General features: G+C 41.2%; 1 protein-coding gene across 1 annotated transcript; it reads left to right on the forward strand.

Moving 5' to 3' along the window:
- Positions 1-35,776: 35,776 nt before the first annotated feature.
- MYC (MYC proto-oncogene, bHLH transcription factor) lies at positions 35,777-41,298 on the forward strand. The gene is made up of 3 exons (XM_027845513.1): positions 35,777-36,412; positions 38,358-39,150; positions 40,429-41,298. Exons 2-3 carry the CDS (start codon positions 38,367-38,369, stop codon positions 40,989-40,991), a joined length of 1,347 nt encoding a protein of 448 aa, XP_027701314.1. The 5' UTR covers positions 35,777-36,412; positions 38,358-38,366; the 3' UTR covers positions 40,992-41,298.
- The last annotated feature ends 20,086 nt before the right edge of the window (positions 41,299-61,384 follow it).

A 61,384-nucleotide genomic window follows, 5' to 3' on the forward strand; every position in this document is an offset into this window, starting at 1 on the left:
AGATAGATAGATAGATAGATAGATAGATAGATAGATAGATAGATAGATAGATAGATAGATAGATAGACAGATGAATGGATAGTATGTATTAAGTGCTTACTATATGCACTATGCTAAGCACTGGGTATATACAAATACAAGCAAGCAGGGCAATCTCTACTCTCAAGGAATTTATATTCTTGTTGGGGAAGACTGCATACAGGTGAGCTGAAAAATGAATGGAGGAAGGAAAGAAGAGCATCCTTATGGGAGCAAGGCAGTTGTCAAGGACAAAGAGGAGGAGGAGGAGAAGAAAGAGGAGGAAGAGAAAGGAGAAGGAGGAGGAACAGAATAAGGCCAACATTCCCCAGTCTGGCATGAAATAAAGCATAACTGGGGCACCTCCTGAAATAACGGTCTGGACAGGTAGTCACCAATCCAGACAATAAGGCTTCTGCGTTGGAAAGGGAGCATACTGCAGCCAGAAAACCCTGACTCTGTGATTTACTGTGTAGCCATCACTTCTCCTCTAAAAGTCTTTCTCATCTATAAAATGAAGAAATTGGATTAGAAGTTTTTTAAAGTCCCTTGCAGCTCTCACTCCCTATCATCATTTGAAACTAAGGCCTAAAACAAAGTTAGTAAAATATACATATCCTTTGACTCAGAGACTCCACTACTAGTTATATACCTCAAGTAGGTCATTGATAATAAGAAAGTCCCCAAATACCCCCAAAATATTTATAGCAGCACTATTCATGGTAGCAAAGAACCAGAAACAAGGGATACCCATTGTGTGGAGAACAGCTAAATAAATTATGGTAAATGAATGGAATGGAATGGAATGTTACTGCCGTAAGAAGCAATGAATGTGATAAATACAATTAAGCATAAAAAGACTTAAATGAGCTTATACAGAATGAAGTAAGCAGATCAAAGAAAATACTCTACACAAGGACTATAACAATTTAAATGGGAAGAGCAACCACCACAACACAGTCAAAATTGAATGTCAAAAAATTACAAATAGCATAGAGTCAAAGAAGAGATATGAGAAGACCCCTCGTCCCTACTCCTTTGCAGAGGTGGGAGGTTTTCAGATTTTCCTTTTGTTGGATTGATCAATTTTGCTGATTGTTTTTTTTCTTTTTATTTTTTTAAAAATTTGTTCATCATTATATGAGATGGCTCTGTGGAAGGGAGGAGAAAGGGTAAAGGGGAAATTCAGGAAATGTAAAATCAAAAGATATTAAAGAAAATTTTCTTTTTAAAAAAAAGGTACAGGGGCAGCTAGGCAGAGCAGTGGATAGAGCACCAACCCTGGATTCAGGAGGACCTGAGTTCAAATCCGGCCTCAGACACATAACACTTACTAGCTGTGTGACTCTAGGCAAGTCCCTTAACCCCAACTGCCTCACTAAAAAAAAAAAAAAAAAAAAAAAAAGTAGTACAGCATACAATGGATTAACCAGGTCAGACAAAGACAGTGAGGAGGACAGATGCTAGATCTCCTAAAGCCAATGAATAGTCTTTTCCTGACTTCATTACTCCTTTACACAAGTTTTCTGCATTTGCAACTTGGTAGCCTTTTTCCATGGAAATACATCTTCAATTGTGTTATGGAAGCTTAATAGAAAAATATGATTCAATTAATCTAAACTTGCTTAACAACCAATTTTCATGAGGGATCTCTGAAAATTCCATAAGTTTGGCCTCATTTTTTTAACTTGGCTTGCCATGTTTTATAAGATTATATAAACAATTTCTCTCTCTCTGCTAATGACTTCTATCATCATAAAAATGATCACTTACATTTGTATATACCTTTTAACATTTCAACCTAGGGATTATGGTATAGTCAAAAGGAAGAGTTTCATTTTCTAATGGCCATAAGAGCACTACATCCTTAATTCTCTTTGCAGATAAGGAAACTGAGGCACAGAGCTATCATGTGACTTGACTCAGGTTACACAGTGAGGACAGAACTAGAACTAGAAGTTTGGGTCTACTGTTTGAGAGAAAACAATGTCTTCTAATTATTTTTATTTGTTTAGATAGTTATTTTCTGATATTTACTTACATGTTTTCTCCCCCATTAGAATGTGAGCTCCTTGAGGATAGGAACCATAGCATCCTTTATATCCCCAATGCCTGGCATGTATACAGTAAGCATTTAATAAATGCATCATGATAATAATCATGATGATCATGAAATCACAGGCTCAGACTCAACCACAATCCTATGTTTCAGGCACTGTGTTAGGGAAAGGCAAAATAAAGACAATTAGCTTTTTTTAAAAAGTCTTTGCCCTGTCATAAATTACATTCTACTGTAAGGGGGAAATAAATACTCATTCTAGCATTTATATAGTGCTTACTATGTGCCACACACAAGTGATTTACAATTATTATCTTATTTGATCCTCAAAACCACCTTAAGAGATAGGTGCTATTATTATCCCATTTTTGTTGTTGTTTTTTAGTCATTTCAGTTGTGTCTGACTCTGTAAGGGGAATGTACTGTAAGTATATGTACTTACATGTACACAGATAGGTAAATGCCAGGTTATTTGATAAAGGAGAGAGCACTGACAATTAGGGGCATAGCAGGCCTCATAGAGAAAGTAGCATTTGAACTGAGTCTTAAAAGGAGGATTCTAAGCAGTAGAGGTGACGAAGGAGTCCATTTGTATAATCATAACTAGAGAATTGGAAGGGACCCAGTTCAGTCTCCCCTATTTTACAGATGAAGAAATTGAAACATAGAGTAATTTAATAACTTGCCGAGAGTCACATAGATAGTAAGTGGCAGAGACAGGATATGAACCCAGGTCATCTGACTCCAGGGCAGCTAGGTCCGTTCCACCATGGATAAACTGCCAAGGCTGGAGTCAGAAAGATTCATATTCCTGAATTCAAATCTGGCCTCAGATGCTTACTAGCTGTATGACCCTGGGTAAATCACTTAACCTGTTTGCCTCAGTTTCCTCATCTGTAAGATGAACTGGAGGAGGAAATGGGAAACCACTCCAGCATCTTTGCCAAGAAAATCTCAAATGGAGTCACAAAGAGTTGGACATGACTGAAAAACAACTAAACCGCAACAACAACATCTGTCTCTATACCCACATCTCATTCCATGACACCATGCTGCTTCTCATTCCAGGCCTAAAGATGACCTGTAACAAGAAAGATACCAGAGATGAAATATCCATACAAGCAGCCCAATATGAAATAAGCCTGGAAAGCTAGGAGAAAACAAATCAGCCTGTTCTCAAATGCTAGGCTACAGTTTGTATCTTATCCTAGAGGCAACAGGATCTGAAGGTCCTTGAGCAAAGGACTGACATGGTAAGAGGTGTGTCTTAGAAGATTATTGGCAGTTATATGGGTTGGTTGAAAATGGATTGCAAAGGGTAGATCTGGAAGGAGAGAGAACAATATAAAGGCCTATATCACTAATTATTAAATTATACAATGAAATCCCTTTATGCCAATGATTTCAGGAAAAGAATGATGGCCACATTATAAGCTAATTATGTTATACTGTGTAACATGGGATTTTACTGCATCTAGTTGTATTTTGGTGGAGTGAGTTGTTTTGCAGTATTCCTCATTCTGTATGATAAGGACCAGAGAAACAGCATGTCACAGTGGATAGTGAACCAGCCTTAAAGTTGGAGAGATCTGGATTCAAGTCCTGCTGACCCATTCTGGCTATTGGACTATGGACAAATCACTCAGAATGTCAGGCAACTCTCTGAGGCTATAAATGACGGAACATTTGCCAGTCTTTTTTTTTAATGTAGCTTTGATTTATTTAGATACTGGTTAAGACCCAACTGGAGTGCTTTCTTGGAGAGTGTCTTTTGTTTGTTTTTGAAGAAAGGAAGTCTTTGTTGTGTTGTTTATCTTTCTTGGAAGGCATAAATAAGTACATCCAGTCATTGGAAACAAACCCTCAACAGACTAACTAGTAAAGTTCAGAAGCAAAAAAAAAAAAAAACAAAAAAAAAAAAAAACCTGATCTCATTCAAAGTCCTTTATGCTCTTTGTATTATTCTGAACAACTAACTTGTTCCATCTTTGAGGCTGGGTACCAACCCAGAAAATGGCAAAAATAGCTTTGCTGCATCAGGAGCAATAGGATGTTTCCTAAACGCTGTCATGTCCACTCCTCTATGTGAAACTAGAGACCAAGAGGAAAAGAAGGGGAATATCAGCCGGGTACGATGTTCACTGTTATGCTAAGTGCAGCTGTTAAATAATATTGGCCAGTCTTGATTGATGGAGGGGGTTTCCATACCTGGAGTTCCTCTCACACTGATGGAATCACAGGACTAGACCAGAAAGAAACAACAACAATAACAATGAGCAGTGTTAGAACAAGTTTCAATGTCATGTCCAGTTGCACATGATGATAGTTGGGTGGGGTTTGGCATAACAATGCAGGCCATCTTCAGGTCTGAAGCTATAGTCCTATTCAATAAGCCACCTTTAAATGCTGTCACACTGTTCTATAGGTCAAGGAGGTCTGTCCACATCTGAAAACCAGAGACTGAGCCAAGTCTCAGAAGGAAGATTATAACCTAACCCTGATGGTTTGCAGCCTACAAGTGCTATTCCCCATGCTAAAGAATTGTGCTTCTCAATAACTGTGTCTAGATAAGCCCTTGGGCAACATTACTGGGAGATTGTGCACTTGGGAGTCCTAAGATGCATAACGTGAGTGATGGAGGACAAGCTTGCTCAAGTTTCTCATATTGAGGTTTAGCTAGAGAAAAATACCTCATTCTTTTCATAGATGATGACAATAAGTTAAAATATCACTGTATATGAACTCCCAAAATGACACAAATAATTGATGGGGAATTCTGCCAATTGTTCCCAGCTCAGCACAAATGTGTTTCATTAAGAAGAAATTACAGAGGAGAGAGACAGAGATAGAGATGGAGACAGAGAAGGACAGAAACAGGCAAAGAAAGAAAGAGAGACAGAGAGAAAGAGGGAAATGCAAATCAGTTAAAATGTCTAGGGCTGGTGTTTCAAAATGGTTCGAGAGAAACATACCTATCTCCTTCAACAGAGAGGTGGAGGTCTACTTAGGCAGAATAGTGAATACCTCATTAGATACTGTCACTGTGATGGTTCTTTTGATTAACTGTTTTTATTTGTTACACGGCAGGGTTCAAATGAGGAAAAATATAAAGGAGGGTTTAGATAGAAATGGCTGAGATATAAAAATAAAATGTACCAACAAAATTTATTTAATTTTTTAAAGGATATATTGGAGTAGGGAGTGGGGGTGGGGAGTGAAATATTATTGGATGTGGACTGCCATGGACACCCAAGTGACTACTAGCTCCCAGAGCACGTGAGGAATCATGAGTGGGAGACCCTTCTCCTTTGTCTGGACGGGAACAATTTATTTTCAACTTCACAGAAACTGAGAAATGGAGAGGGGTCCTTGTACTAAACCCCTATTTATGTTCCCTTGAAAATATTCCTTTGGGCCTTGCATTTCTCATCTGGGTCTGGGGTCTCAGGGAACAATTTTACCTTCAAAACTTCAACGGTATCTTCGGACCCATATTTGAGTGGTGGGAGTGAAAAACTGACTGGCTTTTATAAAAAGCAGCATTGTCTACGGCTCAGGTGGATCCAAGTGGGCTCACTTTTAACTTTCCATGGGAATACTCCCCGGGAAAGAAAAGGCCCTTTGTTAAGCTGTGTTTTGTTTGGGGCACAGTAAATTGGTTCTATTCTCTCCTTCCTTTGCAGAGAGCCTATCATGACAGCACCATTGATGAGCAACCAGAAAGTTACAACCAGAAATAATGAAAAGGATGAACCTGCAAACAGATCCAATTTGTCATTTTCCAGCCTTTTACCGGTGCCACCACTGCCACACCCCCACCTGGAAAGAGCACAAGGAACTTGGGTCCAAAGGGAACGTCTTGGCCTGGAACATGCCCATCTCTTGTCTCTACAGGGAAAGGTGGATATATTTACCTTGTTGTTTGTCTGTTTGTTTTAAACAAGTCTTTCATTCGCATTCTTGATACGTACAGCGAGGAACCTAGTATTTGGAGCTGGAAGGATCTTTCCAGAGCCCTTGAAAAAACTGAGTCTTAGAAAGGAAATGTGACTTAATGATAACAGCTGGCATTTACATAGGGTTTTAAAAGCTTTGCATACATTATCTCATTTCACTACACAAAAACCCTGTGAGGTAAGGTATTCTTATCTCCATTTATAGGTAAGGAAACTGAGGCCCAGTAAGGTTAAATAATAATAGTTCACATTTGTACAGCACTTTAAGGACTTCGAGGCCCTTTGCATATATAATATCTCATTTGATCTTCACAACTACTCACTGAAGTGGTTGATATTATTTCCATTTTGCAGATGGGAAACAGAGGCTCAAAGAGCTAGTAAGCATCTGAGATAGGACCTAAACCCATTCGAGTCTTCCAAACTTTAAGTCCAGTGCCTTATTTTCTACCACAGGCCTTATGTGATTCTTCTCCATGTCTTTCCATAAATTCTACATAAAGGATCAGCCTAGTGGACTACAGGCCTTTTCTTGGGTCTTTTGGTATTTCTCAGAATCATAAAATCACAGAATTTGACAGTTGTAAAAAAAAAAAAAAAAAAAAAGAATCGTCACTAAAACATGCCTGACAAGTGATCTCCAGCTTCTTCTTAAAGATCTCCAAGGAAAGGGAAGTCACCCCACCCTCGCTAGGCATTCCACTTTTTGGATAGTTCTCCTCATCCAAATTAGATAGGAGGAATTCAAATCCAGGTCTTTCTGGTTCTAAGGGAAGCATAGGTTTCACACTCCACAATCCTTCTCATGCTTGCTCAAGGTCATATAGACAGGAAGAAAAGCAGCAGATGACAAACCCACGTCCTCTGACTCCAGCTCCTTGGCCTCCTTCCACTGTACTCTATTGCCTGAATGACTGCCTGCTCACCTTCAAACTCCTTGAAGCTGTCTGTCCCTGTTTGGCTTTAGATAAGTTGCTGAAAATTTGATTGTACTCCATTGGTTCGGTTCGCTTATCAAGGGAGCCATTTAAACTCTCCCCAAGCCAAATGATTAAGCTCCCTAGCCCTTTATCTTTGGTTAAATGAGCCCTTCAGGTGTGGACTAACCTTTGCCCTTCTACCAGAGCTTACCCAACCAATGTTAGGAGACTGCATTTTCCAAGTCAGAGTGTCCAGAACATAGGAACCATCCCATCACATTCTGCTGTGATCAGGCCACATCGAAAAACTCATACTGAGTTCTGAGTGTCACATTTTAGAAAGAATAATTAACAACATCGGACCACGTCCAGAGGGAGGCAAAGATGGTGAAGGGACTTGAGACTCTGCAATATGGGAATTAACTAAGGGGAAAACAGTGAATGTTTTAACATGAATAATATAAGACATAGGCAATGATATGGCTATCTTCAAATATGCAAAGTTCTCATAGATAAAATGGATTAGACTAGTTATACTTCCAGAGGACAGTAGGTAGAAGTTATAGAGAAGTAGATATCAATTCAACATAAGAAAGATATTTCCAACAATTAAAACTGACAATGGAATGAACTACCTCAAGAATTAGTGAGCTCCATGTCACTGAAGGTATCCAAAGAGACAGGATGATTGTCTATCAAGAATTCACTTAGTAAGTGCCTGTTGGGAATATAGCACTAGGCTAGGTGTGAGAATACACATAGTTTAAAGAGATCATGATTCCTTCCAAAGTAAAACTAGAAGTCTAGTAGGGAGACGGGACACCAACACAGAGAACTATAACCCACATCATGTAAGTACACTAAACAGGAGGGATGACCAATGCTGACATGGAGTACCCTGAAAGACTTCCAGGAGGAACTGGACTTTAAAGGACAGGCAGGAATCCAAAAGGCGAAAAATCAGAGTGAGGTCAGAACTGCATTAATAAGAACAAGAAAAGACTGCAAAGGCCAAAGAAGGGAGACTAGACCAGTTTGGCTAATATGTGGAGAAGAGTAGTAACAGACAAGGCTGGAAGGTAGGGTGGCATCAGACTGTAGAGGGCCTTCAATGCCACGCAAAGGAGTTTCAGTGTTATTCAGTAGACAATAAGGAATACTGAAGATTTCTGAGCAAAGGAATGATGGAGACTGTAACTCTACTGATGGAAAATCCACCCCATCTTCAGGCTGCCCAATCTACTTTTGGAAAGCTCTGATAGTTGAGGAAATATGCCTTTTCACAACTGCTCCTAGTCCTGCCCCTGGGGCTAAACAGGGAAGTCTACTGTCTCTTCCGTATGGCAGCTTGTCAAGTACTAAAAGACTCTTTTTAAGTATTCGTTAGGTGAACCAACCCCAGTTCCTTTAACTAATTCTCATTTAGTATGAACCTGAGACCCTTAACCATCCTGGTTGCCCTCCCCTAAATGTTCTCCAGCCTCTCAATGTGATCTGACCAGGGCAGAGTACAGAGAGACCCTCACTCCCTTACTCCTGGAAGCTAAGCCTTCTTCAACATAATTCAAAATCATGTCAGCTTTGGGGGCTGCCGGATCATCTGCTTGCTTACTTCCTTCCCTGGCTTCCTTCAAGCCCCAGCCCTCCTTCTACAAGAAGCCTTTCCTGATGCCCTCTTAGTGCTAGTGCCTTTCCTTTGCTGGTTAACTCTAATTTACCCTGTCTATATCTTGTTTGCACATTGTCTCTTCCCTTAGACTATGAGCTTCTCAGGGGCAAGGACTGTCTTTTGCTTTCCTTTGTATGTTGTTCAGTTGTTTCAGTCCTTTCTGACTCTTCATGATTCCAGATACCATTTGAGGTTTTCTTGGCAAAGATACTGGAGTGGCGTGCCATTTCCTTCTCCAACTCAGTTTACAGATGAGGAAACCAAGGCAAACTGGATTATACGACTTGCCCAGGGTCACATAGCTAATAGCTGGGACCAGATGAGTCTTCCTGATTCCAGGTCCAGCACTCTATCCACTGCACCACCTCACTGCTCCCTAGCTTGGCACATCGTATGTAATACATAAATGCTTGTTGACCTGACTTAAGGTAGGGGTTGGGCATGTCCATTGATGGGTGCATCCCATACTCTCTGCCCTCAATGAAACCAAATGGCTCAATGACTTATGTCTGGAGGAATGCTGAAACAGCTATGGAATGTACTTATGGAAATAACGATGATAGCCAGGGAGGCACTTCTTGAGCAACATTCTCCTTGCACTGAGGAAGATCTGGTGAAAGAGACTAATTAGTGACACCCAGTGTTAAAAACCAATCAGATTCAATCAGCAGCTGGCTGCTCCCAGATTTATCCATTGTGTTCCTCCCTTCCATCCAGAGTGAAGTGTCTCTGATACTCAGAACTAAGGGCAAGAACTCCACTCCAACCTAGGCCCAGGCAAGGAGCCCTGACTTCCACACTTGAATGGCACCACCACGCTCCTAGGCACAAATCCTTGGATTCATCTTGGATGCCTCTTTCTCCATTATCCCCCACATCCAGTCAGCTGCCAACTCCTGTGAAATCTACTTCCCCAGCATTTCTCACACCCTCCTTCTGTTTTCCACCCCCTCACATTTGCCTGGGCTGCTCCCTCTGCTCTAGGGTTATATAGAACACAGTTTGAAAAATTCAAGTCAGCACACACATCCACCACCCTAGCTTAGGCTGTCATCATCTCTTGCCTGGACTATTGCAATAATTCAGCTAACTGGAAGCCCTGATGCCAGTCTCTCCTCTCTGATTCTCACTACCTGAGTGGCCTAGGGTAGGCTCACTTCTTGAGCCTTAATTTCCTCATCTGTAAAAGGAAGGGGTTGGACCCCACCACCCCTGAGGTCTTTTCTAACTCTAGACCTATGATCCTTTGATCCCATGATCTCCTTCCAATTCATTCCCCACAAGCTGCCAAAGTGACATTTCTAAAGCACAGGCATGAGTATGTCATCGTTCTGCTCAGGAACCCTCAGAAGGTCCTGATTGCCTCTAGGATAAAACAGCAACTCCTCTGTTTGGCACTTACAGCTCTTCCCAGTCTGGTTACCATCTATCATTCCAATCTGATTTCACAATACTCACCCTCATACATTCTCTGTTCTGGCCAAACTGGTCTGTTTGCTGATCCCCATATAGGACATGCCATCTTCCACCTCCATACTTTTGCATAGGCTGTCCCCCATGTCTGGAGCACTCTCCTTCCTCATCCGTACTTCTTGGCATCCCTCGCTCCCTTCAAGGTTCAGCTCAAATGCCAATTCCTATATATAATAATTACTACAGATAATGTCTTTTCTGATCCCCCAGTTGTCAGTGTTCTTGCCTCCCCTCCTGCCACTGAAATTTCTTTGTATTTACTTTGAATATATTTCACATTTACTTATCTGTGTATTCTTTCTATCTCCCTTCTGTATTCTGAAGCATCTGATGCAATACTGGATTCATAGTTGGTGCTTAATAAATATTGAATTTAAGTGTCTACTGTGTGCAAGGCACTGTGATAGGCTCTGAAGTTAGGAAAATAAAGAGTGAAATAGTCCCTGCCTTCCAAGAGCCAGCCACCAGTTGGCATTTACATAGTGCTTGCCTTTCTTAGGATGGGCAAAGTGCTAGACATCCATTCATTATCTCATGTAACCCTCAACAACCCCACGGTACTTTTCATTGTCCTTATTTTACATTTGGGGAAGCTGATTCTTAGGTTAAGTCACTTGACCAGGGTCACGCAGCTAGTAGCATGCTCTGAGGCAAGGCTCAAGCCCAGGTCCTTTTATTTTAAGTCCAGCCCCCTGCCACCCACCCACTGCGCCTTTGGCTTAGAGCCTATTGGTCTAACAAGTTAGGGGACTTACACGTGCTAAAGCACATACACAGGTAACTATAATACAAATACTTGGTTTACCTACTTCACAGGGTTACAGGGAGGATCAGGGGCAGTATGGTTAGAGTCCAGAACTGCCCAGTTCAAATCCCATCTCTGACATACTGACCCTGTGAGGCAGGGAAGGTCACTTAACTTCTCGATGGCCCAGGCTAGTCTCCAAGACTAAAAACTTCAGAGAAAAGAACCAATCTCTATTGGCAAAAGGCATTCTCTATCCTAATGAAATTACACATCGAGTTCTCTCCCCATAAGAAATAATGTGTGTAAAGTGTTTTGTTTACCATAAAGCTCTATAGAAATATCTACTCTTTCTTTTATTATTATACAAAATGAAAAGTACAGGAAAGAGTTGTGAGCAGAATGTTTTATGAGGTCGGAGGCAGGAAAGGTCATTACTGTCAGGTTGGGATTAGGGAAGGCTTCCTGAAGAAGTGGCATTTTGAGCTATTATTTTAAGGATGAGTAGAAGGAATTCACAGGGTTGGGGGAAGGGATTCTTTAGGGAGGGCGGGAAGGCATTTCAGGCATTGGGAGCAGCAATGAACAAATCACAGGTATGGATGAGGTATAAAATGGCCAGTCTGACAGGGGATGGAGAGTAGACAGATGTGATTAGTATGGCAGAAGCCTAAACTCTAAGGTGGCACCAGACTGTAAAGAGCCTCAAATGCCAGCTTAGAGAGTTTGGGTTTTATTCCATAGACAATAGGGATTTTTCCTTCTAGATAATAGTATTTCCAAAGGGGAAAAAAAAGGAAAATCCATTTAACAAACAGAAACAGCCCTTAGCTGACATTTACATAGCAGTTTAAAGTTTACAAAATACATTTTCTTATTTGAATCTCCCATCAACCCTCTGAGATAGAGGCAGATGTGAAGGAAGGAAAGTCTTCTCTGCTCACAGCCACTCCAAAGCTTTAGGATTGGGTGGGGCTCCTTGGGTTTGGATAAGCACCTGAAACGGTCCTAATAATTCTCAGAGCAGGGACTGGAGGTCTGGGGATCCCCCTGGTGTGGGAGCTGCTTTGGGAATAGGAAAGGGAGGAGACCTCCCTCAATTTACATTCCAAACCCTGACTGCGCAGGGTCTAAGCTGGAAGGGAAAACAGAATTCTTGACACCTCAACTGTTCTAGATCTGGGTCAGGAGAATAGTACCATCTCCTCAACTACCTTTTCCCAACCCTGTGGTGGCTTTGAACCAGGTCAAGTTCTTGCATTTGCTGCATTTCTATCGGTACCTTTAAGGTCTCCAGGAGTAACCACTTTGAGGGGAGAAAAAAAAAAAAAACTTCCCTGAAGGAGAGCACGTCTGGTTTTTTGTCTGCTACCACTAACTACCACATTCACTTTTGCCTTGACTCTGATAGCAGCTTCCTAACTGTCAGATAGTCAGTCAGTCCACAAGTATTTATTAAGCACCTACTGTGTGCTCTAGAGACAGAAAGAAAGGAAACAGTTCCTGACCTCAAGAAGCTTACAGTGTAAAGGAGGAGAGACAACATGCAAAAAACAGTGTACTGACAAGATAAAGACAGGATAAGTTGGAGATAATTAACAGAGGGAAGTCACTAATATTAAGGGGGAGTTAGAAAGGCTTCTTATCGAAGGTAGGATTTTAGAGGAGATTTGGAGGAAGCCAGGAAGCCTGGAGGTGGAGGTGAGGAGGGAAAGAGTTCTAGAGGTGAGGAGACGGACACTGAAAATGTCCAGAGTCAGGATATAGAGTGTCTTGCGTAAGGAACGCAGAGGCCAATGGATCAGAGACTAGTGGAGGGGAGTAAGGCAGAAGAAGACTGGAAGGGTAGGAGCAAGGCAGGTTATAAAGAGATTTAAATATCCTTTTTGAATTTGAGTTCATGAATGAGTACAGCTCCCAGATTCACGGCATGCCCCACAAACTGCTGAAAATAGGAGTGGTCATAGAATTTGTCTTTGTATGCATAGTAACTAACACAGTCCCCTGCTGCATCATAGAGACTTCAAAATGTTTGCTGACTGATTCTTTCTTTCCTGTGAGACCATCTCCAGAAATTAGCACATATCAAAGGAGGCCCAGCATCCCCCTAAGGCAGTTATTCTTAACCCATTTTATGTAATGGACTCCCTTGGCCATCTGCTAAAGTCTATGAATGTTAAGTGCTTGCTGGGTTTCCCTTATTGGAGGACTTCAGGCAAAGGCTGTATTGGATGACCATTTATGTCCTCTGAATAAAATGAAGTGCACAGAATTTAAAAGGAAACCAATTATGTTGAAATAGTTACCAAAATACTTAAAAAAAAAAAGTTCATGGACCCCAGGCTGAGAACTCTCGATCTAAAGAGAGGGATTTGCACAAAATAACGAAGAGTAAAATAAGTAGAATCAAGAGAACATCGTATACAGTAACAGCAATATTGTTTTAAGAATACCTTTGAGCAAATAAGTCATTTTGACTATTATGTATAGCCAAATTATTTATACAATTGAATTTATAAATATAAATTTATACAATTTATACATATGAAGAAAGATATCTTTTCAATAAATGGAAGTATATATAGAATAATTTTATATATATGTATGTATATATATATTTGTGTCTAATGGTAGACATGGGGGGAATATACATGATAACTTTATTATATATTTAAAAGAAATAGCTAGTTGTACATAATAGATTTGCAGTTTCATGTGCAATCATCTTTTTTATTATACTGTTATAGAAATGCTTGTTTTATTCCATAAATTTAAAATAAAATAAACAAAAATAGAGGGATTTGAAGAGGAAGGATGATGGTTAGTTTTCTAATTTTTTAGATTTCTTAGCTTCCAGGTAAAAACTTACATTCTTATAGTACTTTAAGGTTACAAAGCACTTGACTCAAAATGACCCTAAGAGTCTCATTATACAAATAATATTATCCCCATTTTACAGGTAAGGAAGCAGAAGCTCAGAGAGGTCAAAGACTTGCCCAAGGTCACAAAGCTAGTAAATACCACAAATTTAATACAAATCCAATTCCCTTAATGCTATACTAGGTTATATTCCCTTCTTTAAAAGGATTCTTTTCCGGATTTTTCAGATTAAAAATCGGTATAAGCATGTCTAGATTGACAGCAATCCATAAATAAAATTGATAAATGATGCCAATGTGGGGCTAAATTATTCTTACACACTACAGAGCTCTATTCTCCCCCCACCCAGGTGCTAACAAGTAGTTACATGGATAAAAGTTGTACCTTCTGTCTCAGCCCATCCCACTCTCCATGGGTGGTAAGCCATAAAATGGCCAAAAGGAAGGCAGCAAGAGGGAGAGAGAAAGCCTGGGAAATCTCCATATTGATGAGTGAGTGTTGTGATTACTTTTATAACCCCAGCAAGTGGCTGAATATTCCAGTCCCAGCCCCCACCTCCACCCCCGGTGGTACAGAGAAAATAATGCTACCTCTGGAGCTAGAGGACTTGGGTTTGAATTCTGGACCAGTCACCTATCATTTGCCTCATCTTGGGCCACTTAAGAGAGATGGAATGGATGACTTCTAATGTCGTTCCTTCGGGATCTAAAACCTATTATCCTTCTACAGGCATTATTATCCAGTACAATGGAATATGGGTTCAAATCCCACATCTTATACTACTTATGTGAACTGGAGCAAATCACTCACCCTCCCTGAGCCTCAGTTTTCTCAACTGTAAAATGAGGCAATGGGATTAGGTGACCTCTGTGGACCCTTCCAGGTCTAAATCTATGACCCTATGATTGATTAAGTAATGGAGAATTGTTGGCCTTTCAACAGAGCTCCTCTCCTCTGAGAATCTGGTCAGGTACTACACCAATCACTCATTTTAAAAAGGCATTGTTCAAGTCTGCAGTCCAATAATAACAACTCACATTTTAGATAGCACTTTAAGTTTTGCAAAATGCCTTTGCAAACATACAAACAACCAAATATAGCCATTCAAAACAATTACACATAGTTATTCTTTGTTAAGAGTCTGGACAGTCCTGTTCAAGCCCTGAGTTTGCCAAGAACTTGATGTTAGACCCTGCCAATGATGTACTGGTAAATGTCTAACAACCAGCTCTTAGGGAGGAGGGAAGTGGAATGCACACATCACATACTTTTAAATTTAATCTGCATTATAAATATTGTCTCCATCACTTTCTTAAGTCTAGACAATCCACAAAACAATAAATCCAGCTGATTTGTAGTTTTTGTTGATTTCTGAAGCGTAAATGAAAAGTTAACAATCAGCTCTCTCTAGTTGACACGAACAGGGTCGAGCATACCCCTGAATCTTGACCAAGTCATTAACACTCTTAGTGTATCAGTTTCCATATTTGTCAAATAAAGGGACTGAACTCTGCTTTCTAAAATCCTTTACAGCTCCTGTTCTAAAGGTTTTTTTTTCCTAGCTCTAATATTTTAAGTGCTGAATTCTAACACTCTATTTCTAAAGTTCTTGTCCAGCTCTGACATGCTATTCTAAAGTTCCTTCAAGTTCTCATGATCTGTAACTCATGACTAGGCAGTTAAAGGAGTGCCCGAAGACAATAGTGTCTATCTAGACTTCTATAAAGGAAGGAATAGCAAATGCTTTTTTCTTTTTTCTTTTTGCCAGTAAACCTATTATCCACATTCAAAGAACAGGAAAAAAAAAAAAAGGTTTGTATATGCACGACTGAATCTCTAGGGTTTTTTTTTTTAAGTGTATAATAAATATAACGTGGAAGCACCAACAGCATTCTGCTCATCTATAGTCCTGTCTGAACATAATTCCATTCTCTTCTGTGTATTTGTGTTTCATTGATGCTCTTTTCTTTCTTTTTTTTAATCACTTTATTACTAACCACCAATTTCCCCACACAAAGAAACAAAACAAAGTCCTCCCTTGTAACGAGGAAGTATAATCAAGTAAAATAAATTCACACATTGGCCGTATATGAACATGGATGTCTCATTAGAGGCTGAGTCCCTGTGGGGCTAGCAGCAGCTCAAGTTTGGTAACCTGTGGGTGCACACTCTTAAAACTATAGCTTATGAACCCCCATTAATGAGCTTGCCTCTAATAGTTAGCCAGGAGACACAATTAGCTTCAAGCAAAATCATTCAAGATGCATGGTAAGAAATTCAGTTCCAAGACGCTCCCCCTACAAAGCTGGGGCACATTCTCCCACTAACACATGCAGCATGCATAGGAAGAGTGATTGTGGTTGCTGTTGCTTTTTGTCCTTCATTCTCGAAGACAGACAACTATAACATCAGGAAGATGATGCCACGACACGTAGATGAGTTGGATTTAAGTGAGGGCTCTGGCCTCCTAATTCAGGCATTTTTAAAAGGAATGCACAGTTTCTCTTAACTGTTTACTATATCACAACTTTACTGGACAAAAACTTATCAAGTATTCACTAGATGAAAATTGGGCTTTACAATTAGGGTTTTTTCCCAAAGTAATTCACCTGTGAATATTGGGCTGCAGTCAGTGGATAATGTTGGTGGCAAATTCAACCCATTCTTGCTCTCCAGTTCCTTCCTGTCTGCTACCCGAGGGCCATCTCCAGTCATCCTGATCTATATCTTGCCACTGGACCCAGTTGGCTCCAGGGGAGAAAGTGAGGCTGGTGACTTTGCACGGCTTTAATTCATTCACACAGCCTAGTTCACGTCCTGATCACTTCTGGTCTAGACTATTGCAATCATCTCCCAACCTTCCCAGTGCCTCTCCAATCTGCCCTCCACACAGCCGCCAAATTAATATTTCTAAAGTACAAGCATGAGCACATCGTTACCTTGCTCTAAAAGCTCCAATGACTCCCTTTATCCTAGCAGCCCTAGGATAAAACACAAAGGATTCCGTTGGGCAGTTAAAGCCCTTTGGAATTGTTCCAGTCTACCTTACTAGGCATGTTATCATTATTTTCCTTCACACACTATATAGCCCATCCAAAATGTCCTGTTTGCTGTTTCCTATGCATGACATTTGGTCTTTTTTAATCTCTGTGCCTTTGCCCAGGCCACCCGCGTGCCTGGGGTGCTTTCCTTCCTCATTTGTCTCATAGAATCCCTAACTTCCTTCGAAGTTCAGTTGATCCCCCCTTATGCAGTTGTGAGCACTCTTCCCCACAATCCCTTAGTATAGAATTTATCTTTAAAATTTTAATGTATGTGTTGTCTCCCCCAAACAAACCCCTGGATGACAGGGACTATTTTTTTAAATTTGCATTCCCAGGACCCAGTACAATGCCTGGCACATAATCTGTCCTTTGTCACGAAGAGTGGACACAAGTAAGAGTACTCCAATAGCACAGCCAGGTCACAATTAGTGCAAATAATGGATCCTGGGAAGTAATGAAGTGAGCAAATTATTTGAATTTGAAGTTACAACCATGTTAAATATGGTAATTGGTTCTAACCCAGTAGAAACATGCAATAAGAATTCAGATAACACAACAACTTCATGGGATTTATTATTCCCACTATTGGGACCTAGCTATAAAGTATAAATAGTTTCAGTTAAAACCTGGGCAGACTCATATGAACTGATCTGTGAAATGAGCAGAATCAAGAAGACAATTCATACAATTTTTTTAAAAACCGTAAAAACAAACAACTTTGAAAAACTTAATAACACTGACAAATACAATAATCAACCGATTCCAGAGGATCAATGATAAAGATACTCCCCACCTCCTGGCAGAAAGGTGATAGACTCAAGGTACAGAATGAAACACAGGGGCAGCTAGGTGGCGCAGTGGAGAGAGCACTGGCCCTGAAGTTGGTAGGACCTGAATTCAAATGTGACCTCAGACCAAATACTTGACATTTACTATCTGTGTAACCCTGGGCAAGTCACTTAACCCCAATTGCCTAAAAAATAAAATAAAATAAAGTATAAATAGAAAACACACGTGGTCAAAGCAACTCCCACATTCAACACTGTAAGTCTCAATGTCCTTTCTCTTCTCATGGAATTCTTATGCTGCTTTCCTTCTGGGTGCCCCATCTCTGCTGGAAAGGTTCTTCAGCTGGACTCCGTGGGTCTGCTCTTTCCAAAAGCTCAACTCTCAAATGTCCAGGGTCCTTCTCTTTTGAATCCCTCCTACTAGGGGTGCAGGGTTCACATTCCACAAAGCTTCTCTCTGCCTCAAGTGTACTGGCAAGTTTAGCTTTTTAGAGGCCTGTAGGGGAGTAGGCAAGGATAAACTTAAGCCAAACAGGGGCTAACTGCCCTTCTAATTCAATCACAGTAAACTCTTTGACAATCTGTAAAAGGGTATCAGCGATACAGACCCATCTTTGCACCCAGCTTAACAAATTAATATCTCATCTCTTTATTTACCTGCCTCTTACTTTTTGGAATTATATCAGCCAAGCAGAGGAGAGATTAGGTATAAACTAATCAATTATCAATAAATTAAGAAAGTTTTTTTTAATACTAAAGATGCAAAAAAATAAATAAATGAACTATAAGCCTTCAACTGGAAAGGAGTACAAGGAAGACCAAGACCCTACCCTCATGGAGTTTGCAATCTAGTAATAATCATAAATTACCTTTACACAGAGCTTTAAAGCATACAGAATGGTTCTTCCCAACATCCCTGTGAGGCAAGTACTACAAATACAGCTTTCTCATGTCACAGGGAATACTGAGACTTTTATTGTCATTGCTCAGTCATTTCAATCATGTCCAGCTCTATGTGACCATTTGGGGTTTTCTTTGCCAAGAAAAGGTCCTCGAGTGATTTGCCATTTCCTTCTCCAACTCATTTTACAGATGAGGAAACTGAGGCAAACAGGGTTAAGTGACTTGCCTAGGATCACACAACTAGTAAATATCTGAGACCAGATTTGAACTCAGGAAGACAAGTCTTCCTGAATCCAGGCCTAGCACTCTATCCACTGCGCCACCTAGCTGCCCCTATATTGAGCTGGGCAGAGGTTAAAAATGACTGTTCCTGGTGACAAAGCAAATAAATGGCAGAACTAAAACTCCATCTAGTTCTTCCAAGTCTAAGTCAAAGGCTTTTCTCTGCTATTTCTGATCACTGCAATGGCCTCCTAACTGTTCTCCTATCTCTAATCTCTCTCCTTTCCAACTCACCCTCTACACAACTTGCCAAATGGACATTCCTAAAGCACAAGGGTGACTGAGTCCCTCTCCTGCTCAGGAAGCTCCAGTGGCTCCCTATTACATATAGATTAAAATTTAAACTCTTCTGTTTGGCATCAGAAACCTCCAAAAATCGGATCCACACTTCTCTCCCAGATCTGTTGCCTATTATTCCCCTTCACACACACTCTACATTCCAGCCATGCTATCTTACTTGCAGTTCCCGATACACAACATTCTATTTTCCAACTCTGCATGCCTTTGCCCAGGCTGGTCCCAGGCTTTGTATCTTTGCTTTGTAGAATTCCTAGCTTCATTCAAGGTTCAATTTGAGGGCCACCTCCTATACCAGGCCTGTCCTGATTCTTCTAGTTTCTAGTGCCCTACCTATTCCTCACCCCCAAATTTCTCCGTGTGTATATATAAAATGTACTTATTTACTTTGCTCCCCCCAGCCCAGAAAACCCAAAATGCAATCACAGGAAGAAAAGAGCAGATAATAAGGTGTTAAACTAATTCTAAAAGATTTTACCAAGCCTTGTCACCAGGTTAAAAATTTTTTAAAAATTCCTAGCTTGAGTACAATTTAATAGTTTGAGGGTGAGTCAGTAAGATGTGAATCAAGGTTATAGAGTGTGCCAAATGGCTAGGGGGAAGAATAGGTTTTTCTCTCCTCCCTCCCCCTACTACCTCACCATCAACAATGGTGCTTTGAAGCAAAGCTATTCAACCAGTGGTACCAATGGCAGCTAGGCGGCACAGTGGATAGAGTACAGGGCCTAGAGTCAGAGAGACTCATCTTCATGAGTTCGAATCTGACCTAAATATTTACTAGCTGTGTGATCCAGGGCAAGTCACTTAACCCTGTTTGCCTCAGTTTCCTTATCTGTAAAATGAGTTGGAGAAGGCAATGGCCAACCATTCCAGTGTCTTTGCCAAGAAAACTCCAAATGGCGGTCACAAAGAGTCAAACACGTCTGAAATAACTGAACAATAACATTCAACTAGTAGGAAACCCCTAGCACATCAATCTGAGTATCAGTCAATTAAAGAAAGTTTAAGGCACAATTGAGGGAGCAGAAACACACGCTCTCTGATCAGACACAGACAAGTGGGGCAGCTACTTGAAGACTGAAGCAGTTTCAAAGGAACATAACACCTGGCATCAGATAAGAGAGCTGGCCACAGATTCAAGGCATAACTCTTCTTAATAATCTGAGTCCTCATGTAGGCCCTAGAGCACCAGAGAGTTAATGATACCTTGGCCAAATGTGCTTCCTACATAACTTCCTTAATGCCATTGTACTCTTAAGTCTTGCCCACTCTTCCTATGGATGCTGAATGCACTTGTGGTAGAATGTGCCCAAGTTTCTGGGAGAACATGATTTATAGTCATTGTTCTTACTAGGAAATCTTAGTAAATGCCTTTAAAAGAACAGAATTATGTCTAATGGGTGACCAGTAAAGGGAAGCAACCAATGGTTCTCACAAGCTAGTTTTAGGAGTGTAGATCCACAGACTACCCTGGAAACTAGGAGGATTGTAGCTACCCTCTTGAAACCAACCTTGCAAACCTGTGAGTGCCAAGCTGGAAAGGTGGCCCAGATGGAGTGTTACAGCTCTTTCTGTAGTGGCAAAAAACTGGAAATTGAGGGGATGCTCATCAATTGAAGAATGGCTAGACAAGTTGTGGTACCTGAATATAACGGAAATGATAAGCAGGAAGATTTCAGAAAAACATGGAAAGACTTATATGAACTGATGCAAAGTGAAATGAGCAGAACCAGGAGAACACTATACACAGTAACAGCAACATTGTATGATCATCAACTATGAATGACTTAGCTCTTCTCAGCAATACAGTGATCCAAAATAATTACAAAGGATTCATGATGAAAAATGCTATCCATCCAGAGAAAGAACTGATGGACTCTAGATGCAGATTGAAACATACTATTTTCACTTCATTTTTTTCATGATTTTTTTCCTTTTGTTCTGTTACTTCTCTCACAACATGATTATTATAGAAATATATTTTACATGATTGCACATATATAACCCACATCAAATTACTTACCATTTTAGAAAGAGGGGAGGGGAGAGAGGGAAGGAGAAAAGTTTAGAACTCAAAATCTTGTAAAAATGAATGTTAAAAATTGTCTTTACATATAATTGGAAAAATAAAATACTATTTAAAAAAAATTTTAGGGGCAGCTAGGTGGCGCAGTGGATAGAGCACCAGCCCTGAAGTCAGTAGGACCTGAGTTCAAATTTGGCCTCAGACCAAATACTTGACACTTACTATCTGTGTGACCCTAGGCAAGTCACTTAACCCCAATTGCCTTAAAAAAAAAAGAAAGAAAAAAATTTTAAACTCAACAATCTGAAGACATACATACAAAGAAAGAACCACTCCTTATTCTCTAAGAGCTTACGTTCTGACAACAAGCATACATGAATATGTGTTTAAGTAAAAATGTATATACATATACACATTGCATATATGCATGTATTATGTATAATATGTATGTATCTACATATGATGTATGTATGCATTTATTCTATGTGTATATGTATATATATATATACACACAAAGAATAAATACAAAGTTAAATTACAAGGTAGTTTGAAAGGGAGGACATTAGCATTTGAGGGGATCAGGAAAGGATTTATACAAAAGATTGGACTTGACTTGCTTCTTGAAGGAAGAAGGATTCTATGAAGGTAAGGAGGGGTGCATTCCAGTCATGGGAAAAGGCAAGGAGATTGGAGATGGTGTATCATGTGTAAGGAACAAAGAGAAAGCCAGTGTGGCTTGATGGCAAGGAAGAGGAGTAATGCACAATGGAGCTAAAGAGATAGGTTAGGACCAGGTTGTTGAAAGGGCTGAAAAACTCAACAGAAAAGTTTGCATTTTCCCAAAATCATGTCCCAAGCCTCTTGGCAAACTTGGCCCCAAGTTTGTCCCATTGCACTCTGAGAGCCCATTCTAAGCAGCAAATGGATGAGGTGGGGAGGAGTGGTAGGTCAAAGAAAATGATGCATACAATTGTCAGCAGACTGCTGGTAGGGAGGGAATGAAAGAATCTCTCCAGAGCTCCTAATCTAATATTAGCATTATTTTTTTTTAAAAAAAGTCAAAGAACAAGTCTAATTTGTCATATTTTTTCATCTAAAGTGAAACTTTTTTAAAAATCAATTTCCATGACCACACTTGGAAATACTGGCCACAGTTTCAATATGTTCTTATTTAGCATTTAATCTTCCACCATATTATAATGAATTATTTTGCTTTTATGGAATACTCTCTGCAGCCCAAGCAACCAGCACACCTTATGTGTCTGTGCCCTCCACCTCCAATCATCTCCCATCTAAACACAGGGGTCCAGTGAGGTGTTAATAGAATTGTTTAAGAAGAAGTGTAATGGATCTGCACTGGATCTGCAGAAAATTATGCCTACAATTACGCACTAATAATTCACCAAGGAAGCAGATGGCATTCCATGCATAAATTATTATTTATCCCTGGAATTCCCCCTTTGCCCGTTACTAAATCAACTTTTTTAAAAAATTCTTTGTTGGGCCTGTGGCATCCTGGGGGCAGTTCCCAGCTTCCACTAACTCCCCCACAGTACACCCTGCAAAGTTTCTGTTAAGCAACTTCAAATACCAAGATGAAGACCATAGGAAGGCACTAATTGAATTTTGCTTTCATTTGACCTGTTTTCATTTATAATGTCATTATTTGTGTGGGTGTCAAGAGGGCAGAGTTCTCCTGCCTGAGGCTTACTTACCTTTCTATCTTTCCTAGCACCTAATACAGTACCCAGCACACAACAGATGCTTAATAAATGCTAGTTTGCATATAGACCCCTTTGGCAGTCTAGTAAAACCTATGAACCCCTTCTCAAAATAATGTTGGCTGAGGACGTCCATAATTGAAGAAAATGCTCAATTTATTTAGAAGCTAGTGCAAATAAAGATGTAATTTTCCCCCCATTCAACTTCAGGGGCCCCTGAAATTTTTCCATGGACCTCTTATATGAGTCTAGAGGCAGCATGCAAAGAGATTCATAATGAAAAATGCTCAAGGTGGGATTATGCACAGAATGATCCACTTGGTAGAAAGGATGAGTAAAAGAATACTATAAAGGATTTCAAAGCTGGCAGGGCCATAACCTCATTCAACCTCCTCATTTTTCCCAATTACAGGGTCAGGAAAAATTTCCTGATAATTAGTTGTCCAGAAGCAGAATGGTGGTAGGACAACCTTCCATGGGGGTCCTCAGCAGAGACTAGATGACTACTTGTTTGGTCTGTTACACTGAGAAGGATGCCTTCCTTTAGAGGGTTGGATTCTGTGGCTACAGAAGTCCCTAAACTCTCAATATCTGTGATTTTGTGATTGATTGATGGATAGATGGATTGATTCAGGAAAATTCAATTCAATTCAAGGTGCTGTCCTGTGTTTCAATAAAAGGTGGTCAGCCTACTGATTATGTGCCTCTCTGAGATTAGCTGGTCTAGTCCTTGAAAAGCAGATTCCTGAACTACACTCAAAACTTTTTCAGCATGGTAGAAACTGCCAGAGCTTACACTCCCATTCGATGTTAAACTCCTTGAAGACAGGAACTGTCTTTTACCTCTTTTTGTATCCCCAGATGCTTAGCACAGTGGCTGACACATAATAGGAGCTTAATAAATGCTGATTGATTAATTGATTGAGTGATTGATTGATTACCTCCACTGGCATAACTTTCAAGAATACAAGGTCACCTTCATATCATAATCAAACATCAGAATATGACTTTTGTACAAAATATATACAAAAGAGAAATCAACAAAGGCCCCTTGTAGAAGGTGTCATTAGGACTGAACCTTGAACCTTGAAGAGAAGTAAGGGTTCCTAAAAGCAAAAACAATTGGATGACATGATCTCTAAAGTCCTTTCCACCCTTAAATTACAGCTATGATCCTATTATCCTGTGAAGTCATGGGAGAGGAAGAGAACACTAAGGAAAGAAGTGATTCTATGAGTATTTTCCTCCACTGTCCCAACTTAGAGAAAACTTATTCAAGCCCCCTGCCAAGAGTCAGAAGAGAAGTTCTCTCCTCTAATACTAACTTAAAGTGGTAACCTAACCTACTGAGCTGCCCAGAAAAGATAAATCAGCTCTAGTAAGCACTTTGAAGGTAAAGGCCTAGTATTTTCACCTGTGCAGATAACCCTTGACATTGACAGCTGCCTCATTAGCTTTAGCCACTGGGAAAAGGACAAGAGAGTGTGTTGTGGGTGACGGTAAGTAATTTTTAATTCCGATCATTTCACAGGAAAATCTAGCAGTCGATAGTCTGTGTGTATGTGTGTGTGTGTGTATTAAAAAGGGACTATTTTCAGTCCCTTTGTAATCAAAAAGAAGGAAATACAAAGCATCCAGCACTAGGGTTTAAGCTCCAGGCAACTCTCAAATTTTAGTGCAAAGACAAGCATCAAACAGGATGAGAAGGGAGGAGCTGAGACTGTCACTAATGGCAACAGGACCCACAGGGATAAGACTACTCGGAAGAAGTAGAAATTACATTTTTATTTTTCTGGAAGAATGAGCAGGGTATAGTACTCTTGAGTAAAATTGTAAGTCTCTGAAGGAAAGGGTCTGCTGCTTTTTAAAAGTCTGCATTTGCCTTTTTTAAATAAATTTTTGTTATGGGGCAGCTAGGTGGCGCAGTGGATAGAGCACTGTACCTGAAGTAAGGATGGACCTGAGTTCAAATGCGGCCTCTAGACCAAACACTTAACACTTACTAGCTGTGTGACCCTGGGCAAGTCACTTAACCCCAATTGCCTATAAATAAATAAATTTTTGTTAATGTCTTTTGTTTCCGAATTGACTAAGATTCCCCCTGTATTCCTCCTTACAACTATCTCTCAGTATAACAAAGAATTGGTTTCAAAAGAAAAAAATAAGAGAAAAAAATCACCTGAACTGATTCAATATATACAAAAAACAGAACCAAGAGAACATTGTATACAGTAACAGCAATATTGTTTTTGGAACAACTTTGAGTGAATAAGTCATTTAGACTATTATAAGTACCAAATTAACTACAAAGGACATATGAAGGAAGATACTACCTGCATCTAGAGAAAGAATTGATGAATAGAAGTATGTATAGAAATATGTATATATATGTATATATATATATATGCACTCATATACATAATGGGTTAATGGTAGTCATCTAGGGGGGAGGAAAGAAAAAAATAGAAAAAAATTTACATGATAACTTGACTATATATTTAAAAAGAATAGCAAAATATATATAATATATTTACCATTTCATGTACAATCTTTTTTTATTATTCTATGTTTTGGAAATGTTTGTTTTATACAATAAGTTAAAAATAAATTTAAAAAAATTTTTTTAAAAGATATGCAATCTTCTACATCCATGGACCTCCCAGTATTGTAAAGGAGTGGGAGGGAGGGGGAAAGGTATGTTTTCCGTATCTCTTCTCTGGAACCATTACAATTGCTTTTAGATATTAAAATTCTACATGTGTGGCACTAATTGTTACTATTAATTTTACTACCAGTAGAAAAGTATTTATCTTATGCTTAACATTAAAATCTTTATTACTACGACTAATAATAATGCTAGGCGTTTCTTACTAGAGCTATGGGAATGTCCAGAATTTTGCCATGTATTTCCTCATTCTAGAATGAGCACTGTCATTTTCAAAATTAGATATTTATCAACCATCTCCAGGGTAAAAAGGCACAAAAAGGCATAAAGTATGGCCCCTGACCTCAAAGGGCTTACAATTTAGGTGGGGATATAGGACAAACACAGAGAGAGATAAGTAAACAACTGTACTGTGCTACTGGCAGGATTCATAAGGACCAAGTTAATGGTTTAGAAAGTTAGTGCTAGCCAGGTTTCAGGGGAAGGGAAAGCTTGCCATGACTTTTCTGGGGCAGTCAGGAAAGACTTCAGAGAAGCCAAACTTTGAAGAAAGAAATTAATTTCACTAAGTGGACAGGAGAGGAGGACACATGGAAAAGGGGAATAGCATCAACAAAGAGACAGAACCAGAAAATGTCTATGAACCATTCAGGAAACAATAAATATAGCTATTTGGGTATAATAGAGGGGCAGTATTAGGGATCTGTGGGAGATGAAACAAGCCAGATTGGGTTCACTTAGTATTGCAAACAATGGGGAGCCTCTGAAGATTTTTTGAGCAAAGAGGTAATGTAAAAAGCAGTGGCATGTTGTAAGTGCCATGTAAGTGTTAGATATTATCATCATTATTATTTGAGGCATTAGTATGACATCTATCTATAGAATGGAACTGAGCAAGGAGAGATATCAGTACTGGAACAAAGTGAGACTAGTTAGAGTCCAGGAGTGGGGAACCTGAGGCCTCGAGGCCACATGTGGCCCTCTAGGTCCTCAAGTGTGGCCCCCATTTGGATTCAGTCAAAGGGCCACACTTGAGGACTTAGAGGGCTATATGTGGTCTCGAGGCTGAGGGTTCCCCACACCTGATTCAGACTAATGCAAAACAATATCTAAGCATGACAGCCTGGAATAGGGTGGTAGCAGTGAGAGCAGGAAGTCAAGGACGGATATGGCAGGATTTGATGACTGACTAGACACAGAGGAGGACAGTCTAGGGTGATTCCAAGTGCTTGGGCCTGGATGACTGAGAGAGTGATGCTAACGTACCAGAGATGGACAGAAACTGAGAAGTCTAAAGAGACACCCACTGCTTGAGCTGAATGTGGTGAGATTTGAAGAAGGCAGTCTCCATTACTTTAGTCTTTTGAAGAGAAGAAAGTATCAGTCAAGTTGCTTCAGTAATCTGGACCTTGGGTTCCATAGTTGTAAAAGGAAGGAGTTGAACCAGAGGTGTTCTAAGGTCCCTTCCAGACCTATAATTCTATGACTTCACTACTGAGTAGGTCCATTTCTCCCATTACTCAGGGTGAGACCTCCCTCTATCCTTCTCAATTTCTTTTAGGAACCAAGATACCAAATATGGTTCCAGTTTCTTTTAAATAATCTTGGTCTTCTTTCCTACTGATACTTCAATGACTTTCCATACCTGTTGAACTTCTTTAATTCCCCAGATCCTAACCCATAGTGGTTATTTCCACTTAATTTTTTTTTTTTTAGGCAATTGGGGTTGTGACTTTCCCAGGGTCACACAGCTAGTAAGTGTCAAGTGTTTGGTATGAGGTCAGATTTGAACTCAGGTCCTCCTGACTTCGGGGTCAGTGCTCTATCTACCACGCCACCTAGCTGCCCCTGGTTATTTCCATTGAGAAGGTAGAGCTGTTCATAAAATGCTGGACTTGGAATCAGGAAGACCTGAGTTCAAATCCTGCCTCAGATACTAACTGTATGGCTCTGGGCAAGTCACATAATAATAATTAAAATAATAATAATAATAGCTAGTATTTATATAACACTTACTATGTACCAGCCACTGTGCTAAGTGCTTTACAAATATCACATTTTTTTAAAACATCAGAACAGTTCGTTACTGAACTAAGAAGATCAGCAGTTTTTCAAAGTCATTCCTTCCCAACCCTAAACAGGTTGTAATGGAATATTGTTGTGCCTTAAGAAAATATGAAAGAGGGGCAGTTAGGTGGCACAGTGGATACAGCTCCAGCCTTGAAGTCAGGAGGACCTGAGTTCAAATGTGACCTCAGATACTTGACACTTACTAGCTGTGTGACCCTGGACAAGTCACTTAACCCCAATTGCCTCACCAAAAATAGAAGAAAAAAAAAGAAAAAAAAAAACAGAAAATATGAAAGAGATCATTTCAGATAATCCTGAACTGATACAAAGCGACGTGAGCAAAACCAGAACAATTTATATAAAAGAAAACAACATTGTATAGAAAAATAATTTTGAAGTCAAATCCTGGATGAGCTACAAGAAATACCCTGACCTACTTCCTAGGTAGAGTTATGACAACGTTGTTTGTATTCTAGATGAACTAATTGTGACTAGAACAATAGTTTGGTAAAAGAAAGTTAAATCACAAAATAATAATAATCATAATAATTTTGAAAGACTTGGAGAACTGCGATCAATGTGTGACAAACCATGACTCCAGAGAAACCATGATTGCCCATCTCGTGACAAACAGAGGTGATGGATTCAAGGTAAAGAAAGAGGTATACTTTCGATCATGGTCACTGAATGGATTTGTTTGGCTTGACCAAGTATATCTGTTACATGGGCCTTTTTTTGTGCCTCAAAACAATCCTGAGAAGTAGATGCTATTATTATCATCTCCGTTTTACATACAGATGAGAAAACTGAGGCAGACAGAGGCTAAATGACTTGCCCTGGGTCACATAGTTAGTAAGCATCTGAGGCTGGATTGTTCCTGACTTCAGGACCAGCACTCTCTCCACAGTGCCACCTAGCTGCCTCTTTTAGCTTCGGTGTGCCTCAGTCTCCTAATATGTAAAATGAGCATAATAATAGCACCCACTTTACAGGGTTGTTGTGATGATTAAATGAGATGATATTTGCAAAGCACTTCACAAATCTTAAATCTCTATATCAATGTTAATTATTACTAACTATAGAGGCAGCAATAGTCCTTGGAAAGGCTTGGATGTGTTCCACTTATGGACATTGCCCCAGGAGAGGCACTAAGCTATGGCATCAAGAACACTGGATTTGGACGCCATTGCACCTAGGTTGGAGTCTCAGCTCTGCCACTTACAACCTGTGTGACTTTGTGCTAGTCACTAAGTCTGTCTTGGGATTTCAATTACCACACAAGCAAAATTTGAGTTAGATGGGATGGTTTCTAAAGTATCTAACAGGCCTTAAAAGGAGGCTGAGTTCAAAGAAATGAATGAAGTAAAGATGTTTGGCATAAAACAGAGAAGATTTCATGGGGACACAGTAGCTAGAGCTAATTAAAAGTGGAATGGGCAGCCCATTGGGAAGAAATGAGATCTCCATTGTGGGAAGCTCTCAAGCAAAGACTGGATGACCATGTCTGGTTAGCTGCAGGGAGACATCTTGTTCAGGATTGAGTTACACTTCATGACCACAAAAGTCCCTTTCAACCTCAAGACCTAGACTGTGGGGGAAAGATGAAACTTTAAATTATTTCAGCTTAAGGATACAGTGGGACATTTAAGTGGAGATAATAGAACCAACAATTGAAAATGTGTATTAGGAATTTAGAAGGGAGGTCCTGGAGGGTACAAATATGGGAGTTATCTGAATAGACATGATGATTAAAATTGAGAAAATGGATGAGATCAACAAATGAAAGTGCATTCTATTCCATCTGTGTATCCCCAATGTCTAATACAGAGCCTTTCGTGAGAAGCCACTTCATATTTATTGAAGTGAATGGAAAGATTGAAAAGGAGAGGAAAAACAGATGACTGAGAAATGAACCTTGGGGAACACCCACACTTAGTGAGAAAGAAGAAAGTGGGACTAGCAAAGGAAAGGGGGTGGGGACAGGAACAGACTGAGATGTAGGAGGAAACCAGGAAAGACAGTGTCCCAGGAGCCAAGGGAAGAGAGGGTCATCAATAGTTTTAGGTACAGCAGAGAGGTCAAGGAGAACGGAAACGAAGCCTGGGCTACTGAAATTGGTCATTAAAAGCACATGAATGACTTCTGATAGAATAGAGTGGAAGACAAATTGCAGTGGGTAAAAAAATGGATGGATGGCAAGTGGAGGCAATGAGTTTCCCAGAAGTGTAACTTTGAAAGGGAAGAAAGATAGGACCAGGAGTGAACTCCTGGCTTCCACAGAAAAATAAAAGGGCCAAATTTTTAAAATTATCGTCCAAATGGAATGTTTAAGCTCTAGAAGAGAGGATCTCCCCAAGTAAAACTTCTTAGCCTCCCTTAGGTCAATAAGGGGCTGTTGTCCTAGGACAGATGCTACCAAAATGAGCTGGAGGGAAGATCGGTCAGGGAAGTGAAGTGTGGATGCAACTGTGATTTGCTGAAGTTTGGCACTTAGCTAACAATAAACCAAGCCTTTGAAGAAGTTAAACAAAGGAGCCATTTGTCCACCCTGTTGGCTACAAAGTAAGACAAGACTGCAGTGGGAGACTGGGAAATAAAAGGAGGGGAATGCCAAGAATGAGAGGAGAAAAGACACTGCTTCCAGAGAAAAAGACTGGCTAGGCATTTCGCCTTGGAAGCGAATGGGTGAGAAAGGATACTGAATATACTTAATATATAACTTGAGAAAAGCAGGATCCCTGGGTATTTGGTTTGGGTTGGGTTGGGTTTTTTTTTTCCTAACCTACAGCATTTGCTGACTTTGGGGGGGGAGGAAGTCTTTTGGGTGCTTTTATTCATGTAGTATGCTAGCAATAAAAAAAAAATCATTAAAACTATGCTTTCCCTCCTCCCTCCTCCTTAACCTAAATATTCCCCCCGCCCTACACTACCAACACCCAAGCTGGCAGGTTGGTGTAATGAATAGAGCACTGAATTAGGAGTCAGACGATTCATGCTTTAGTCTAGGTTCTTCTACTTGGTCTCCTTAGTGATACCCCACCTTCCAACTCTAGGCATTTCCACTGGCTGTACCCCAACACCTGGAATTCTCTCCCTTCTCATCTGTCTTCTGACCTTTCTGGATTCTTTCAACTAAAGCAAGTCATTACCTTTCTCTGGAACTCTGTTTTCCTCCTCTGTAAAATGGGAGTGTGAAGAAATTTCTTGTTAGCACAGTGCCTGGTCCTGCAACCTGGGCAAGGTTCAGTGTCCTAGATAATTCTCTAAGACTATAAAAATTGCAAGAGAAAGTGTGGACTCCCATTGGTGGAAGGAATTCTTCTCTTGGAGAAAGTAAGTTATCTGCTTAGAGTTCTAGAACCAGAACTGGAACCCAAGTCTTCTGATTCCCAAGTCCAGGGCTCTTTCCACATTGACTGTTGCACAGATAAATGATTATTTCTAAGATATTGGAGGTAAGAATGTACTCAGTGGGGACAAAGTGTTCTCTTCTCATGAAGTAATGCAGTTTGGCTGTTTACTTTAGTCTTAACCCTATAGATAACAGCAAAGGTCAGCCTCTAGATTTCATAGTATTTGGAGCTGAAAGGGAACTTAGAAGGGGTCATCTAGTCCAAGCCTCTGATTTAACAGATAAGGAACTGAAGGCCCTGGGAGAGAAACTGCCTTAGCTAAATTCACAAAAGTAATCGGGTGCATCAAGCAGCATCTGAACTCGGGTCTTCTGATGCTATACCTTTCCACTGGACCATTTTATAGATGAGGAAGCTGAGGTAAGAGAATGTTTTGCCCAATGTCACACAGGCAATAAACAGCAGAGCTTCAATTAGAACTAAGGTCCTATAACTCCAAAGCCAATGTTCTGATCATTGCTCCACCTTTTGCCTTCCAAAGGCTCAAGAAGTACTCAGATGCTGCCGGCAACGATACCAGGACCCCCATGAACAAATGGGATCGGGTCTTCTCATACATGTGGGAAACCTAACAGCCTATCCATGTTTCATGACGGCTGACTGACTTCTAAAACCACCATTGGGATGAAGGCCGAAAACTAGAACATAAAGACTGTGGTTACTCAGCTATGTTGACATCTTCATTTTTAAAAAATCTTCAAAGCAGATTTTATTTGTATGTGTGTTTGTGTGGTTGTGACGTGGTTGAAAATGCCAAGTTCCTGTGGTAGATAGTGTGGCAAGCCCACTGAATTTGGGGGACCTGCATTCAAATTCTGTTTCTGCTACTTACTGTGATCTGGGACAAATGATTTCACTTCTCAAGCCTTCCATCTGTTCCTCTATGAAATGACAGGGTTGGATTAGATGAGCTCTAAGGCTTCTTCCATTTCTAAATCCTATAGCCCTAGAATGACCAGGTCAGACAACATCACACACACACACACACACACACACACACAGTCTCAATAAACTCCAATATAAAATCCTCTGCTTGGCATTCAAAGCCCTTCATAACTTGACCCCTCCTACCTTTCCAAGTCTTGATATACCTTACTTACCCTAAGGTACTCTTCCAGTCCAGTAACAATGGCCTCTCTGCTGTGTCTTGAACAAAATACTTCATCCTTCAACTCGGGCATTTTTATTGGCTGCCTCTTCATGCCTGGAATTTTCTCCCTCTTCATCTCCATATTCTGACCTTCCTGGCTTCCTTCAGGTCCTAGAGCAAATCCTGCCTTCTACAAGAAGGTGTTGCTGATTCTTAATGCTAGTGCCCTCTCTTCGAGACTTTCTTCAATGTATCCTATATATCATTTGTCCAATGTTGTTTTCATGTTGTCTGCCCCCAAACACTGTGAGTCTCTTGGATTCTCTTGCTTTTCTTTGTATCCCCAGCACTTAAGACAATGATTGGCATATAGTAGGTGTTTAATATATGCTTGTTGACTGGCTGACTGACCACCAATATAGAGAGCTACATTGGCTTTGGCCACTGTGAAATACAAAATTTTAGTCTTCTGACAAGGCTACAAATGACTACCAAGTCTTAGCCAAACTTACATCCTTCCTCTCACTAACCTCCACATACACCTTCTTCTGCCTCCCAGATCCCACCCTACTGAATTCTTCCTCCAAATTAAGTGACTCATCTTAAGTAATAAGAAGCAGACCCTTATCTTCCCCCAAAAAACACCTTTAAAATATAGTAATATATATGTACTTAAGCGGTGACAAATTTACTTTGGGCCTTTACAAATTCACAACTGTTTCAACAGTAATAATAATTCACATTTATATTCACTTTAAGACTATGGAAGCACCTTCCTCAAAACTTTCTGAAGTAGTGAGCCTAAGTATTACTATACCCATTATCTAAATGAAGAATCAAAGTTTCTGAGGAGTTCAATGCATAAGTCCCAGTTGCAACTAATACGGGTTTTCCTAAGACATTCATCCCTTAGGAGAGTCAAGGTAGTATAGTGCTTTAAAAATCCTATCTCATTTAATCCTCACAACTCTGAGAGGTAAGTTTCCACATTTTATGGAGAAGGAAACTGAGGCAGATAACAACAGTGAAGAGATTTGACCACGGTTACACCCACTAGTGTCTGAAACAGGATTTGAAATGAGGTCTTTCTGACTCCGTGTCTACCAGTTTGTCTAATGTGGTAGATTAGTTCCGTAAATAGGGTGCAGGTCCTATAGTCAATCTCACCTAAATTCAAATCCTGCCATGGACACCTCCTACTTGTATAACCCTAAGCAAGTCACTTAATCTCCCTGGGCATCAGTTTACTCATATATAAAATGAAGAGGATGGTTTAGATGACCTTACATTTGAAAACACCTTGAAGATGGGGGGGGGGGGGGGCCGGGGTGTGAACTGGAAGCAAGAAAAAGGAAACCAGGACAGAACTATAGTGACTGGGGGGTTGCATTTGGGGGAGGGGTTTATTGGGGGGATTTGGTGAGAAGGGGGGTGTCTCTCTCCATTGTTGTCCTGGATGCGTTGAAGGTGATGTTCCCATGGCATTGCATGGTCGAACGCATAGGAAAAGTTCCGAACAAGCAGCTGTGCCCACAGCGCCTGGCGTGCGTGCGTGCGTGCGTTTTCCACGCCTCCTACCTGGCCCACCGTGCTAGGGGCACAGTGATGGACATCGGCACCGGTGACTACTGATGGGTTAATTTTCACTACGTCTGATCCAGTTGGGTGGGTGTCTCTGAGCTACTTTTCCCTCTAGCGATTAATCTTTCTCTTCCTCTGCTCCCCGTACTGTCTGGAGGGGGTAGGTAGAAAGGGGGTGGAGGATCGGCCCTAACCTAGGAGCCAACAACTGGGGGTTCAGAAGAGCGAGGAGAGGCCTGCGTCAGCCGCCCCTCCCCCTCCCGGTTGGAATTTAAAAGCAGTCATCTTTGTCGCCAGTAGAGGGCACAATTACTTCACGTTAGCTCGCTGCTGGCTCCAAGAAAGAGAGGGTGTAGTCCTGGAGGGAGGGAGGGAGGGAGGGAGGGAGGGAGAACGCAGAGTCATAATGCTTTGCAGCATTCTTTGCATGAAGGGGTACTATAGTCTGGGTGTGTTTCTGCAGCAAACTGTCACTTTTGCATTTCTTAAATCCAGACTACAGCCCTCTCCTTTGGGGGAGGGGGGAGAGGAAGTAATTAATTTAGCAGCTGAACACCGATCTATAAGTTTAATTTAGGGAATAAAAAGCTCATAGTGCATAGACTGCCCCAAATATCCCTTTTCCTTTTCGGATGAGAAAGTTTGCTAAAAATTGCTGGGGTGAAGGGAGCGGAAGAAAAAGGTCGGTCCTGGTTAATCTTGATTCCAAGGTTCCCATGGGTTATTTACTGCCAGCTTCTTTATGAATAATCGATCGCCCACCCCTTCTTCCATTTTATATACTTTTCAAAGATTTAAGGCTTTGGGGGGTGGTTAAGTGGTTATTAAGTGGAAATTGCTACTTGAAATGCAGCCAATATTTAAATAACCCTAGCCCCCGCTAAGTGGAAAAGGAAGAAATAGGGGCGCCCCTTTGATGTTGGGGAAATGCATTTTGCTGGGAGAAGGGGGGCATTTGCAAAATCACAATATTAAGATGAAAGAAAGTTCCAGAGTGGAAAACATCAGAAATTGATAGGGTGACTTTTCCGGCAAGGAAAGAGTTAACGGTTTTGCCTTCTCACCCCTTCTTACCCCACCCCTGGGCCGCCTCTCAGCGCAGTACCCACAACCCATTCGACTGCTGGACAGGGGCTGTGTCCGCAGCTATCCGTCCGGTCCGGTCGTCCCCACCCTCCCAGTGCGCCTTCCTTTTCCCTCCTTTCCCTGGGAAACTGGGGCTTGGACCGGCAGACTCGCGCTACGCAGTGGTGCGCAGATAGGCTCTGCAATTCCTAAATAAACCCGAGGCTGAAACCAGTTCCTTCTAGGTGGGAGGCTGGGGGAAGGGAAAGATTCCAACTGAGGAGTCAATATTCTCCCTGGGCAGTCCTAGTTCTTGCTTACCTCCTCCCCTCCCACCCACTCCGCCCAGGTCCAGTGCCCATCCCCAGGAATTCGAGCTTGTCCCCAGGCCTCGGGTTGCTTTTTCCTCCGGATTGGTTTGGAGGCTCGGAGACGGGATCTGCTGCCTCCAGCCTGGCTATGCGGGGGGAAACTGTCCATCGATTGGAGAGGGTTCCCTAGGTCGGAGGCGCCGAATCGTTTTCTTTCATTATTGCAATGCACTTAGTCCATCGATTGAACAATAATGTATATTATTTTAATTCCTCCCTTCCACCTCCACGTTTAAATGCCACTTCTATCGTCATTCCCTAAATGTTCTCCTTTCCCGAGCCTTAGTAAGCTGCACATCCGAAATGAGACGTACATGGTGTGTCTGTGTACGTTTTGTGTTTTGCAAATCGTTCAAACTCAGCTGTTCTGCGGAGACAGTATGGAGCATGAATGAGAGGCATGAAATTTAAGGCAGGAAAATCTTAAGTGCTTCTGAATCGGAGAAAGAGAAAAGACAGACAGGAGGGAGAATTTTCACCTTTACACCAAGATGGGGGGGAAAAAAACGTTAATCATATCCATAGTATCATCCTTTTATACTATATGAGGCTTACTTATGGTAAGCCTGCGTTTCAACTCTACTGGCGAAATGGCCCCTCCCCTACTCTGTTCAATGCAGTGCAGTGGTGTAAAAAAAAAAAAAAAGGAAAGCGGAGGAAGAAAAAAAAAATCCCCTTCTTGCAAATCCCCGCCCACCTCTGCTTTATAATGCAAGGGTCTCTGGGGCGGAAGACCCCTTGGCAGCAATTCTCAGCTTGGACTCCAAGTCTGCAGCGGCGCCCCCCAGTCTAGCTCTTCCCCTGCTTTCTCCCCGTCCCTGACCTGACTGGGGCTAGCTTTCCCGGTCTATTTGCAGTGGCTACGGCCACAGGGGCAGAAGCTCCGGCTCCTCCTCCTGGATCTCTCCCGTACTAGGGAAGCCTGAGTTTGGCGGGAAAGATAGGCGGATGGATCTGGCCTTGGTGGTATAAAAAGTCCGATTTTAGAAGCTTTATCTGACTCTCTCCAGTAATACAGGAGAGTGGCATAGAATAGGAGAGCAAAGGAGAGACAGACAGGGGAGCGAAGAGAGAGGGGAGCGCTGAGAGTGAGAAGGGGGATCGTCTCTTTCTACCAGCCTCTCTCCCCCCCTTCTCTACCCCTCCCTCTTATCCCCGCCCGCTCCCCCCTTCTGCCGCTGACTGCTGCAACGAAGAAACTTTGTATTGCATTGAGACTCGAATACTTTGCATTGGAACTTACAATACAGGAGAAAGACTCCGGCTGAGGAGAGTGGATTTTGCCTCTGTACTGATACACTTCAGTCCTCTCTCCTTAAAGGCGATTCACCCCTGCCGAAGAAGACTTGAATCCCCCTCGACTGGCTGAATTCCTGGTAAGTACGAGAACATATTTTATTTTTATTTTTTAAATTTTTTGAAAATATTTCGCTAATGACGAATCCGTGCCTGATTTTTTTTGGGGGGGGGATAGGGGTGCTTTTTCACCCTCTTCTCCCTTGTCTTTCCTCCGGTGACACTTTGGGGAAGAGTGATCCTATTGAAGCAGGAGGGTGGCGGGGAGAACCCAAAGCAAGATTTGGGGTGAATTGTCAAGATGAAGGAGACAGTCGAAGTAGCGGGTGTGTGTGTGTGTGTGTGTGTGTGTGTGTGTGTGTGTGTGTGTGTGTGTGTGTGTTGCATTCCTGATCGTCTCGACATTTGGACATCTCTTGTGAATGTATAGAAGCAAGCTAGTTTGGGCCATTCCTGTCGTTTTTCGGTTTTTCTTGCACTCTCTTTTTTCCCCTTTTTTTCCTTTCTTTTTTTTTCCCCTTTTTTATCCCCCTTTGGTGTTGTTGGAGGGGACGGGTTGGGGAGTAATAGCTTTGGGCATAAAGCTCTTTCGCCTTCTACTTGGAATTACATATTGCGTCTGTGAGAGAAAGAGTGAGTGTGTGTGTGTGTGTGTGTGTGTGTGTGTAAAAAAAGAGAGAGAGTGCTTTGTGCAGCCTGACTCTTGCTGGGAGAAAGGAGGGTATTTAAATTTGGGCTTAGCGCATTTCTGACAGTCAGACAGATACTGCGGCTCTCCCCAGACCGGCAAATCCAAAACTACATTTAAAAACTCACCCACCTCCTCCTCCTCTCCCTCTCTCTCTCTCCTTAAGCACTTAGAACTCAGATCTTCTAAAAACGTGTCCAGAGACTTATTTAAAACAAACCGGGACGGGGAGTGGGGGGAGAAAGAAAGAGACGGCTTTTGGATGGATGAGAGGAGCTCCTGGAAATCATTTGCTCTGAGAAAAATCGGGTGAATCCCTTTCCCAGCCGACTCTTTTCATCCCGCCACCCCCGTGTTTCTCCCCCCACCCTTGCTTTTTCGACCTGGGAGGAAGGGGGAGACTTAGCGGGCTGAATGCTTTTCCAGAACAGCTGCTAACCCACTACCACCACCCCCCATGGGATGGTGGGGAGAAAGGACACCACCACCCCACATAATGCCAATGTTTTCCTTTTCTTTCTTTTTTTTTTTTAATTCTCTCGCCCCCCCCCCCCGGACTGCTCTGGGTGAAAAGCTGGGAAAGGGAGAGAAGCCGGCAAACGCTAGTTAGTGGTGGGGGGTATGGGAGGGGGGGTGTTGCAGTAAGGAGGCGGGGAAGAAGATCGGATAGGAGGAGGCGCCGGCGGGGGTAGGAGGAGGGGAGAAGCCGGCGAGAGCTGTAGTGGGAATGGGAAAGGGAGCTGAGGGGAGCCCCTTAGCCGGGGGCGGGGAGGAGGAGGAGGAGAGAGGCAAAGGAGGGAGGGAGAGGAGGAGGGGGCCGGAGATGCAGCTGCCAGCCCAGCCGCGCCTTTCTCCTTCTTCCTTCAGGTGGCGCAAAACTTTGCTTATACGGTTTTATTGGATCCCATTCCCGCCCCCGCCCCCGCCCCCCCCAACTCCCCGCCCCTAGTCCTCTGAAGGAGACGGGGGAGGATTTCGCCTTCCTGGAGTGTTAGGAACTGAATCCCCGGGGCTGGGCGCACCATTGTGGCCGCCCGGCGCCCGACGCAAACTGTTGCCACCCGCTGGATCTTGGCGCAAACTTAGCCGGGGTTAATTGGGGGAGAGCAGCTGACTTGGCGCTGCGACCGCAGCTCGCCGTGTATGTGCGTGAGCTGGGTTGTAGAGAAGGAGGCTTTATTTTATTCTATGCATTGTGTGTACTTTTTCCTTGGGGAGTGGAGGGTTTGCGCTCGTTGCGCTCTCCTTGGAAGCACAGCCTAGATTAACTCAGACTCTTGTTCTCTTCCTTGTGTGCTTCTTCCCCCTCCTTTGTGTGCGCCCCCTCCCCACTCCAGGCAGGCAAGATGCCCCTCAGTGCCGGCTCCCCTAGCAAAACCTACGACTACGATTATGATTCGGTGCAGCCCTATTTCTACTTCGAGGAAGAGGAAAACTTCTACCAGCAGCAGCAGCACAGCGAGCTGCAGCCACCGGCTCCCAGCGAGGATATCTGGAAGAAGTTCGAGCTGCTGCCCACGCCTCCCCTGTCGCCGAGCCGCCGCTCCAGCCTCTCCTCCTCGTCCTCATCCGCCGGCGGCGGGGGTGGAGGCGGAGGAGGAGGCGGCTCCGTGCCTTCTACTGCGGACCAGCTGGAGATGGTGACTGAGCTGCTCGGGGGAGACATGGTCAACCAGAGTTTCATCTGCGACCCGGACGACGAGTCCTTCGTCAAGTCCATCATCATTCATGACTGCATGTGGAGCGGCTTCTCAGCTGCGGCCAAGCTGGTTTCTGAAAAGCTTGCCTCCTACCAGGCGACTCGAAAAGACAGCTCCTGGGCCCCCCGGCACAGCGCGCCGCCAACGCACAGCCTCTACTTGCAAGACATGCACACCGCGGCCTCCGAGTGCATTGACCCCTCCGTGGTCTTCCCCTACCCGCTCAGTGAAAGTAGCTCGCCCAAGCGATGTACTTCCCCGGTTTCCTCTTCCTCCTTCTCCACATCCTCCACCTCCTCCTCCATGATGTCCTCGGTGGCTTCCTCCCCCCGGTCCAGCCCGGAGCCCCTGGCACTCTGTGAGGACACACCACCTACCACAAGCAGCAGCAGCAGCAGTAGCAGCAGCAGCAGCAGCAGCAGCGACTCTGGTAAGCTGAACTACTTTCCCCGGGACTGGGCTTGATGGCCTTTGCCTGTGGTAACTAGATTTGCCCTGGGGTCAGTTAAGATGACCCTGTTTATTACCTGGCCCTGAGAGTGTCTACCTGTGGACCCCCTAACGTTCTTCAATGCCCTTATAACTTCAGTTTGACAACACTTTAAAGAAAGTTGGAAGGAAAAGAAATTTTGAAGGTTACATCTAGGTAAAATGGAACACTCCCTTTCTAAACCCAGGACCATTTTTGGTCTGCCTTCCACTCCTACCTGACTTATCTTTCAACCCTCCTCAAGCTTATTCAGTTCCCTAATGCATTTTAAATACTATCCTGGGATAAGCAAAGAAGGTTCTGAAAGGGGAGAGGTAATCACCCTTTTCTATTGTCTTAATAAATTATTCCCTTTCCCTTCCCGCAACACTAATTCTGCCCTCCTTTGAACCTTTGGGATTGTAAGGGTTAAGGGGGGGAGGGGCAGCAGTCTGGGTGGTGCTAGTGAAAGTGACTAAAGTTTGAATGGGCTGGGAAGTTGGGATATTCTCAGCCTATTTCGAAAACTTGAGAAAGCAGTTCAGTGCCAACACTGGTCTTTTTTTTTTTCCCTCCCCACTCAGAACTTTTGGCATAATTGCCAGGTTTTTTTTTTTCCATTTTCCACTTCCCGTAAAGTAGGGAGGTGCTGTTATCATTTGCACTGCCCAAAGGGTGCTTCATAAAGTCCCCTTAAAATAGGAGGTGCTGAGAATGCTTTGCTTTGGGTGTGTCCAAAGCCTCATTAAGTCTTAGGTAAGAATTGGCATCGTTGTCGTATTCTGGTAAATTGTAATTTTCTTGCCTCTGCTGTAACCCCCTATTGTCATTCTTGGCCTTCCCTTGCTGAAAATCCTTTTTAGTCATTGATCCTTAATCTCTACCTTTACCCCCATCCTCCTTTCTTTGTCTGTTATCAAGTTTGGCAGTATCCACAAAGTTCACCTACCAAATACTGCACCTTGGCTGCTTTTCCTGGGGCAGTCAGACCCTTTTAAAAAACATCATAGTTAAGAGGTAATGGGGAGAGAAGAGGATGAATGAGCCTTTAGAAGACATGACATGATCCTTGTATTCTCTTTGTGGGCTATATGCTCCCTTATTTATAGAGAATTCCACTTTCAAATAATGAATTAATTTTGGATTTGAGCTCAACCAAGGTGCTTTCACATCTGTTATTTCATTATGGTCATTGGGAAGAAATTGTTAACCAAATGATTTCTATTTGTTGTCTTGCAGAAGAAGAACAAGAGGATGAGGAAGAGATTGATGTCGTTACAGTGGAAAAGAGGCAGCCGTCTACGAGAAGATCCGAATCAGGCTCCCACACAGCTGGAGGCCACAGTAAACCTCCCCACAGCCCCCTAGTCTTGAAGAGGTGTCACGTCCCCACACATCAGCACAACTATGCTGCACCCCCCTCCACAAAGAAAGACTATCCCTCTGCTAAGAGGATTAAGTTGGACAGTGGCAGAATTCTCAAACAAATTAGCAACAACCGAAAATGTGCCAGCCCCAGGTCCTCAGACACGGAAGAGAATGACAAGAGGAGGACGCACAATGTCTTAGAGCGCCAGCGGAGAAACGAACTAAAGTTAAGCTTCTTCGCCTTGCGAGACCAGATCCCCGAGTTAGAGAACAATGAGAAGGCGCCCAAAGTTGTCATCCTCAAAAAGGCCACAGCTTATATCATATCTATCCAGGCAGAAGAGCAAAAATTGTCCACAGAGAGTGAGCTGTTGAGGAAAGAACAGCTTCAGTTGAAACTCAAACTTGAACGGCTGCAGAACTCTTGTGCATAAGTTATAAGGGCGGGTGGGATCTTTTCTAATTTGTTTTCACAAAGACTCATTTAAAGGTTCATCCTGTAGAAGGCAAAAATTAATTAAGTATGAACAGTTTTGCCATTGCATGACATGCAACTACACAACCTTGGCCAAATTTTTGAACTGAAAAGTTTGACCATAACCTCTAAACTGCCTCAGTTTGTGCATAAAGAACACTTTTTTTATGCTTAAGTTCCCTCCTCCATGTATTATATCGATTGTTTTTTTTTATTTAAGTACATTTTCCTTTTTAAAATTGATTTTGATATTGCGTTTTAGAAAAAAATAAATATTTGGCAAATATAATTTCGCCAAATCCTGAGTAGCTTTTTTTGCTGTTTTCCTGTATTTTCGCTATTGATATAAGTACCTTGGCCTACTAATTAGGAATCTGGAGATCTGGGTTTGAAGTGGAAGTGGGTGGGAGGAAGGAGAGGATAAAGTGAGATTGTATTCAAAGGTTTCCTCTATTTGAACTACTTTAGTATTCTTTTCTGAAATGGGTCAAAACATAAGAGACCTTGGTTCTCAGGGCTAGAAGAACACTTCCTCACAGCTGATCCAGGATGAAATCAGCTGGTCAAGATGAGTTTTAGTGATCTGACAAAGAGAGTAGCAGAGTCTAAAGTAGAGCTTGAAGGGACCTCCTTGAAGTGCTGAAACTTTAAGTGAAAAGAGTTCCTACAATTTAGTTAGTAAAAAATACATGCAGAGTTTATATAAACACCCAAAAGATCCATCCTAGGTATATTCTATTGCCTAAGCAATCTTCTGAGTGAGGAGTTGCAGTAACTGATACAATTGAGGTTTTGAAGCACTTCTGATGATGGCTAGAAAACAGCAAAACAAAAAACCTACTACGTAAGTATCAAGTTTAAAAGATTCACGTGAGAAAACTAATGGCATTCGTCTGAGTTCAATCCAACCCCTGGCTTTTGCCACTAAAGCCAGGGGTGTTACTTTAGGTAAGTTACTTAACCTTTTCTGGTCCTCAGTTTCCTCATCTCTAAATCTAGAGGATTACCTAGGTAACCTCTTAAGGTTAAAAATTTCTGGCTTTTAACTTTAATCTGAAATTCCACATCTCAGGGCTCACTTAATGTCATTGACAGTTCTAGGAATTCCAGAGTTGGAGAAGATTTCAGTATTGACACTTAGAACAGCCCATACATATACATGAAAAAGCATCTTCTTTAGGACAAGAGGACATAAATGTCATCCAACCCAGCCTTTGCCTGAAGACCTCAAATGAGGGAAACCCAGTAAGTAAGCACTTAATGTTGGTTGAATGAATACATTTCTAATCATTTTAGTGACTAACAATCAGGATGTTTTTAGCATTCAAACCTTTTGTGTCAACTGTCCTCACTACCTATGGTTCATTAATTGTCTGTAAGTGAGTTCTCATTGATTCAGGAAGTAAGGTTGAGCCTAACAAAAAACAGGGTTAGTAGAGTCAACTTTACTTGAAAGTAATGACTTCTAAAAAGAAAAACATACCCACCTCCCCAAACACACCTATGGTATTTAGATTGGTTTAGCTCTTTGAATGCTCATTAAGGATCTAAAGACATTTACATCTCTGCACTCCTCAGTTTTCTTCCCTTTAAAAAGGGATTTGGCACCAGTCCTGGAGTATGTACCCAAGTTCAAATCCCGCCCCAGTCACTTACTAGCTATGTGATCCTGGGCAAATCGCTTAACCCCAATGGCCTCTATATAAATAAATATGGTCAAATGAGGGATTTGAACTAGATAATCTAGTCTTCATTCCATATGAGTGATAATATCAAATTCTGGAGGTTCCCCTTTCACCCAATCAATCACATTTATTAAGTGCTAGACACTTGTGCCATAAGTACTGTTTCTCTATGGCCTAGTCACCCTTATTTCCCAAGACTACTATTTCTTGACTTTTAAGTGCCTACTATGTGCTAAGTACTGTGCTAAGTACTGTTTCTCCATGGCCTAGCCACCCTTATCTCCCAAGACAACTGTTTCTTGACTTTTAAATGCCTACTGTGTGCTAAGCACTATTCCAAAGTTGGAGAAGTACTTTATCCATACAAGTCTATTTCTCTATGGCCTAGCCACTGTTATCTCCTAAGGCAACTGTTTCTTGACTTTCAGTTTTATCTTCAACCTTGCTTCTTTTTTTGTCAATCAAGCAAACAAGCATTTATTAAGTTCCTACTATGTCCCAGGCGCCAGTGCTAGATGACAATCACCTTTCTCCTTGCTCAAATAGATGACTACAATCCATCCTTTCCTGGTTTCATAACATCCTTCAAACCTTTTAATACTTTTTCCTGAACTCTCTCCTTCCAGTCATTGATCCTGGTCACCAATGAAGGTTCCACGTCACACTTCAGTTTGAAAGATAGCTTGGTACCATGGGAAAAAAAAGCACTGGATTCGAAGTCAAATCTCCTTTTCTGCTTCATGTCAAATGTATTAACCTCTCCTTTTCTTCATGCAAAATGAGGGAGGGTTGGACTAGGTGACCTCTGAGGTTGAAATTCAGCTCTAAATTTGGTATATTTTTAATTCAAAGGGCATCATCACTGATAGATTCTCTCTAAGCAATTTTAAGTGTCTAAACTAGGGACATAGCCTTACCTTACAATTTGCCTGGTTCCTCCCCTGTGTTGGCTTGGAGATAAAACAAAGGTGCCCCAGTATGAAAGTGAGCAGGGGTCACCTTTTTATCATTGACTGAGGACTAGCAAATAAAATGGGGAAAATTTCTCACTAGGAAAACTACTTCTTCCCAAGCCATCAGGAAAACACTTGGTGGAAATAGAACTTGGCTCTGTTAATTGTGGGGAAGTGTTCCAATTTCCTAATAAGCCTATCTTTATTTTACCCAATTAGGGAATGGTCTGACTACAGGCCAGGTGCCAACTTCTTACCAGAAGGGCAAGGCTGACTTTGACCATAATACAAACTGGCCCTTAAAACCACTCCAGAGTCCCAGGGGTTTATAGGCATTGTGAAATCCTTTGTGTGTGACCACAATCAAGAACTGAAGGGCTGGGCAGGGAAAGAGTCGGAGGGGAGGGAGATAGAGGGGAAGCTAAGAGAGAGTTAAAATGACTTTGTACACCTTGTGGAATAGCTTGGAAATTAATGGCATACCCCAGGGGGATTCCTGAGCCAGTCTGGCCTAGTGATGGAATGTGTAAAAAGGGAGGAAGTTTTGGAGGGGTTTTGTTTGGGTTTTTTGCTGCTGTTTTGGAGAAACAAGATTAACACCATTTTCCAAAAAGAATTAACTTATTAAACAGTTTTCACAATGCCTCCTGAAGGCAATTCATTCCCCTGGAATTATATGAGTTTCTCCCCATTTTGGACAGTTTTCCATGTTTAAGTAAGAGAAGAGAATAGGAAATGGGACACAGGAATTTATAGTGTGTACTTCTTGGGTGAAAAAGAGAAAATAGTTGGGCTGGAGGTAGGTATTCCCTGAAGGGAGGATTCAGTAGCCTGTAATTGACCCTGTCATTAACATACATATATCCACATTTCTCTCATCCTGTGCAACTCCTGTCTATGTCTTTGTCTGAATCCTTCGTAGAGCTGCCCAAAGTGCTAGAGGCCTTCTTCAAGTTCATTTAATATTTCATGAATAGTTCACATTTCTAGTGGGGGAGAAAACATTAATAACTAGGTGCATACAAGTTCAACCACCTTTTTTTTAAATAGATACAAAGTTTACTAACCGGAAAGAAATGTCAAATAACTGATTTTAAAAAATTAGAATCTATTAAGTGCAAACAAATTGCCAAGAGATCAGATAAGGGAAGAGTAAGTAGAATTTTTTGGTTCAGTAAAACAAAACCTTTCTGGCCAAGGAATAAAATATTCTGCATCCCAGAGTTTGCAGGTTTGTAGCTGCTGCTGTTTTTGTTCATAGACAGCACAGGCTCAATCTCCATTTAAGGTTGTAGAACATTCTATGAAGTTGCCACAAATGGGATGGCTATCCTAAGGAGGACAAGGAGAAATAAATGAGACAAGAGTGAAAAGAAGAACTGGCCACAAAAACCATGGATAGCCTCCCACACACACACCCTACCCTGCCCCCTCTAAAGAGCAGCCCTTGAGTAGGAAGGTGAGGAATATTCTATCCAGTGAAATAAAATTGGGGTATATGAATATCATTGAGTAGTATTTGAAACGACACTTAGTAATTCATAAAAATTTAGGAAGACTTGTGTGGATCAAGGCTTCAATTAGCAGGCTTCTATTAAGCATCTAGTATGTGTCGGGCATTGTGCTAGGCACTGGACATCCAAAGACAAAAATTAAATAGGTCTTGCCTTTGAGGAACTTATATCCTATCAGGAGAGACATCATGTACCTATATAGGCAGAGATAACAAATACGGGGTAATTATGTTGGGGGAATAGCAGCCATCAGGATCAGAAAAGGCTTTTTGTAGAAGATGAAATGAGGTGAATCTCCAAAGAAACTAGGGATTCAGAAAGATGGGGGTAAAGAGGCAGCAAATTCCAGGCCTGGGGGATGACCATCAAAAAGGAGAGTGGAATGTATAATCAATATCATATTGCTTGTCCTCTCAATTGGTAGAGGAGAGGCAATAGGGAGGAAGAGAATTTGGAACTCAAAAAATTATTAAATGAATGTTTTAAAATGTTTATATGAAATTGGGAAATGTTTAATGAAATAAAAAGTATTTTTAATTTTTTTTAAATGGAGAATGGAGAGATGGAATGTTCTATATGAAGAACAGTAAGGTTGGTTTGGTTAGTCAATAGAATGAATGAAAGGGAATAATATATAAGACTGGGAAGGTAGGTTAGATTCAACTTTTGAAAGGCTTTAAATGCCAGAGGAGTTTATCTGTTCCTAGAAGTTCCTGGCGAGTTTCTAAAGGTTATAGAGTATGGGAATGAAACAGTCAAACCTTTGCTTTAAGAAAATCACTTTGGTAGCTGTGTGAAACATAAATGAATGAAAAAAAATGTTTAAGAAATTCTGACCATGTTTCTCATACTATTCCTGTGGCCAAGATTAACAGTATATTCAGATGGAACTAGAAATCATTCAATGACTAGACCCAAAGACTAGTTATTAATGTCAACCATGAAACGGGTTTCTAGCAGAGATCCAGGTATCTAATCAACTTTGTGCAATGTAATATGTTTTCAGTGATGTGCATAAGGATGTAGATGGAATGATTATCACAATTTCATCTAATACAAAGATAGAAGGGATAGCTAACACTAGATGGAAGAGTCAGGATTCAAAAAAATCTTGATGCCCTGGAACATTGGACTGAATTGAATAAAGTGAAATCAAATTGAGTTCAGTTGTTTTTCAGTCCTGTCTAACTCTTCATGACCCCATTCAGGGTTTTCTTGGCAAAGATACCAGAGTGGCTTGCCATTTCCTTCTCCAGCTCATTTTACAGATGAGAAAGTGAGGCAAACAGGGTTAAGTGTCTTGCCCAGGGTCACATAGCTAATAAGTGTCTGAGTCTGGATTTGGAAAATGAGTCTTCTTGATTCCAGGCCCAGCACTCTATCCACTGTACCACCTAGCTGCCCCTAAACCACCTAAATCAAATAGGGGGAAATGAAAAGTCTTACACTTGGGTTCAAAAAATCAATTTCATATGTATACAATGGGGAATGCTTGGCTAGGCAGTAATTCACATGAAAAAGATCTGGGCAGGGGTTGACTCATACTGTTCTATAAGTTCAACATGAGCCACTAGTGGGTGATATGGAAGTTAGGGATAAATAGTGAACAGGACTAGAGCAGTAGAGTTCTTCTGTGCTACGCACTGGTCAGAAAAACATCTTCAGCTATTATGTCCTGGTTGACATATTTAAGGAAGTACACCAAAAAGATCAAAAGTATCTGGAAGATGACCAGTATGGGGAAGAGCCTCAAGATCGTATCATATGAAGTTTAATGGAAGAAAATGGGGATGTTTGCCTGGAGAAAAGAAGATTCAGGAAGGAGCATGACAGTTGCTTAAATAATTTGAAAGGCTTCCATATGGAAGGGGATTTAGACTTGCTGTCTGGTCGCACAGGACCATAGCAATGAATAGAAGTCACAAAGAGGGAGACTTCATTGCAATACATGGAAAAAAATTCCTAACAATCAAAGCTATCACTAAGTGGAATGAGCTGCCCTGGGGTATAGTGGGTTCTCCTTTGTCAGAGGGATTAGATACCAATATCTTAGAGGGGATTCTTGTTTGGCTTGCACTACATAACTTCTAAGATCTCTTCCAACTCTAAGGGTCTATGAATCTGTGGTTCACTGGGTTATAGGTTCCAAGTATATATTGAATTCTAAAATATTACAGAGGTAATGGATTCCCTGTCTGATGCAGGAACCCTACCTTCTGCAGCTTCACTGGGCAATGATCATTCAGCTTTTGCTTGAACACCTAGCAAAAAGTCTGGACTATTTCATATGAGCAAGTCATTAGCAGAAGCAGTGACCTTCTTCACCCTCATGCCACGGGGATGCTTTCCAGGAGCACTGCAAAAGATAGGGAACCGGTTATTGGGGACTGGGTAAAAAGTCAGTGGCCAAATTGTGTCATACCCTACTACTTTCATGAATATCAGTCTCCCCCAAGTAGAATGTAAGTTCTTTGAGAATAGGAACTGAATTTAATTGTCTTTGGATTCATATCCAGCATTTAACACAATGACTTACACTAGTAGGGCTTAATAGATACATGTAGACTTGTTTTGTATTGCACAGTAGAAGAAAACATCTAAGAGAAAATTAATACAAATGAAACTGTTGCCGAGTGTTTTGGGGAAAGGACTGACCATAGAATCATAGGCCTATATGTCTAGAGTTGGAAGGGACCTCAGAAGACAACTAGTCTAACTCTCTCATCTTACAGGTGAGGGAACTGAGACCCAGGGATTTTAAGTGACTTGTCCAAGATCACACAGATAGTAATAGCAAAAGTGGGATTTAAACTCAAATCCTCTGACTTCAGAACCATTATTCTTTCTGTATTCTTTCTACCATACCATCACTGCAAAAGGGCTTAACCTTAACTTTAAATGATTACAATGTTGTCCCAAGACTTTTCTTTGAGTTCTAGACTGGACTCAAGTTGGCACTGAGAGAGACCTCCCAGAGTTGACCAGTCCCTCTGACCTATGCCAAGATGCTCCTCACATCCCCAGGATGCTCTGGGGATGTAGTATCTCTCCCGGGTGAAGAAGTATGATGACTTTCACCTGGATATTTGACTGGCTGTTTTAGACATGGAGTCAGAGGCCCTAAGACCCCCTCTATCAGTTGCTTGGGACTCCAAAACGTCAAGAGGTCCTGCCCATTAAACTTTTCAAAAACCAGTTTTAGGTACTTTGAACCTCTATACAAAGCTCCTTGTGTGACATTGGAAAGATCCCAGGAGAGGCACTGGAGAAACTTTTCATGAGTTGTGGGAACCTATCCAAGACCTAATAGTACCACAGTGTGAGGAATTCGGAGACAGCCCTGACCCACATCTTTGCATCTCAGCCCACCTAAACCGCCACATGCTTTGCTTAGGCCTGACCTGATTCCTAGGGTTATTTTTTCAGGGGTGAGGCAGTCCCCTCTCCCTCTTCTCAACAGACCAGTCTGTCATTTTTCTGACCTCACAAATCTCCCTCCCCTCTTGTAGAGAGCAAGCAGCCTTTTCCACAATAAATTTGGATGTCTCAGAATGCCTCTCTTCCTCAGCTGTGACTGTTAGACTGTGGGAGCCCTCAAATTGACTCTTTCACATGAATCAGTGTTTTTGAAACCCCTTTCTGTTTTCCTCTCTATTTAGGAGGTGAGCTATGGGAGGGGAGGGGGTACAGGGAGGGGTGAGGGAGGGGTCTGTACTTTCAAATAAATTGAAATATATTTCTTATTTAGACAAAACAGATGAAAGCAACTCTCCTTACTGCTGACCACCTACTTTTACTCACATTTCTCTGGGCTCCAGAAGGCAGTACCATTTCTGATATTCAGAATTGAAGAAATTTCTCCTCATGGGTCAGAGTAGGCTAATTTTATTTAACAAATAAAATTCAACAGAAAAAAATTATGTATCGTTGATACTTTCTGTTTTTTACATCAGAAGCATTTCCTGATAGACTCTTCTACCATCTAACCTTGCCCTAAAACAAAGAGAAAAAAAAGTTAAGGATAGAACAACCACATCTGATAATGCACACAGCATTCTGATCTCAAAGTTCCCTCCCCTACCCCCCCACCTTTCTATCAAGAAGAAGAAAGTGTGTTTCATTTGCTGTTTTGTAGGACCAAGATGGGTTATTGCAATTAATTTGAATTTGAAATAATTATTAAGTTCCTACTATGCATTAGGCACTATGCTAGGTGATAGAGATAACAAAGATGAAAATGTACGTTATCTCTGACCTCAGAGAGCTTATGATCTATTAGAGGGGAAAAGACATGTGAACAGGTTGATATGATAGATGGAAGAGTATGGTAGATGCAAAGAAAAGATCCGGACAGTGTTTCAAGAAAATGTGAGGAAGGAAAGATAATTTTCATCTGAGAGAGTCAGGAAAGGCTTCATGGAGGAGATGACACTGTTTTTTATTTACATGGCTTGTTTTGTTTGTTTGTTTTTGGAAGCAGCTTTTTAGATAGGCTTCAAAGAGAAAGAAGGATTTCAAAGGCAGGGATGTGAGGAGAGCACTTTCTAGGCACAGGGGAAAACCTACACAAAAGCACAAAGGAGGGAGGGTACAGAACACTATAAAGGAACTTCCTTAAAATCTCAGTTTGGCTGGAACCTTGAGTATATGAAGGATGGTTCTACAAAGTAGGTCTGAAAAGGTAAGAGAGTCACTATACAGTGTCTTAAATGCTAGGTTTTGGAATATGTATGTTATCCTATACTGGTCAATGGGCAGCCACAGACAGTTCTTGAGCTGGAAAGGAATGTGGTCAGAGGTGCACTGGCAAGATTATATAATCATACAAGTCATTCAGAAAACCCTCATGATTTTAATTAGATAAGGGTTCATGGAGTAGATGTAAACAGCTGGGTCTTGAAGGACCAGCAGAATTTAGAGCAGCAGAGGGGAAGTGAGAAGTCATTCCAACAATGGGACTCATGGCAAATCATTGACCTATGCCTTAGTTTCCTCATCTATAAAACTGGGCTTCTAATACCTGCATTACTTCCCATATGTGGTTATTACAAGGATTGAATGAGATAAATTATTTAAGTGGTTCATAATTTGCTGTTTGTTAAGTTCAGAATAAAAAGATTTTTTTAATCAGTCCATAAGCTCTAACATGGTATGCACATCTTAGGAAATCTTCCAGGTGGGAGGGTGGGAAATGGATAGCTCTTTGTGAAGTATGCCTCAAAAACTCCTATTGGTGGGTATAGCAATGGCTACAGAACAATCAGGACACCGAGGGAGCTTGGGTCTCTGTCTGTCTCTGTATATCTATCTTTCTGTTTCTGTCTCTATCTCTCCCTTTCTCTCCTCTCTCTTTTTTCACTACCCTCCCCTCTTCCCCTCCTTCAGATTCCTTGATTTGTGTCATCCTTTTCCCCAACCCTTTCCAAATCCCTTGAATCCCTTGCTCTGGGTCCTGATTTCACGAAAATATTTGATCTTTCTGTTGAAACAACCCCATTTTAGTTCTGATAACTTGACTACAGAGAGAGACACCCAGGCTCACTCTCTTTTGTCGAACTGAAGTGAGCTTGCTTAATGTTGTTCATTCTTCATTCTTGAAGAGGACCAATGACGTTAAGAGGATGATGTCTAGATTGAAAGTGAATTGGATTTAAGTGAGGCAGAGCTGTGCAAAGTCATCAGCCTCACTCTCTCCTCCAGAGCCATCAGAGTCCAGTGGCAAGACGTAAGTCAAGATGACCAATGATGACCCAGGATGCGATGGGAGACCTTGGCCTTTTTAACTCTTGCTTGACAGGGAGAGAGAGGAAGACTGCAGCAAAGGCTTTTTTCATTTCTTCATGCATTTAGAGGTTAGACCTTATAGTGCCCACACTTACCATATGCTTCTCTAATGTGATGCTCATTTTCAATTCTTTTCATCCAAACGCTTCACTCTACTCACTCAGCTTAGTTCAGGCTCTCATCATTTCCAGGCTAGATTATTTCAATGGCCTCCTAATCGATATCCCTACCTCAAGTTTCTAATCACTCCAGTCTATCCCCCACACTGCTGGCAAAGTTAATTTCCCTTAAACACTGATCTAACCATGTGATTTCACTACTCCACCAACTCAAATGGCTGCCTACTGATTCTGGGATAAAGTATAAACCCTTCTGTTTAGCTTGTAAAGCCTTTGACAACCTGGACCCCACTTGTCTTTCCAATCTGATGTGATATTACTTCCAGCCTTCTTTCTGTTCCTCACACACTGCATTCAATTGCCATCTCTTTACCTTTGCCCCGATAGTCCTCCTGCCTGGAATTCACTCTGTCCTCACCTCTCCCTCATATTGTCCTGTCTCCTCCTTTAAAGTCACTCAAGAGTCCTTCCTGATCCTGTCCCCCCCACCAAAAAGTGCTAGTGCTGTCCTACTCAATTACTACATATTTAACTATTTTGTACATATTTGTATTTATTCACTACACATATACAAAAATATGTATACATGTATATGTATAAAAAAATATATATACATATATGCTGCCTATGTTTATAAAGATACCTGTCATCTTCCTATTCAAATGTAGGCTCCTTGTAGGTAGGGAATGTTCCATTCTATGCACTCATATCCCAAGCACCTATTAGCACAGTTCCTGACAAGGAGTAGGCACTTAATAAATGCTTGGTGACTGATTGGCGATTGGTTGATTAATTGATTCAATGCCTTGCAGCCATCTAACAACCAGAGAACTATCACATTTTAGAGCTGAAGAGAACTTAGATATTATCATGTTCAACCTCCTCCCTCATTTTACAGACCAGGAAATTGTGGCCTAGAGATGGGGAAGTCACTCACCCAAGGTCACAGAGACAGTGAGGGGCATATCTTCTAAATCCTAATTTTGAGCTTTTGTCCACTGTATCATACTGTCTGGCAGTTCTAATTCTGCTTCCCACCTTCTGACTGACCATAAACTATGTCAGAAAACCCCTCCTTCCTTCCTCTTCCTTACTACCTTCCTTTTCTCTTCCCCTTTGTCCTCTTCTCTTTAAAAAAAAAAATTCACCTCGTCTCCCAAACACCAATCCCATGGATGAGTGGATTAGTTCGGTTAGGAAGTGTTTATTTGTGTGCTCGTGTGTGAAATTCTGGTTTTTGTTTGTTTGTTTGCCCCACTCAAAGCCAAAGCCTCAGACTATCTTGACTTCCAGCTTTTGATATGCCAAACTTTTTTTAGCTATTGGGGACACACAGAAAAGTGAACTGAATGCAAGGCTCTTAGTCAAACATTCTTGCTAAGCCACACACCCTTCCCATTTTCCCCTAAGAAGTCCTAAATCAAAGGTTCCTCATTTCTTGTACTGTCCATCATTTCCTCTTTCTGTAGTTTCCAGAAGCTGCTTCCTTTTTTTTAAATCCCTGACCTTAAAAATCACAGATTCATAGTAAGTGATAACAGCAGCCTAGATTTTCATGGCACTTTATGGTTTACAGCCAGTGATGGCAACATGGAGTTGGGGGGAAAGGACTGAATTTGAAGCCAGAAAATTTGGCCTTGAACCCCAGCTTGGATTCCTACAGTGCTACCTGTGTGGCCATGAGTAAAGCACTTTATATGGGCTTCCATTGCCTTATCTGTAAAGTTAGATTGGTTGGAATAGGTAATTACAACAACTGAAGAGCATTTATTAAGTGCTTATTATATGCCAAGTACTGTGCTAGGAATGATGATGGCTTGGGAGTCAGAGGCCCCAGGTTTGAATTTTGGTTCTGCCATTTATTACTTGTGTCCTTAGACAAATCACTTGACTTCTCTGGTCATCAGTTTCTTTATATGTAAAATGAGGGAATGGCAGTAGATAATCCCAGTCAGTTTTCAGCCCTAAGTTCTATGATCCTAAAAAATAAAAGTGAATACAAGTCCTACAAGAATTTCCTTCATAACAAGTTTGGTTTGGAGTTTGGTTCTTGGTTGGCACCTGTGATTTCATCGCTATAGGGAATTCTTGATGAAGAATCTCTTTCAATTGATGCAGAGAGACAACTGATCTGAAACTTGTAGTCTTAGAATAGTAGAAGGAAGGACAGAAGGAAGGCTGGATCTAAATTGTTAGAGTACCCATTGACCAATTCACAAATCCTTGAAGGCCTGAATCAATGTCATCAAAAAATGCCACCCTTAGTGGATATAGCACCGGCCCTGAAGTCAGGAGGACCTGAGTTCAAATCCGGCCTCAGATCAAACACTTGACACTTTTACTGTGTGACCCTGGGCAAGTCACTTAACCCCAATTGCCTTTAAAAAAAAAAGCCACCTTTGTGGTGTTATATGTATGCATGTACATATATATGTATATATGCATATAGATACATGTACATGTATGTATGTATTATGTGTATATGTGTACTGTATGCATGGATGAATGTACAGATAGATTCACACCAAACTTATCATTCATTGGTGTAGGGAACTCCCAGTGAGGAAACTCCTTTTACCAGTGCAGATACAGAACTGTACAACTGTTCTGTACAATCATAATTTAAGACCCACAGAAATCTCAAACTCAAAATATCCAAAACAAACTTGTTCACCCTCACCAAAACCCACCCTTCTTCCAAATTTCCCCACTTTTGTCAAAGGTACCACTATTCTTCTAGTCCTTCAGCTTCCTAAGATCAGTAATATCCAGAATTTCTCATTCTGTATTACCCCCATACATCCAATAAGTTGCCATTTCTGCCTGCATAGAATCTCCTGAATCTGACCCCTTCTCTCTGCTGATGTTTTTGTCAGTCATGTCAGTTGTGTCCAATGCTTCAGGAGTCTGTTTGGGATTTACTTGGCAAAGATACTGGAGTGGTTTGCCATTTCCTTCTTCAGCTCATTTTACAGAGGAGAAACAGAGGCAAACAAGAGTTAAGTGACTTGCCCAGTGTTGCACAACTAGTAAGTGTCTGAGGCCAGATTTGAACTCAGGAAGATGAATCTTCCTGACTCCAGGTCCCAAACTCTATCCACTGTGCCACCTACCTGCTACTCTATTGAAGGCCACATAATATCTGGCCCTTTTTATCTCCCACTCAGATAATTGCAATGGCCTCTGATTTGGTATCCCTGTCTCAGGTCTCTCTCTACTCCAGTCCATTCTCGACACTGATGACAAAGTGGTTTTCCTTAAATACAGACCAGACGGTGTCATTCCCCTACCTGATCAATTCTAGTGGCTCCCTATTGATAAAATATACACTCTTCTCTTCAGCTTTTGAAGACTTTCACAACCCAGCTCCAACCTATCCTTTCAGCCTCATTGAGCAATATTCCCCCTTCTGCATTCTGGGATGCAGCCAAACTGGTCTTTCTCTTCCTCACAGATTGCTCTCCATCTCCAATGCCAGGCCTTTACACTGACTCTCCACCATGCCTGGAATGCACTCCCTTCTCACTTCACTGAGTACTAGACTTGGACTCAGGAAGATCTGAGGTGCAATCCTCCTTCCAGCATTCATTAGCTACACAACCCTAGGTGAGTCACTTAATCTCTTTATGCCTCAGTTTCCTCCATTGTAAAATGGAGGTTGGACTTAATGGCCTCTAAGGTTTGGTCTAGCTCTATGATCCTGTGAACCTATGAGTGCCATCCAATAGAATCCCTCTCTTCCTTCAAGACTTGACTCAAGTGCCACCTATATATCTTTCCTGATCCCTCCAACTGCTAATGCTTTCTTCCCTTAACTCCCTTGCGTTGATTTGTATATATTCTCTTTATATATATATATATTTTTGCACATTCTTATATACATCTGCCCCCTTTAGAATGGAGATCTTTGAGAATAGATACTGTGTGATTCCTAAGGTCTAGAGCAGTGCCTGCTACCTAGTAGGTATTTAATAAATACTATTTGATTTGTTGATTAATGGAATTTATTACAAGTGACTTAAAATTAGAAAGGGAGCTTGGATAGTGAATATAATCTTGGACTTGGCATCAGGATTAGGTCCTACCTCTGACACTAGCTATGGAATGTTGAGGAAGTCACTTAATATCTCTGAGCCTCAGTCACAACTCTCTAAGACAGAGGTGTCAAATACTCCTCACAACACTACTTAGTGCAACGGAACCAGATTAAAATGTAATGGGAAAATATTTAGCAAAATAAATAAAAATACAATAGAACATAATATCAATATATGGTTTTCTAAGTCAATATGTGGCCTACATTTTGGGATCCTTATGGATGGTTTAGTAGTTCCTGTTTCTATTTAACTTAGATGCCATTGTTCTAAGACTTATAGATTTAGTTATTGTCTTGTTGCTCAAGAAGTCACAGATCCTTTATGTAAGGAAGGGAGCTGATGTGATGAAAGTGTATTAGATAAGGATAAAGGGAAGTACTGGGGTACTAGTACTATTGAGGATGATGATGATGGTGGTGGTGTGGTGGTGGTGGTGGTGGTGGTGGTGAGGTGGTGGTGGCATTTGAAAGGCAGAATGGCAAAGTGAATGGAGGGCTGGCCTTGCAATCTGGAAGACTTTGTTTTCATTTCCAACCTCTGACACTTGTTGGGTGGGTGATCATGGGCCAATCACTTCATTTCTTTGTGCCATACTAGCTGCTTAAGAAATGCCCTAGAAAACTATCTTAGACTATAAATTACAGACACTGATTTCCATCAGAGAATGAATTTTCCCCACTAGAGATTCCCCACACTGATGAAATCATAGGTCCAGATCAAAACCAACCACCAAACCAATCTAAAGCTCCTGACATTTATAAAAGCTTTAAAGTTTGCCAAGCACTTTGTGAACGTGATCTCATCTGAGCTTCATAACAACCCTGTAAGGTAAATACCATAGGTTATATTATACCCATTTAACAAATGGGTAATCTTTGGCAAGTTACTAAATCTCAGAGAGGTTTAGTTATTTACACAAGCTCACACAACTAGGAAGTGTCAAAGGTTGGATTCAATGCTTTGTTTTTTATTCCAAGTCCATCGTCAATCCGCTATATCATGCTGTTTCCCTAAATCATTGAATGAGCATTAGATCAGAAATCAGAAGATCTGTATTTGAGTAGACTATCTATGTGTTCCTGGGCAAGTCATTTTTACCTCTATAAGCCTCAGTAAAATGGGGATAGTAATACCTACACTACCTACCTCAGAGAAAAAAATGATTGGTAATGTCCTCCAGAAATGTCTACCCTTATTTTTAATTAAAAAACTTAACCATCAAAAATTGTTCTTCCTCTCCTTCCCACCATTGAGAAAGAAAGAAAAACAAAACCCCTGTTACAAAGATGTGCAGTCAGGCAAAACAAATTTCCATGTTACCCATGCTAAAAAAAAAATTCTTCTCACTCTGTACTCTTCATCCTTCACTTATCTGTCAGGAGGTGGGTAGCATGTTTTATCATGAATCTTCTGGAATTATGGTCATTCTTTGTACAGATCAGAGTTCCTAAGTCCTTCAAAGTTTTTGTCTTTACATTATTGTTATTGTATAAATTGTTCTCTTGGTTCTGTTCTGCATCAGATCATACACATCTTCCCAGGTTTCTCTAAAATTGTCCCCTTTGTCATTTCTTGTAACTCAATAGTATTTCATCATAGTCATATATCATAACTTGTTCAGCCATTCCCCAATTGATGGTCTTCCCTTATTATTGACATCATTCTAAAGTACTTCAAACAACTAATGAACAAGGCTCATAGAACCTAATTCAGTAGAATTATATAAGCTTTGACTGGAGGGTTTTATAATAATTAGCAGGAACTGTTAAGCTCTGGAATGTGTTGCCAAAGGAGGGTATGGGATCAAACGTGATTCTATATTGGAAAGGTCTCTAAAAATAGCTCACTTTTGTGGAGGACTTTGAAGTTTCCAAACTGTTTTCTTCACAACAACTTTTTGAGGTAGGTAGGACAGGTATGCCTACTCCCATTTTGCAGTTTAGAAAACTGGGGCTTAGAAAGGATGATTTGTTCAAGGTCACATAACTCATAAGAATCAGGAATAGAATTTGAACTCAGTTCTGACACCAAATACAGTCCTCTTTCTGCTACATCACCTGCCTCGCCCACTGGATCTCTGTGAGGAAAATGTTTTTGTTGCTGCTTGGATGTGGGTTATGAAGGGAAGTGTTAGGCCTGTGATTTCACTGTGATAAGGAACTTCCAAGTGAAGAAATTCCCTTTTATCAGTGCAAGTTGGTGTTTTTTCTGCAACTTATAGTCCTAGGGACTTGTCTGAGATGCTGATACTTAGTTAGTGTCATATAGCCAATACATGTCATCAGTGAGACTTGAACAGAGATCTTTCTGGCTTCCAGGCCAGCTGTCTGTCCTCTAAATAGGGGTTGTTATCAACATTTAATTGCTGTTCTTCCTCCACCTATATAACTCTGGGCAAGTCTTCTAACTCTTGGTGCTGGAAGTGTCTCTCTCTGTCTATGTTACAGAAAAGTTGCAGATTTGCCTTGGTAGAGGGAGTTTCAAACACACACACACACACACACACACACACACACACACACACACACACACTGTTTCCGATGAGACAAGCTTCAGTTCCCTGCATTTATTGTAAACTCAATGAAGGTTGACTGTTGTTGTTTCCTTCATAGTGCTGAATACAATGCTGGGTACATGGTTGGTAGGTAATAATAGGTAGTTGGCAGATTGTAAAATTTGGTGCCAGAAGAGACTTTACCTCTTAATCCAACACCATCATTTGACAGGTGAGGATATTGAGGTCCAGAAGGGAGAGTGACTTTCCCAAGGTTATATAGATAGTAAGTAGGAGAGCAAGGACACCAAGGCCACTTACTCTAAATACATCCCTATTTCAATTACATCAATATATCCTTGTTGATTGATTAATACAACTCAGCTTCAAATTCCCTTGAATTATCTCCTCCTTATTGGGTGTGTGATGGCACTGCAGGAGAACAGGATTCAGTACAAGCCATAAACACCATTCCCAAACACCATATTTTCAGTCTGATGCCTGCAGCCAGTTTTCTCCCAAACTAGCAGAGCTTGGCAAGATGTGTGCTTCCAAATCCTTTGTTGATATTAAGAAATATTGATGGACGTGCTGCTTGGCGGGAAACTCCCAGAAAATCACAGCAAGCTTTGAACAAAGGCACTGTGTGTAGCTTTCTGGATCAAAGCCTTGTCTGCTCAAAAGGAAAAAAGAGGTCCCACGTTTCTTCTAATGAGGCTAATTCATAGTCTAGTCAAGTTGTACGTGTTGATCAGGAAAATTTGTTATCAGCTCACCATTTGAGCCTGAGATAAATGCACTCTGATCCTGCATTTTGCACAACCCATAATTCCTACTCTATTGCAGGTGATTTCTTTAATTAGAAGTTATAAATGACAATACAGCTTGAGCCTCATTTGCCTGAGTAATTTGCTCAGACAAGTCTGAAGAGCACTGGTACATTTGTGAACACTTGGAAGTTCTTTGACAGAAGCTTTCTCTACCATTGTACGTGTGTGTGTGTGTGTGTGTGTGTATGTGTGTGTGTGTGTGTGTGTGAAGAATGTTGGGTTTTTTTTTAAGCTAATGTTTTATTAGGAACTGGATCTTGAACCTCAATATAACCCACTATACTTGCTTAATAACTATTTTACATTTAAATTAGTTCATTTCAGCGCACAAAGTATCATAATGCCTTTTCAGATCCCTTTGTCTTAAGTCCTCATTAAGTACAGAGGAAAGTAAAAAAAAATCAATTTTTATATGTTTAACTTTTTTTGATATTTTTTGTTTTAACATCACCACCATACGTGTTCCTCTTTCCTACCAGAGGACTATCCCTTGTAAAGCAAAAAGAAAGCAAAAAGTTCAGCTCAGCAAAACTAACTAATCCAAAAAACAAGTCTAATAATATATGCAGTGTTGCACAATCACGCCTTTCCACCTCTGTAAAGAAAGGAAGGAGGTATATTTTCTTTCATCATTTCTTTGGGCCAAGATTGGTCATTATCATGACACAGTGCTCAGTTTATTTTTATTGTATTTCCCAATTTACATTGTTTAAGTCATTGTGTATATTTTTTCCTGATTCTCCTTTACTTTGCATCAGTTCATACAAATCTTCCCATGTTTCCTTGGGTTCTTCACTTTCATTATTTTTAACAACCCAGTAAATTTTATTTCATTTGTGTACCAAAGCCTACATAGCCTTTTCCCCAAACAATGGGCCACTTTGTTCCCAATTACTTCCCTCTCAAAAAATAATAAGATGTTATGATTAATATTTTGGCATATGGGCCCTTTGTTTCAATCTGTGATTTTTTTAGGGTTATATGAGCAAAGCAGAATTGTAGTAGCTCAAAAGAAACCAGAAATGCACAAATTTAGAGCCATTTCCAATCCAAATGTTCACATGGACTATTTGAACCCAACCTGTGGTAAAGCCTTCTGAGTTCATATTGTTCTGATCAGCCACAGTTGCAAACACTGTACCTTGACCCCAACATAGTGATGTCATTTGGGTCTTCTTTGAGCATGAAGCACAACAACCAACCAACTGCCTAGTAGTAGGATCTCTGGATCAGAGTATGGACACTTTAGCTACTTCAAGAAAACAAGTTATACAATAAGCAAAATAATATAAGGATAGCCTTCCTCTTATCACTAGAAAGATGGTAAGCCACAGATGTAGAATGAGACATACATAGTTAGACATAGACAATATATTGCTTTGTTTGCTTAACTATATTTCTTTGTTACAAGGGAAAGTTCTGTGGGCATGGAGGATAGGAAGTCATGAGGAAATGACAGAAACAATTTTTTAAAAGCATCTATAAAATATACTCTTGTAAAACTCCCCATCAGGATTTTTTTTTGTCTCTCATTGGTTTTTTTGTGTGATGGTAGTGTACAGTTCCTTTTTCTAGTTTGATCATTGTTTTATTACCATGTTTTTATTTACATATAGGCAAGGCACCAACAATCACTGGAAACTATCTTTTCTGGAGAAAATGCACTGTTTACTAATTCTTTCTATTGGTCTCCATCTTATATCCAGAGATGCCAATGAAAATTAATTAGAGTTCCTTTATAGTGCATGAATTGCCTAGTAGTGAGTTCCCTGTCACTAGAGGTATTGAAAAGTAGAGAATGACCACTTGTTGCAGTAATGTTGCAGAGTGGGTGCCTGCTGTAGCTAAGAGTTGGACTAGATAGTCTTCCAGGATGAAGCATTATGGAGCAGTAAACAGCACTGGGGGTCAAAAGAGACCCAGATTTTGACCACTGTTTGATGTTTCTTAGCTGTGTGACCCTGGGAAAGTTGCTTCATCCTTTGCACCTATGAGAAATGTACAGTGCTATAAAAACATGGGTTGCTATTATTGAGTCTTTTGACCTCCAAGTTCATTCTCAACTCTGTGTAATTCTATCAATCTGGAATGCTACTGTGAGACTCCTCTACTTCACTCAAAACAATTTCTTCATCCTCTACTGATGTTTCTTTTTGTTCACTGACCATATGTTCATCTCCCTTCCTGTTCCCCTTTCATTCCTTCTATGTCCTCCTTTCTCTTTGACAGAGAAATTTCATCTCCTCTTACATTCTGACCTGTTTTCGTGGGCTTGCTTAATTTCTTCTCTTCACGCATTTTACAGAGGCCATCCTCTAATCACAGAATCTTAGAAGTGGAAGAGAACTCAGTGATTATCTAGACCAACTTGTACCTGGAAAAGAATAACCCACTATGACACTGACCAGTGGTTACTCGGCCTGTTTTCTTGAAGATCTGTAATGAAGACCTCCTTAGGCAGCCCCCTCCATGGTTGAGTGATGTTACTTGTAGGAATTATATCAGACCTAAATCTTACTTTCTGCAACTTCCCCCCATCATCCCCTCTTCTCCCCCTTTGGATTCATGCTGAGTGTAGATTACATTGAATTACATGGATTGCATTATCTGCTCTTGAGTTTACATTCTACTGCAGCAGACGTCTCTCTTCTCTTTTCTACCTGGCTGTCTCAAATATTTGAGGAGAGGTATCATATCTCCTCTAAGTCTCCTTTTCTCCAGTTTAAACAGGCCTTGTTCTTTCAACTGCTCCTCCCCTGGTATCTTCTCCAATCTTGGTTGCTTTCTTCTGGATGTGTTCCAGTTTGTCTATGTCCTTTGTAAAATGTGGTGCCCCAAACCAAACAAAATACTCTAGATGAATGTGTCCTTCATAA

This window comes from Vombatus ursinus, unplaced genomic scaffold, assembly GCF_900497805.2.
Source record: "Vombatus ursinus unplaced genomic scaffold, bare-nosed wombat genome assembly UNPS02014973.1, whole genome shotgun sequence".
Classification (NCBI taxonomy): Eukaryota; Metazoa; Chordata; class Mammalia; order Diprotodontia; family Vombatidae; genus Vombatus; species Vombatus ursinus.

Bases quoted from the DNA above. Each gene is read 5' to 3' on its own strand.
- MYC (XM_027845513.1), top strand. From the start codon at position 38,367: ATGCCCCTCAGTGCCGGCTCCCCTAGCAAAACCTACGACTACGATTAT. The intron at 39,151-40,428 runs GTAAGCTGAACT...GTTGTCTTGCAG, and splicing joins CAGCAGCAGCAGCGACTCTG to AAGAAGAACAAGAGGATGAG.